At 43.9% G+C, this 72,089-nt stretch overlaps 3 protein-coding genes and 1 long non-coding RNA gene across 5 annotated transcripts; 3 read left to right on the top strand and 1 right to left on the bottom strand.

The window, feature by feature from the left end:
• Positions 1–37,994: 37,994 nt before the first annotated feature.
• Positions 37,995–50,038, bottom strand: LOC121270404 (zinc finger protein 239-like). The gene is made up of 2 exons (XM_041175713.1): positions 49,905–50,038; positions 37,995–39,222 (listed from the first exon to the last, which is right to left on the bottom strand). Exon 2 carries the CDS (start codon positions 39,140–39,142, stop codon positions 38,093–38,095), a length of 1,050 nt encoding a protein of 349 aa, XP_041031647.1. The 5' UTR covers positions 39,143–39,222; positions 49,905–50,038; the 3' UTR covers positions 37,995–38,092.
• A 255-nt stretch (positions 50,039–50,293) lies between these two features.
• LOC121270431 (gastrula zinc finger protein XlCGF8.2DB-like) lies at positions 50,294–56,956 on the top strand. 2 transcript variants are annotated; one of them, XM_041175762.1, is made up of 3 exons: positions 53,070–53,782; positions 54,187–54,473; positions 55,953–56,956. In XM_041175762.1, exon 3 carries the CDS (start codon positions 56,053–56,055, stop codon positions 56,836–56,838), a length of 786 nt encoding a protein of 261 aa, XP_041031696.1. In that variant the 5' UTR covers positions 53,070–53,782; positions 54,187–54,473; positions 55,953–56,052; the 3' UTR covers positions 56,839–56,956. The 2 variants fall into 2 exon arrangements, with proteins under 2 accessions (XP_041031697.1, XP_041031696.1); XM_041175763.1 differs by lacking the exons at positions 53,070–53,782; positions 54,187–54,473 and adding an exon at positions 50,294–50,652.
• A 1,463-nt stretch (positions 56,957–58,419) lies between these two features.
• LOC121270458 lies at positions 58,420–62,087 on the top strand. The gene is made up of 2 exons (XR_005941541.1): positions 58,420–58,573; positions 61,594–62,087. It is a non-coding gene; the product is annotated as an uncharacterized LOC121270458 (long non-coding RNA).
• Positions 62,088–64,268: 2,181 nt separating this feature from the next.
• On the top strand, positions 64,269–66,998 carry LOC121270442 (zinc finger protein 239-like). The gene is made up of 2 exons (XM_041175775.1): positions 64,269–64,306; positions 65,588–66,998. The coding sequence occupies exon 2, from the start codon at positions 65,954–65,956 to the stop codon at positions 66,542–66,544; it is 591 nt and encodes a 196-aa protein (XP_041031709.1). The 5' UTR covers positions 64,269–64,306; positions 65,588–65,953; the 3' UTR covers positions 66,545–66,998.
• The last annotated feature ends 5,091 nt before the right edge of the window (positions 66,999–72,089 follow it).

The raw sequence follows: 72,089 nt of genomic DNA, 5'->3' as shown, positions 1-72,089 counted from the left end.
TTGGGTTGGATAGCATAGATATGTTTAAAGGGAAGTTGGAGAGACAGAGAGAGGAACAGAAGGATGTGGTAAGCGAGTGGGAGGAGGCTCATGTGGAGCAGACATACTGGCACGCAGCAGATGGACCAAATGGTCTGTTTCTGTGCTGCTGTCGTGTAGAAAAGTTGGCCGTTTCAAATAAAAATCCTGTGGATAAACTTAACCATGTGAAGTGTGTAATTCTTTAAAGCCTCAATTTGTATGCTAGAAGTTTTAATGAGTTGAAAAATCAAATGGAAATTTGTGTAGAAAGTTTTTGGATATATGTAGGAAAAGAGACGTTAACATTTTGTTCAATAGTAGTGTATAAGGCCACAGATGATAGTCAATGAGCCATTACCGCTTAGAAGGGAGGCCATTTGGCCCATCGAGTCCATGCTGGTCCTCTGTAGAGCAATCCAGTCATTCCCATAACCCCGACTCAAACTTGCAGGGGTACAAGGATAATTTCCATCAGGTTCCCATCCAATTTCCTTTTGAAATCATTCATCGTCTCTGCTTCCACCACCCTCGTGGGCAGTGAGTTCATTACCACTCGCTGTGTAAAGAAGTTCTTCCTCACATCGCCCCTGCATCCCCTGTGCAAAACCTCAAATCTGTGTCTCCTGTACCTCGCTAATGGGAACAGCTTTACTGTGTCTACTTTATCTAAACCTGCCCTAATCTTATTCACCTCTATCAGTGAAGATGTTAACATTTTTCCCCATAGGAAGTATTGACATGATTGGAACATTAGAACATAAGAAATAGGAACAGGAGTGGACCATTCAGCCCCTCGAGCCTGTTCCGCCATTCAATAAGATCATGACTTACCTTGTGTTTCGATTTCCACATTCCCATCTAACCCCGGTAACCTTTGATTCCCTTGCCTCACAAGAATCTCTCCATCTCCGCCTTAAAAATATTCAATTACTCCAGCTCCACCATCTTCTGAGGCAGAGAATTTGAAAGTCGCACAACCCTCAGAGAAAAAAATTCTCCTCATCTCTGTCCTAAAAGGGCGACCTCTAATTTTAAAACAGTGCCCCCTAGTTCTGGACTCACCCATAAGAGGAAACATCCTTTTGACATCCACCATGTCAAGGCCATTCGGGATCTTGTAAACATTTCAATCAAATCACCCTGATTTTTGACTACAAAGCCTGACTGTACACCCAGCATAGCTTGTTGGCAAGCAGCCTGGCCGCAGGGTCAGAGGTTGTGGATTCAAGGCCCAGTCCAGTGACTCGAGCCCAAAAGCTGGGCTGACACTCCTGATGCAGTGCTGAGGGAATGCTGCACTTCCATATGAGGCTTTCAACCAAGGACCCCCCATCTGCCCTCTCGGGTGGATGTAAAGGATTGCAAGGGTACTATTCCGAAGAAGAGCAGGGGAATTCTCCTTACTGTCCCATGAGCATTTATCTCTTGGCCAATGACATTGAAAAAAGCAGTAATCACATTGATAATCCTACAATACGACAGTGCTTATGCTTCAAAAGTACTTTAATGACTTGTAAATTGCTTTGGGATGTCATGAAAGGTGCTTTATAAAGGCAACACATCTACCAAATTGTTTAGAATAGATAAGAGTTGTGTATTGCTGAGGAGATATGCTGCGAACATTTTCATCTTGCACTTAGCAGATTGGTCAAGGTGTTACTTTGGACAATGCACCAAGGGAACTGTTCCCCCCCAGGCTTTTGTTTAATTCAAAAAAAGGCGCATTGCCTGGACATGTTCCTTTTGCCTGCAGAGGACAGGTTCCTGTTTCTGAATATATGTCGCTTCTGCTAAATCTTGTCCCGTGTCCCCTGAGCGTTAGCCTGGACCACTGGATTACAAGCCCAGTGACAGTACCACTACACTGTCATCTCCCCTGAAACTCTTTGGGCTACGGTTAAGTTTTTAGTGGGTGGTTGTATCTCAAGAAAGTTTAGTGACTCTTGATGGCCTGTGTTGACAACTCTTGTTTTGACATGGAGGCAATTATTTGGCCTTGATTAATCATCCTGGCATTGACCATTGATTAACTTGCCTTCGATATTTCCTCCCAATTTTTCAGCAATTAGATGAGGTTATGTTCTTTTTTAGCCATCTTAATGCCTTTTAAGCAAATATGTCTTATTTTTCAATCGTCTTAATGCTTCTTAAGAAGATATTTTCTCTTTTTCCGTATCTTAATGCCTTTTAAAGAAGATATTTTTCTTTGTTCAATTATCTTTAATGCCTTTTGAGAAATGTTCTCTTTTTCAGTCATCTTAATGCCTTATAATATGCTGCCTCCATGCATTTGAGGAGATATTTGATCATCTTAATGCCTTTTAAGAAGTTTTTCAAAATTCTCCAGATTTTGGGAAGGTTCTATTAGATAGGCAAATAGCAAATGTGATTCCTTTATTCAAGAAGGGAGGGAGACAGGCAGCTGGAAACTACAGGCTTGTTAGCTTAACATCTGTCAAAAGGAAAATGTTAGAAGCTATTATTAAAGATCTTATGGCAAGGCACTTAGAAAAACTCAAAGCAATCAGGCAGAGTCAACATGGTGTTTTGAAAGGGGAATCATGTTTAACCAATTTATTGGCGTTCTTTGAAGGAGCCACATGTGCTATGGATAAAGGGGAACCGGTAGATGTACTGTACTTAGATTTTCAGATGGCATTTGATAAGGTGCCACACAAATGCTATTGTGGAAAATAAAAGCTCATGGGTGTAGAGGTGTATTGGCATGGATAGAAGATTGGCTGGCTGAAAGAAAACAGAGGGTAGCCATTAATGGATTTTTCTCTGGTTGGCAGGATGAATGGTGTACCGCAGGGATCAATGCTGGGACCTCAACTTTTTACAATTTATGTAAATGACTTGGATGAAGGGGCAGATGGTTTGGCCGCTACATTTGCTGCCGACACAAAGATAGGGAGGAAAGTAAGCTGTGAAGAAGACATAATGAGGGCAGCGAATGGCATGTTGGCTCTTGCCTTGCAAGGGAGGTGCTGTTTTAAGAGTAAGGAAGTTTTCCCCCCATTATACAAGGCCTCGGCGAGACCATGCCTGGAGTACATGTGCACGAGTTTTGGTCTCCTTAGCTAAGGAGACTGGCCTTTGGTTGGGGTGTAGTGAGGGTTCACAAGACTGACTCCTAGGATGTTGGCATGGGCATGAAGCACAGAATGACATCCTTACTCATTCCATGAATCCCTATGAGAGGGCCATCCTACGAGGTGAGATTGAAGTAGGGGAGCCTGTTACCGCTGGAGTTTGGAAGAACAGGAGGTGATCTGATTGAAGTTTTGAACATTCTTCGAGAGTTTGACAGTGGCGATGCCGACAGACTGTTTCCCTCCCGCGGCTGTAAAGTCTAGAATGGGGGGCACTGGGGGCGTCACAGTCTCAGGGTGAGGGGTCGTCCATTTTGGACTGAGATGAGGGGAATGCTCCTTCACTCGGAGCATTGTGAATCTTTGGAATTCTCACCCCCCCCCCCCACCCCACCCACCGAGAGCTTTGGATGCTCCGTCGCTAAGTCTATTCAGGTCTGAGTCCGATAGGATTTTGGGTGCAAAGGGATAGGGCAGGAAGGTGGAGTCGAGGCAGAAGATCAGCCACCATCCTATTGAATGGGGGAGGGGGGGCAGGCCCGAAGAACTGAATGGCCTCTCCCTGTGCTGCCGAATGGCCTGTTTCTGTGCCTTACATCCTGTGTGGTTTCCGACCAGTTCCTTCTGCTAACATCCCTCATGCGAAAAACCGACAGATTTGGAATAGCAGGCAGACCTTTAAACATGAAATAGGGGCTCATGAAATAGTTCATTGTTGAGGAAGTAAATAGGGAGGGAAACCCCCGTTTAAAAATCGTACCATCGTAACTGATATTGACTTTCATCATTCTCTCAACCAAAATACACCCGCTGACTCTCCCTCCCAAAGCGGAGCTCAAATTCAGTGGTATTGTGGTCTCTGTTTGCAAGGCAGTCATTGACTGTTGGATGATTTATAAAGCCCCGCGGTTGTCCCTCCTCTCTAACTCTCGCCTGGCCTGTTCCCGAGCCAGTTTGACAACGTACTGTTCTAGAAAAACTGTCCTGACTATGTTCTAGAAATTGAGACCACGAGTAGAGTGCTGGTGTAGTGTTGTGGGTTTAAACTGCCCACCCGTGTACATGACTGTGATGAGGAAAGCTCACAGGTGGCTCCTGAATTATTTCATGAGCCCCATTTTTATTCACTACTCTTTAAAGTTCTGCCTACTATTACAAATGTGTTGGTTTTTGGCATGAAGGCTGTTAGCAGAAGGAACTGAGACACTGGTCGAAACTACACAGGATTATACGGCACAGAAACAGACTATGGCCCAACCAGCCCATGCTGCTGTTTATGCTTTACTCGAACCTCCTCCTATATTCTTCATCCAAATCTATCATTGTAACCCCTCTATTCCTTTCTCCCTTGTGTGCTCATCCAGCTTCCCTTAAATACATCTACACTATTCACCTCAACCACTCCCTGTAGGAGCGAGTTCCACATTCTCTCCCACTCTCCGGGTAAAGGAGTTTTTCCTGAATTGCCCATTGGATTTCTTGGTGACTGTCTTATATTGACAGCCTCTGGTTCTGCTGTTCCCTACAAGAGGAAAAGTTCTCTCTGTATCCACTCTTATCGAAACCTTTCATCATTTTAAAGACTTCTACTAGGTCACCCCTCAGCCTTCCATTTTCTCCAAAAGAGACCCAGCCTGCCAACCCTTGCCTGATATGTATATTCATGCATTTCTGGGATCATCCTTGTAAATCTTCTCTGAATCCTTTCCAGTGCCCTGTATCTATATTTTATAATATGGTGAACAGTACTGCACACAGTAGTGTAAATCTGGTGTAATCTCGGTTTGGTGCTGGTTCAGCAGAACTTCCCTACTGTTCAAGACTAGCCCTCTAGAGATAAAGCCTGGTGTGTGTTTGCTTATTTTTACAGCCTCGCTAACCTGTGGCACAGTTTTCACTGATTGATGTATTCATAACTGAGATCCCTTTGTTCCTCTACTCCACCTAGACTGCCATCTTCCAAGTAATTCATGATCTCCCTGTTCTTCCTGCTGAAATGAACTACCTCACATTTATCTGTGCTGAACTTTATTTGCCAATTATTTTCACATCCTGCAATTTTGTTGCTGTCCTCCTGTAATTTGTTGCAGCCCTCCTCAGTACTGATTCTTTCCCCCAGCACCCCCCTGCCAATTTGGCATCAGAGGCAAATTTAGAGATTGCATTGTGAAGCTATTCCAATACTCCCAAGACTGATATAGTGCCGGATAGTAGCAGAATAGGACCCCCTCTGCTATTCCCCAAGACCTGCCCCAGTTTCAGTAGTATAATGCAGTCTTCCCTATTTGAATATCTGATGAAAGAGTGATCGCCTCCAAGCTTTTATTCTCATTCACGGGACTTGGGCACTTCTGGCAAAGTCAGGATTTAATGCCCTCCCCTAAATTGCTCCTTGAGAAAGTGGTGGTGAGCTGCTGCCTTGAGTATAACTGAGAGGCTTGCTAGGCCATTTCAGAGGGCAGTTAGGAGTCACCATATTGTTGGGGCCTGGAGTCACACATTGGCCAGACCAGGTAAGGTTGGCAGATTTCCTTCCCTAAAGGATATTAGTGACCCAGATGGATTTTTACAATAATCAGATAGTTTCATGGTCACCATCACAGACTAGTTTTCAATTCCAGGTTTATTTAGTGAACTGAATTTAAATTCCCTCCTGCCAGGTTAGGATCCAAACACACATCCAGGCCTCTGGATTGCTAGCCTAATAGCATAACCGCCCAGGCAATCCCGTTTTATAAAAGTCTGAAGGAGTTCTTCCAAATGACCCTTGTGACACCAGTTGTTGAACCACACATTCAACATTTTGATCTTGTCTACTCTGTGCCAATTTACTGATGGTTGAGATAATAATCTAGAGGTTATTACTTTTGTTTTTGCTTTTTAATTTAGGTCTGAGCTGCTCATGCTCCCTGAGCAGAACCTCTTGCTTGATAATACCTATGTAGCTGGTACCTACATGAACCATGATAACTAGGCCCTCTCCCTCCCTCTCCACGTTACTCTCCAGCCAGAGGAGATGTCCTTAAATCCATTACTGAGCAGGCTGCACAGCATTCGGGACTAACACCCTTGGCTACTGTCCCCGACTTTCCCTACATTCTGTTCTCTCTGCCACCCCCCACCCCCAACTTGAATAGTCCCCTGTAACTTGGTACCATGGTCACTTTGCTCATTGTCGCGGAAAACGGAGTGAACACTCAGACCCAGGAGGTTTTGTCTCAGAAGCCTTTATTGAATCATGATATCACTGAGAGCCCAGCAGCATACAATGGAGCTAGCCAGCACTCTGAGGAAGCATCAAAGTACACACATAGTTATAGTAAAAGCATGCGTAATTTAATGACATTGAAATTTTATCTTTGGCATGCATACAATTGTTCTGTCTTAGTTTATAATTACCCAAAAACCTTGAGTAGTTACACAAAACCTTGAGTAGCCCATCTGGCGACTAGTCATCTGGACAGACAACAGATAGCATGACTAGGCCCTGTCTCATGTGCTGATAACAGACATCCTAACTTTGTTTCAAGGACTCTTGGTAGTTTGTTTATGATATTTGTTTTTCTTCCTTCACAATAGTTGACAGCACAGGTTTGTCTGCTACTGGTGCAAGGAGACTTCGTTGTAGTATTCCACTATGGTTTAATCCTTTGTTATCCTGTAGATGTATTTTATTCTCCCACACTCATACATCATGCTGCTGTCCTCATGGCACCAAGAACCTTGAATTTATTGGACAAATGGAAAGGCTAATGCGCCTCCGGTGCTACCTTCTTGATAGCCATACCTGTATCACCAGTAGTCACACCCTCCCATCCCTGACCACAGAATAAACCTAATATTATGTAACTTAAGGCTTGCTGAATCAAATTGTCCAGGCAACTTTCTCCCCATTGTCCAAAGTTCAGGCTCCAGCTCAACAACTCTGAACTGAAGTTCCATGAACTGCACTTACTGCAGCTGTGGTTGCTGTGGATCACACTGGTGCTGACCAACTTCCAAATTCTCCGGCTGCAACACATCATATCAAGTCAATTATGATCTGGAAGTTGCTCAACATCAGAGTATTTCCATCATTTTCTATTTTTATTGCATATTTTCAGCATCCACAGTATTTTTGCTTTTCTTTGACCGGGGAATGTGAGAATATGGAAATCATTAAATTAAGAGATTGCGAAGCATGTCTGAACTGGGAACTCATGGGTACAATCACACCACAAAAACACTGTCCACCAGCTGTATGTAGACAGAGATTCACTTGGTCATCCCATTTACTGACACAAGAACACAGTCAAGTCAGAAGGAGACCATTCAGATATTTTATATGCGCAGAGGGATCTATTCAGTATTTCCACTAGTTAACACTTCAGCTTTAAAAGTTCAAAGCAATTTATATACAATCAATTGGTAATGAGCTGTTTAAATGTTCTGTTTGCGAGAAAAGACACACTCGTTCACACCGCCTGCTAAGAATCCAGTGAATTCACATTTGACGTTGAGGGTTTTTTCCTGCTATTATTCAAATCCAGGATGCTGTGTCAACTGGCTTAACCATTTTATATCCAGGGTTCAAATCGTAATCGGACCACAAAAGATGATGATGTATTCGATGAAACAGGTTGTCAATGGCGCTGCGGGTTACCCAGCATTCACCGAGAAGCAGAAGGTGCGCTATCTACACAAAAGGCGATTTATTTTTTTATTTTTTGCGCAGGAGCAGTGCCACTCTGACTGGAGCATGCGCAGTGCGGGTGTTGGGTCAGGTCAGACGGGCTGGTGTCGGAGCCGCAGGGAGACAGAAATTGACTGGAGCCGGCGGGTGACTGAGGCCGAATGGAGGCGGCGGGTCGGGGGCGGGGCTTCAGAAACACCCGGTGTTGGCCGCAATTCCGGATCACGGCCTCCATGTCCCGTGTTTGCAGCTCCGGGGCTTCTTCCCGGTGACAGAGCCGGGTTCAGGGGAAGAGGCTCCGGGGCGGGAGATTCAGAAACTGCGGGGAGACGCGGGCCGCCCGGGGGCTCAGAAACTGGGGGGACGGACTCAGGATCCGGGAAAGACCCACCCAGGAGGGTTCCCCCCTCCTGTGTCCCGTCTGACGGCAGCTGGGGTCCCGCCTGAGACCCCGAATCAGAGACACAGGAGCTGGAGAACTGAACCCAGGCAGAGGAGAGGGAGGGAGAAAACTGGGAGTGGAGGAAAGAAATGGGGGAGATGGTGAGATGGGTTTGGATTTCAGCCCAGGGAGGAGGGAGAGTGTGTGGGACCGGGATTTACAGCTTTGGGGGAACAAGAGAAAAAAAAATGTTCCATAGAAACTAGAATTGTCTGCTCTGAATTTCTGTCCTGGATTTAAAGTGATGACTTTTTAAAATCGTTTTACAGGGTATTAAACAGGTGACTGGCAGAATGAAAACGCAAAGCAAACATCACATCAAAATCTGTCAGAGGCACTGAATTCATCAGGACCTGAATATCATCAGCTTTTGAATGTGGAAGGAGAAATGTTTGTCTGTTCTGTCTTTGGGAAAGGATTTCAAACATCCGTGTGACTGGAAAAGCCTCAGCGCACACACACACCCGAGTGAGAGTGTTACAGTGAACTGACTTTGGAAAAAACTTTAAGCAGTTACACAGTCTGCAAAAGTATCGCACCATTCACAGTGGGGAGAAACTGTTCACATGTTGTCTGTGGACAAGGCTTCAACTAAGCATCCAACCTGGAGAGAGACAAGGACCCCACACCATGTAGAAACCATGGAAATGTGTGGACTGTGGGAAGGGATTCAATTTCCCATCCCAACTGGAAGTTCATCGGTGCAGTCATACTGGGGAGAGACCGTTCACCTGCTCTATCTGTGGGAAGGGATTCACCCATTTATGCAACCTTTGGACACACCAGCGAGTTCACACTGAGGAGAGGCCATTCACTTTCCCTGTGTGTGGGAAGGACTTCATTTAGTCATCTCACATTGTGACACACCAACTTGTTCACACTGATAAGAGACCGTTTACATGTTCTGACTGTGAGAAGAGTTTTAAATACAGAAAACATCTGCTGATACATCAACATATTCACACTGGGGAGAGGCCATTCACCTGCTCTGTGTGTGGGAAGGGATTCACTCAATCATCCCACTTTCTGACACATCAACTTGTTCACGCTGACAACAAAATTTTTAATTGTTCTGATTGTGACAAGAGCTTTAAAAGCAAAAAAGATCTGCTAACACATTGATATACTCACACTGGAGAGAGGCCATTCACCTGCTCTGACTGTGGGAAGGGATTCAGCCGTCCATCTGCCCTACTGAATCGCCAGCGAATTCACACTGGGGAGAGGCCGTTCACCTGCTCTGACTGTGGGAAGGACTTCATTAATTCATCCAACCTTCTGATACACCAGCAACTTCACACGGGGGATAGACCGTTCACCTGCTCTGACTGTGGGAAGGGATTCACCCGTTCATCTAACCTTCTGACACACCAACAGATTCACACTGAAGAGAGACCATTCACTTGCTCCGTGTGTGGGAAGGGATTCACTCAGTCATCCAACCTATTGAATCACCAGCCAGTACACACTGGAGAGAGGCCATTCACCTGCTCTGTGTGTGGGAAGGGATTCACTCAGTTATCCAACCTGCTGACACACCAGAGCATTCACAGTGGGGAGAGGCCATTTACCTGCTCTGTGTTTGGGAAGGGATTTTCTCATTCATCCTATCTGCTGAAACGCCAGTGAGTTCACAGTAGGGAGAGGCCATTCACCTCTAATGCCTGTGGAAAGGCATTCACTCAGTCATCACACCTACGAACACACCAGTGGGTTCATAAGCGACTGCAAGGTTTGGGTTCTACTCCTGTTGATGCTATTAATCATATCAGGACTGAACTATGTTCATTCTGACTGTCCTGACCTGCTGATGAGGTTCAATATTCTGAGTAAATGTGAAATAAACCAGCTTTTTTTGTAGATTTTTGTTTTTCCCTCCTAAGTGTTTAACATCACCTGGCTGGAGTCAGAAAGGACAACCTGGGGGAGGGCGTACGGCAGGAACAGAACTTCAGCCTGGACACAGTCCTTCAGGGTCACACTGAGGGACCCCCAAACAACAAAATTGGCAGTTATGGTGAATAGGACTAATTGGACGGTTCACTTATCTTTGTGACATTCTGAATTTTCCTCTCCTGAGGTTTTAACATTTGATCTTTTCAATCATAATGTGTCTCAAACAGAAGAATTAAAACGTTGGTTTCTACGAGCTGTCTGATCTGTTTTGTGTGTGTCTGTGTAACTTGGGAACTGCAGGCAAGGGTGAGAAGGAACCGATTCTTTTCAGTTCCTCAGATGCACCATTATTACCTCAGATAACAGAAATCTCTGGAGTTCCCCATGACGTCATGCCCTCCCCTTGGATATAACAGCTCCCAGTCAGGTGGAGTCAGTCACATGTGTCTCTGTCATGACATTTCCACTCCTATTTTATCACACACCTCCCTGTGACACTCACCATAACACAGAAACCCAAATATCATTGCTTCCTTACACCTTGTCCTCCTATTACAATCAGATCTTTATTCTGCCTCTTGCCTCCCTTAATGTAAGGTTCCCTGCAGTTAAAGTGACCTCTGTCATTAAGAACTGGAGTCAGCCTGTGTGATTATTTTTACACCAGACTCCAGTCAGCCCCACGTGCTGCATTCGTAACTCCCTACACAAACCCAAAGAGGAAGAGATATTTTTAAGGAGTGGATGGGCACGTCAAGCCTGGAATCATGTCCCAGAAATCCCTGCTTTGCTGGATGGGGCAACTGCTCAGAATTGTCCTGTCTGTCATTCCCTTCACTCCTTCTGAATCTAAGAAAATATTCGGCAAAAGAACAGAGACTCCCATTTATAATGACACCGGGAGCATCGGCTCAGATGATGTTGTCAAGTTTCTGGAGGGGTCTTGAATCCACATCCTTCTGACTCGGGGTGAGAGTGCCACCAATTACTCAATGTTGATATCAGTTCCCATTCCATGAGACCATGTCTGTGTTATTACATTAAACCCATCCCATTCCCATTGCAGTGATCCTTGGCTCTGTTATTAGACATTAGGCAACACATTGACATCATATTATACCAATAGACCATGGCTCACTTATATTGCTAGATGAGACCCAAACTTTGGTTTTGATGCACTAGATACTGACTATTATCATCACATTGGATCCAATGATGTGTTAACTAACACACTGCAGCCTGACTTATTATTGAAACAAATACTTTATTTGTTACACCCAAGGTGAGCCAAACCTTTGCTGTTCTTCCTTTGGGCCCATCTGCACTCTTACTATATCAGACCCTGTGTTTGTAATTGTTATACTCATCCTATGCCACTTATTATTAGAAAATAACTTGTCTATTATTCCAGTTCTGGTGTCTGTGTTTATTATCATCACTGGAAACATTTTTCCTGCTATTTTTCAACTGGAACCTGTTTCTGCTATTTGATTGTCATATTTCCATGTTTTTAACTATATTATTTAGTCTCCATGTGAATTTCCTCATATAAGTCACATTGCAATTCAGCCTTTGGTCTGAAAACCTGTGCCTTGAATAAAATACCATTATTATTGCTCACAGTGTAACATCATAAGCTCAGAATTACCGCTGAGAAGCGGAAGCTGTGAATAATGTTATTGATGATTGAGGGGAAAGCATTGGACCCTTGGGCTTCTGCTGGTCAATTCCCTTCTCTACCATTGCATTCAGACAGTTATCTCACTGTGATAAGGTATCTGGTTCCATCATTGCTGTATGCCCCACTAGCTCAGTCAGTGGATCAAATGCTTTTTAATCTCAACGCTGTGGGTTTGAGGCCTACATTGGGCCCCATTGTTTTTTAAACTTTACAGCTTCCACGGGTGAACCCCAGCTCTCCATTCTGATATGAATCATGAAAGCTAGTCTGTAGGTACAGCAAGTGACCAGAAAGGCAAATGGAGTGTTGCCATTTATTGCGAGGGGATTGGAAAATAAAAGAAGGGAAGTTTTACTGCAGCTGCACAGGGCCTTGTTGAGACCATGTCTGGAGGACTGTGTACAGTTTGGATTTCATTTGAAAAAGGGCAATTGTGTTGGAAGCAGTTCAGAGAAGGTTCACTAGACTCATTCTTGGGATGAAAGGTTTATCTCATGAAGAAAGGTTGGACAGCTTGGGCCTATACCCATTAGTGAAATGAGAGGTGATCCTGAACCTTATTCACATCAAAATCAGCTAGGAGGAATATATTTCATAGGCTGGGTTTTATTTTCTTTGGAAAGCTGCTGGAATGGCTTGAGTCGGGGTGTGGCTAGCTCTGGAACACAAGTCTCCAGGACTTTGATCTGATCTGTTAATTTCAGGATTGCTTAGCTTTGTCTTTCACACACTCCTTCGACTGTTTTACAAGTAGTCCTGTGTTGTAGCTTTATCAGGTTGACTTTTAGATTACCTGGTGATAACCTTGGCCTGATCTCCACTCCTCATTGAACCTGGCTGATCCACTGGCTTGACGGTAACGGTGGAGTGAGGGATATGCTGGGCTGTGAGGCTTGACTAGATATTGTGGTTCTATACAAATTCTGCTGATGCTGATGGCCCACACTGCCTCATGGGCTCACAGATTTGAGTTGCTAGACCTGTTCTGAATCTATCCCATTTGCCACACAACACGATGGAGAGTATCCTCAGAGTGAAGATGGGACTTTGTCTCCACAACTATGCAGTGGTCACTCCTACTGATCCTGTCATGGACAGATCCCCCTGTGACAGGTAGATTGGTGAGAACAAGTTCAGGGTTTCTCCCACTTGTGGGTTCCCTCACCAGCTGCCACAGGCCCAGTTTGTCCTTCAGGGCACGATCACCTGCCTGGACCTGTGAATCAGAATTGGAGTGTTTGAGGGAGGAGCAATAAAGCTGGAGATAGTAGGTAATTAAATCTCGGAGGAACCACCGGACCCAGGTTTAAACTTATGTTCTTCCATTGTACGTTATGATGGTGTTTCAAATATCTTCAACTTGCAGTTTCCTGAGATTGAGGAAAGGCGATGATGGAACTATCCAAACACTGACGTTCCTTCTCTGTTCTTCCAATTTCATACTGACACTCCTTCCACCTCCCTCCCTTGCTTGATCCCCCTCTCTAACTTCATACAATTAACTTACTGCTCTCACCACAGCTCCCAGCCCCTGCCCCTTCGATGCCTCAACCATTACTTATTGCCTTGTTGATGTATTTTAAGTGACTGACTGCAACTGCACACTCTGGGAAGAAATCCTGTGCACAGTGTGAAACTTTGTCTAATCATTTGATGCAACAGCAATAGGAAGCAGCAATGGCTTATGGAGCACCAAAGGGCAGGGAGAGGCCAGGAGTTGTGCTGAGGGGGTGAGGGGCTGCTGGCAATGGTACTTCATGTCAGTGGACTCGACACCATTGTCATGGGCCAGATCTGAACTTTGAGTCATTTTGTAACTTCCCTGGTTGTGAAGGATACAGAAATCTAACATGATGTTTAATGTTTCAGATGGGACCCTCAATAAAGAATACCTCCTGCATGCATTAAACTCAATAACCAACACTCATCACCAGAAATGATGTTATATATCTGCATAATATATCTTACATCGTTACCAACTTGGTTCACAAAAAATTGAATAGGTGGGTGGACGTAGATGGGAAATGGGTTTTGAAAAAGGATATTGAAGAAAACGATGAGCTAAAATAGAAGCGCGAAGTAACAGTGGAGCGAGATTAATGCAGGAATAGTAGAAACAAAACAGGAAAACAAGAAATACTGGTTATTAATATTAGCAAATCTGGGAAAATAGAAACACTAGTTATTAAGATTGTTGGAATAAATCTTCCTGGGAGACAATCAGCTTCAAGACATTTGATTAAAAAAAAATATAACAAATATGAAATAACAGTAATTCCCATTTGTATGATATTCCTAGCAGATCTACCAAGGCACAGGTCATACTGAGCCAGAGGATCTACTGTTTTACACCCATAGGGATGTTACACAATGTATGATGACACATTTAACAGAACCGCTGATTGATGTTGGTTAAATGTGTGCATTCCCATTTTTATTGTATGGAAATTAAAGTGTGTTTGTGATCAAATTAGAGACAAAAACACAAACTGTCTTAATATTGGGAGTATTAACACCCATGTGAAGTTTCTCAGAATGTTTTTATTTTAGTTAAGGTGTTGTATAATGCACGCTTTCATTGTTGTTGTTGACTGTGGAGAGTGATTCCATTGCCCATCTGAACTGGAAACTCATGGGTGCAGTCACACAAGGAAGAGGATATTCACCAGCTGATTGTGGAATCAGTCACCCTATGTACTGACGCAGCAGTACAGTCACACTGGAGAGAGACCATTCAGAGTACGAAAGGATTTACTCAGCTTTCTCACCTTCTTTGAAAGTTCAAAGAATTTGATACATGATGGGCACATTTATACAGGAGAGAGGTTATTCAAATGTTCTCTGTGTGGGCAGTGATCCACTTTTTCTTTCCAGCAGCTGGGACACCAGTGAGTTCACATGTGACTGTAGAGGTTGGATTCTGCTGTTATTGCTTTTGTTTTGGGGACTCTGGATTTTCTACCAATTCCTATTCCCCTTATTTTCAGTGGTAATGGAGGATCCATGCCGATTAGTTTCAGTATAATTTGTGCCCTGGCTTTAATATTGGACCGTTTGGCCCTAGACTCCAACCCATAACAGCAAAACAAATCAGGAGAGAATAATTTGAACTGTCAATGGCGGGTCCGTTACCCAGCATTCTCTGCGGTGCAGAATGTCCTCTATTCACATCAGAAGAGACCAGTGCGCAGGCGCCATGTCCAATGTTTAGCACATGCGCAGTACAGGTGATGGCGATGGTGAGACGTTTTCTCACGGATCCGCAAACGGTAAATCGATGACGGGAAGGAGGGAGCGATTAATCTGGCGGTTGTTCGGGGAGGCTATGTAGACATATTGTGTGAGCCCCAAATCCTGAAAAAGGACCTAACGGTTGCTGGTTAGCACTGAGCTGGACAGCAGCTGTAGGTATGATTTTTCTCATTCACAGGCCCGTGTTAACGTGGCCATCTTTATTGAGGCAACGTGATGAAGGGCGCGTGCGCTGTCGACATCTTTAGTGCGGGGGACGTGATGCAGAGCGCATGCGCGGCCGATATCTTTACAGATAAAAGCAACAAAAGCAGAAACTGCTGAAAAAACGCAGCAGGTCTAACAGCATCTGTGGATGCTTATCTTTATGGATAAGATGCTTTTAATGAAAATGGGGACAACTTGTTCCATCAGGTTGCTTCACACTTTGAGCTACAACATCTCAATGATGTGCAGAGAAGGAAAGGAAGCACATGGAACGTCCTGCCCCTTGTGTCCAAAGGTTTGCGAGTCTGTTCAGTCGTATGAAGCCACCCGGCAGAAACTCACGACCCTGAGTAGACGAAATCCTCAAATCGATAGAATGCTGACGACGTCCAGGGGCAATGTACAGCGTGGCATTGGCGCGGTCATCCCTGTCCCTGTTAGCAGGAGGAGAGAATGTTGTGGATTTCTAAAACAAAAACAGAATTACCTCGAAAAATTCAGCAGGTCTGGCAGCATCGGCGGAGAAGAAGAGTTGACGTTTCGAGTCCTCATGACCCTTCAACAGAACTGAGTGAATCTAAGGAGAGGGGTGAAATATAAGCTGGTTTAAGGTGGGGGGAGAGAAGTGGGGGGGGTGGTGTGATTGTAGGGACAAGCAAGCAGTGATAGGAGCAGATAATCAAAAGATGCCACAGACAAAAGAACAAAAGAACACAGAGGTGTTGAAGGTGATGATATTATCTAAACGAATGTGCTAATTAAGAATGGATGGTAGGGCACTCAAGGTACAGTTCTAGTGGGGGTGGGGTGGAAAAGCTAGCAGGGCATAAAAGATTTAAAAATAATGGAAATAGGTGGGAAAAGAAAAATCTATATAAATTATTGGAAAAAACAAAAGGAAGGAGGAAGAAACAAAAAGGGGGTGGGGATGGAGGAGGGAGTTCAAGACCTAAAGTTGTTGAATTCAATATTCAGTCTGGAAGGCTGTAAAGTGCCTAGTTGGAAGATGAGGTGCTGTTCCTCCAGGTTGCATTGGGCTTCACTGGAACAATGCAGCATATGGGCAAGAGAGCAGGGTGGAGTGTTAAAATGGCAAGCGACAGGGAGGTTTGGGTCATTCTTGCGGACAGACCGCAGGTGTTCTGCAAAGCGGTCGCCCAGTTTACATTTGGTCTCTCCAATGTAGAGGAGACCGCATTGGGAGCAACGAATGCAGTAGACTAAGTTGGGGGAAATGCAAGTGAAATGCTGCTTCACTTGAAAGGAGTGTTTGGGCCCTTGGATAGTGAGGAGAGAGGAATTGATGGGGCAGGTGTTGCATCTTTTGCATGGGCATGGGGAGGTGCCATAGGTGGGGGTTGAGGAGGAGGGGGTGATGGAGGAGTGGACCAGGGTGTCCCGGAGGGAACGATCCCTACAGAATGCCACCGGGGGGGTGAAGGGAAGATGTGTTTGGTGGTGGCATCATGCTGGAGTTGACGGAAATGGCGGAGGATGATCCTTTGATTGCGGAGGCTGGTGGGGTGATAAGTGAGGACAAGGGGGACCCTATCATGTTTCTGGGAGGGAGGAGAAGGCGTGAGGGCGGATGCGCGGAGATGGGCCGGACACGGTTGAGGGCCCTGTCAACGATCTGCTGAGTTTTTCCAGGTAATTCTGTTTTTGTTTTGGATTTCCAGCATCTGCAGTTTTTTGTTTTTATATCTTGTGGATTTCTATCCTGGACTGACAGGGATGGATTTTGGAAACTCCTTTTACAGGGAGTTAGAAAGAGATTTGAAAACAGGAAATTCATGAACCTGACACAATCAGTCAATTCATCAGGATCTTGGACATTATCGGCCTTTGACTGTAAGCGTTGAGTTACCACTCATTGTGTGAAATTTCTTCCTCATATTCCCCTGTAGATCTTGTTAAAAATTTTAAATCTGTGTCCCGTAATCCTTTTACATTCAGATGATGAGAACAGATTTTCTTTATCCACCTTATCTAAACCTATCATAAACTTATACCTTTCCATCAAATCTCTCCTCAATTTCCTTTGCTGCAAAGAGAACAAGCCCAGTTTTTCCAACCTAAACTTGCAACTAAAATCCCTCATCCCTGGAACCATTCTGGTAAATCTCCTCTGCACCCTCTCAAGGACCCTCACATCCTTCATAATGTGTGGTGATCACTGGTTTGCACAGACCCAGATGTTCTGTGTTTGTGTCTGCGATGTCATCACACACTGACAATTGATCGGTGACATCACCCCGCTCCCCGGGTATTTCCTCAACTGGGAGATTTTTCTCTGACTCCAGTGCTTCTGATATCTTTCCATTTGTTGAAATTGTTTCAGAGCTGAGTATTTTTGACCATTTATCTAAACTTTAGAGCATTTAGTTCTATGCTCTGTTATCTGTGAGAGGTTCCATGGCTCTGGGTCTGGTGTGGCTCCTTCACTATGGATCTGAATCCATTTCCATCCATTGCTCTGTTTCACCGCTACCCTCCCTGATCACCTCTCTGCTATTGTCTAACTTCTTCTGTCTCGAATAATGGGTATATTTTAGTTATGTTTATTATTTTACTGTTACTTCTGCAGACTGTGTCTAAATGAGGCTTCCATCACTGCCCAACCTCCGACCATGTGCTGCTGGCTGACCAACTTTATCTTCCTACAGTATTTTTTAAAATTCATTCACGGGATTTGGGCTTCATTGGCTGGGCCAGCATTTATTGCCCATCCCTAGTTGCCCTTGAGAAGGGGGTGGTGAGCTACCTTCTTGAACTGCTGCAGTCCCTGTGGTGTAGGTACACCCACAGTGCTGTTAGGAAGGAAGTTCCAGGATTTTGACCCAGTGACATTGAAGGAACGGTGATATATTTCCAAGTCGGGATGGTGAGTGACTTGGAGGGGAACTTCCAGGTGGTGGCGTTCCCATCTATTTGCTGCCCTGGTCGTGGGTTTGGAAGGTGCTGCCAAAGGAGCCTTGGTGAATTCCTGCAGTGCATCTTCTAGATGGGGCACACTGCTGCCATTGTGCATCGGTGGTGGAGGAAGTGAATGTTTGTGGATGTGGTCCTAATCAAGCGGACTGCTTTGTCCTGGATGGTGTCCAGCTTCTTCAGTGTTGAGGGAACTGCACTCATCCAGGCAAGTGGGAAGTATTCCATCACACTCTTGACTTGTGCCTTGTAGATGGTGGACAGGCTTTGGGGAGTCAGGAGGTGAGTTATTCCTCACATGATTCCTAGCCTCTGACCTGTACTAACCTTTTGCCACTCATTTTTAAAAATTCATTCATGGGATGTGACACCATATCAAATGTCTTCTGGAAATCCAAGTACAGTACATTCACAAAATGAGATGGATTTGGGGGCTAGGGAGTGAAGTTTGTTGTGGGGACTGAAGACAATGGCTTCAGTCTTCCCAATATTTGAATAAATTTCTGCTCATCCAGTACAGGATGTCAGACAAGTCAGGACGGTGTGTGAGTTGGAGGGGAACTTGGAGGTGATGGTGTTCACATACACGTGCTACCCTGGTCATTCTGAGTGGTGGGGATTGAGGGTTTGGGAGGTTCTGTCAAAGTCCTCTCTCTATCTCCTTCCACAGAGCCCAGAGTCTTGTGTAGACTCAGATCGGGTGGCCAGTTCCCTTCCCTGAGGAACATTATTGAACCAGTTGGGTTTTTACGACAACCCAGCAGTTTTCATGGTCATTTTTCCCTGGTGCCAGCCCCACAAATGACCAGATTCATTCAGCTCAATTTCACAATCTGGTTTTGTGTCTTTGTGGGTTCTCTCTCATTCCCCTTTTTCTGTTTTAAATCAGTTTCACAGGGGATTAGAAGGGGAGGATTTGCAGTCATGAAACTCAAACCAAACATCACATCGGGACTTGACAGACTCACCCAATTTGCCGTAAACTGAATATCATCAGATTTTGAACATGGAAGAAAAAAGCGTCATTCGCAGTGGGGAGAAACCATATGTGTGTTGTGTGTGTGGACGAGGCTTCAGCCAATCATCAGACCTATCGAGACACAAGCACAGTCACACTGGGGAGAAACTATGGAAATGTGGGGACTGTGGGAAGGGATTCACTTCCCCATCCAAGCTGGAAACTCACCGGGGCAGTCACACTGGGGAGAGGCCATTCATCTGCTCCATATGTGGGAAGGGATTCACTCAGTCTTCCGCTCTGTTGACACACCAGCGAGTTCACACTGGGGAGAGACCGTTCACCTGCTCTGAGTGTGGGAAGGGGTTCAGTATTTCAGCCCACCTGCTGAGTCACCAGCAAGTTCACACTGAGGAGAGACCTTTTAAATGCCCAGACTGTGGAAAGTGCTATAAAAGTTCTGGGGAACTGATGCGCCATCAACGTGTTCACACTGACGAGAGACCGTTCAGGTGCTCTCACTGCGGGACTGGGTTCAGGCGATCATCTGACCTCACTGTACACCAGCGCGTTCACACTGGGGAGAGACCATTCACCTGCACAGTGTGTGAGAAGGGATTCAACCCAGTCATCTGACCTGCTGAAGCACCAACGAATTCACGCTGGGGAGAGGCCATTTACCTGCCTTTTAAATGCCCAGACTGTGGGAAATGCTTTAAAAATTCTGGGAAACTGATGTCCCCTCAACGTGTTCACACTGATATGAGACCATTCAAATGCTCTCACTGTGGGACTGGGTTCAGGCAATCATCTCAACTCACTGCACACCAGCGAGTTCACAATGATGAGAGACCTTTTAAATGCCCAGACTGTGGGAAGTGTTTTAAAAGTTCTGGGGACCTGATGCGCCATCAGCGTGTTCACACTGACGAGAGACTGTTCAGGTGCACTCACTACGAGACAGGGTTCGTGCGATCATCTCAACTCACTGTACATCAGCGAGTTCACACTGGGGAGAGGGCATTCACCTGCGCCGAGTGTGGGAAGGGATTCACTACCTCATCCCACCTGCTGAGACACCAGCGAGTTCACAAGTAATGAAGGTGATTGGATTCTGCTGTTAATCACGTTCAGGACTGAACCATCTGCTTTCTGTCAATTTCTGCTGATGTTAATAAACTCCAGATCACTTACAGGAGTTAATATTCTGGCTAAAAGTCAAATAAATTAGCTTTGTGTTAAACACACACCGTGCTGTGTCTTTTTAGTATTTCTAACATAAGTTAGTTCCTTTTGAAGGGCTCTCCCTCTTCCCTGTCTCCCCCATCCTCACCAACAACAACTGTGAGGAGTTCATGGAGCGTCTTTGTCACTAAGATTGAGACAATCCGATCAGCTGTCCCTGCTGCTTCCCACCCTCCCACTATCCCACCGGGCCAAACTGCCTCTAAAGCTCATCCTTGTCTGAGCTCGGAACCTTTTTCCAGTTTCTCTCCCATCTCCCCTGCTGCCCTCTCAGAGCTCATCTTGTCCATGAATCTCACCTCTTGCTCCATTGAACGTATTCCCACTACTGCTGATCAGCCAGTTTCCCCATGTTCACTGACTATGTTAACAGTTTTCTCTCTCAGACACTGTCCCTCTCTCCTTCAAATCTGCCATCCTCACCCCCTCCTCAAAAAAACAAATCCCTGACCCCATCATCCTTACAAACTTCTGACCCATCTCCAGCCTCCCTTTCCTCTCCAAAGTCCTTGTTGTCACCTCCCAAATCCCTGCCCATCTTTCCCGGAACTGTATGTTTGAATCCCCTCCCAATCATGTTTCTGTCTCGTCCTCGACCTGTCTGCAGCCTTTGACAAGGTCAACCACATCATTCTGCACCTTCGCTTCTCCCCTATTGTCCAGCTGGGTGGGGCCGCTCTCTCCTGTCTAATCATAGCCAGAGAATCACTTGCAATGTCTTCCCTTCCCACTCACACCGTTACCTCTGGTGTCCCCAAAGGATCCAGCCTTAGTTTATCAACCTGCTCCACACAATAACAGAGGGTGAGATTTTCCAGTCCCGCCAAACTCAACGGACTTTTGAACGGCTCACCATGTTTCCTGGCCCCGCCCCCACCACAACGGGGCTGTAAAATTCTGCTCATGATCTGAAAACAGTGTCAGTTATCACATTTACACTGACAGCTCCCAGCTCTACTTCACCACCACCTCTCTCAACTTCTCCACTTTTGTTACATTATCAGACTGTTTGTCTGACATCCAGTGGTGGATGTGCAGAAATTCCCTCCAATTAAATATTGGGAAGACTGAAGTCATTGTGTTCATTCCCTTGCTACCAACTCCATTCCTCTCCCTGGTAACTGTCTGAGACTCAAACAGACTTTTCACATGCTTGATGTCATGTTTTGACCCTGAGATCAGTCTCCAGCTCAGGGGTGTCTATGTATGTCTCCTGGTGATTTTTCAATCAAAATTATGATTTCAATCTTTCTCCAAAGGCAGAACAAACATTTCTTCTTCAATAATCAAGTACTTGAATTAAGTGATTCCTTAAGATCTTATCGAGATTTTTAGTTTAGGGTTCCCATCTGCAAATCCCCTCTAACCCCCTGTAAATGGAGATGACAAAAGTCATCACTGTCAGTACAAGATATTCAGAACAGAGAATTCTAGTTTCAATGGAATATTTTTCCCCTTTCATTCCCCCAAATCTATAAATCTCTGTCCCACACACACCTCTCCCTCTCTGCTCATTGTTCCAAATTCAGTGTCCAGTCTCCTACTATTTCTTTTCTCCTCTCTAGATTCTTTCTCCTCCTGTCTTTAAACTGGTGACTCAGGCTGTGGATCAATCCCACTCCTTCACTCTAATTCTACCAGATAATGCAGCTCACAACAACAAACCATCTTTAATGACTTTATTAGTAATTTTCAATGTTTGGAAACATTCACCCTTTCCCAATTGTGGGAAAGTCCAGTGGTTAGTTCAGAGCTTCCTTCCCCCGAGCCGAAAAAGCCTAAAAACTCACTCACTCAGTCAGTGACCAGATCTCACTGAACTATGACACAAGCTGTGTGTATTCGAGTTGCATTTATATAGACTCACTCACTCAGTCAGTGACCAGATCTCACTGAACTATGACACAAGCTGTGTCTATCTGAGTTACATTTATATAGACTCACTCGGTAAGTGATCAGGTCTGACTGAGATACAACAACAACTGATATTTATATTGAGCTTTTAACATAATAAAATGTCCCAAGGTGTTTCACAGGAGCATAAGGACATATTAGGTCAGATGACCAAAAGCTTGGTTAAAGAGGTCGGTTATAAGGAGTGTCTTAAAGGAAGAAAGTGAAGTAGAAAGGTGGAGAGGTTTAAGGAGGTAAATTCCAGAGCTCAGGGTCCAGGCAGCTGTAGGCACGGCCACCAATGGTGGAGAGATTAAAACCAGGGATGAAGCAAATCGGGTAATGGTGCTCTATGTTTATTCATATTCAGTTTGTTGTCATTTTCTCCTTTCTTACTCCAGATTATTTCAGTTCTCAAACCTTCAGTAACAAGTCCCAGCTCCCCAATCCTGACACTGAATTTCCTTTCTCACTGCACTGTGTAATTTCCTGAAATAATCCCTGCTGTCTGTCCTAAGTGAATCCATTTCATGAACATATGTTTACATATTTGCTCCACATAAAGGAAGATAGAACAGGAGAAGGCCATTCAGCCTGTCAAGTCTGCTCCGCCATTCAGTATGATCATGGTGGATTGAACACTTCAATACCTTTTACCCACATTATCCATAACTCTTTACATTATTGTTAATCAGAAATCTATCAATCTTTTCATGAAATATACTCAATGACTGAGCTTCCACAGCCTTCTGGGGTAGAGAATTCTAAAGATTCACAACCTCTGAGTAAAGAAATTTCTCCTCTTATTGGTATTAAGTGGCTTACCCTTTATTTTGAAATTGTGTCTCCTGCTTCTAGACTCCCCAACCAGAGAAAACATCTTACCTGCATCTACCCTGTCTATTCCTTTAAGTATTTTGTAGGTTTCAATGAAGTCACCTCTCATTCTTCAAAACTCTAGAGAATACAGGCCCAGTTTCCCCAATCTCGCTTCATTAGATAGTCCGCAATCCCCAGAACAAGTCTGGTGAACCTTTAGATAAAAGCAAAATACTGCGGATGCTGGAAATCTGAAACAAAAACAAAAATAGCTGGAAAAACTCAGCAGGTCTGACAGCATCTGCGGAGAGGAAGACCAGATTACTTATATGTTAGTAGTGGGAGGTACGCAGCAAAACTTTGCAGTAGCGAGATTTCAAATATTTAGTGGTGTTTATGAAGGGTTGGTTGCTTTGAAGCATTAATATCCTTATCTGTTCTTTAAAGCAGAAAGGGTACTATTTTGGTTACTCTTCAGATGAAGAGTCATACGGACTCGAAATTTTAACTGTATTCCTCTCCGCGGATGCTGTCAGACCTGCTGAGTTTTTCCAGCTATTTTTGTTTTTGTTTCTGGTGAACCTTTGTTGCACTCCCTCTATGGCAATAACATCCCTTCTAAGGTATGGGGACCAAAGCTGCACACTGTATTCCAGGTACAGTCTAACTAAGGCTCTGTACAATTGAAGCAAGACTTCACTACTCCTGTACTCAAATCCTCTTGCAATAAAGGCTAACATTCCAATAGCCTTCATAATTGCCTGCTGCACCTGCATGTTAGCTTATGGACAAGGACACCCAGGTGCCTTTGTACATCTACACTCACAGGGTTTCAACTGTTCAAAGCCACAGACAGAAAGGTCCAGTTTTCTCCTGGAGTGGTGTGCAGGGCATGATTTCAAAATTTGCAGATGATACGAAGATTGGAAATGTCCAACTGTGATAAGGATAGTCTTGAACTTCAAAAGGACATAAACATTTTGGTGGATTGGGCAGACAAGTCACAGATGAAGTTTAATGCAGAGAAGTGTTTGGCAGGAAAGATATGGTGAGACAGTTTAAAATAAAGGGTGAGCCTCTAAAGGAGGTGCAGGAACAGAGGGACCTCGGTGTATATGTTCATAGGTCATTGAAGATGGCAGGGTGTGTTGAGAGAGCAATTAATAAAGCGCATAGCATCTTAGGCTTTATTAATAGAGGCATTGAGTACAAGAGTAAAGAGGTCATGTTGAACTTGTGTAAGACACTAATTAGGCCTCATCTGGAATACTGCATCCAGTTCTGGGTGCCATACTTGAAGAAGGATGTGAAGGCATTGGAGAGAGTACAGAGGAGATTCACAAGAATGATTCCTGGGATGAAGAACTGTAGCTATGAGGATAGATTGGAGAGGTTGGGACTGTTTTCATCAGAGAAAAGAAGGCTGAGAGGAGACTTGATAGAGGTAGTCAAGATCCTGAGGTGTATGGACAGGGTAAATAGTGTTAAACTGTTCCCTTCAAGAGAACATCAAGGACTAGAGGCCACAGATTCAAAATAATTGGCAAAAGGAGTAAATGTGATGTGAGGAAAAAACTTTTCACCCAGAGGATGGTTGGAATCTGGAACAAACTTCCTAAAGGGTGGTGGAGGCAGGTTCAATTAAGGTATTCAGAAGAGAATTGGATTGCTATCTGAAAAGGCAGAATGTGCAAGGGGATAAGGCAGGGGAGTGGGACTAGATGGAATGCTCTTTTCAGAGATCCAGTACATACTCGATGAGCTGAATGGCCTCCTTCTGCACTGTAAAGATGCTGTGACAAGATACTGAGTTTGAGACAAATCAGCTTTCAAAATGATGCAATCTCGGACCTCCAGACCCACCCCTTCTTCCTATTGGTCTGGAGCTGCCATCAATCACTCGGGCATTGTGAACTGTCAAAGACTCAGCATACGCAATCCACTCGGCCAATCCACAGCATTGGAGCGGTTTCTAAGGCGCACAGAATTGTTGATAATCTGGCTGCCATTAGAGACTGAGGCTTGTTTAATCTTTGTCTGAATCTGGGAATGTGAGGCTGAGAAATTGCCAACAGAGCGATGACATAGGGATTGCAAAAGTACAAAGATCAAGTTCCAACTCCTACCATTCACACCATGCGATAATTATTGTTAGTCAATCCTGACAATCAATCTCTACTAATACATCAATAACAGACCAACAGACCATTATTCTGCTCGTTTTACATTTTACATATTTAAAAGAAAGCAGCATAACACCTGAAGATAGAGAACTACACCAGCTTACGTGGGTGATCAGCAGTTTAGTAGTAACAGGGTTGATGACAGATTGTTACAGCAGACGGAGGCCATTCAGCCCCATGTGAGCAGAAGGCGCATCTGATGGACAAGATGAGCACATGAGGGGATACAAGAGAAAAACTGGAGAAAGATGGAGGTTCAAGGCTCAGAAAAGAGGGAATTTTAGAGGCAGTTTGTCCCGGTGGGCTACTAGAAGAGAGGGAAGCAGCAGAGGCAGCTGATCGGACTGTCTCAATCTCAGTAACGAAGAAACTCCATGAGCAAATCACACGTTGTTTGAGCTGAGGATGGAGGAGATGGGAAGAGGGAGAGCACTTCTAACTTGTGTTAGAGATATTTAAAAGACTTGACACAGTGTATTTAATTCAAAGCTGATTTATTTGACTTTTATCCAGAATATAACCCTATAACTGGCTGGAGTTTAGTAACATCAACAGAAACAGACCCAATGGACATGCTTCAGTCCTAATTATGATTAACAGCAAAATCCAATCACAGTGGTTACTTGTGAACTCACTGGTGTCTCAGCAAATTCCTTCCCACATTTCAAGCAGGTGGATGGCCTCTCCCCACTCTGAAATTCCTGATGTACAGTGATGTACAGAAATGATTTCACAGTGACCTGCAGTGAGAGCACCTGAACTGTCTCTCGTCATTGTGAACATGTAGATGAAACAGTTCCCAAGAACTTTTATTTCACTTCCCACAGTCCAGGAATTTAAAAGGTCTTGCCCAATGTGAAATCACTGGTGTGTCGAAGCAGGTTGGGTGACCGAGAGAAGCCCTTCTTTCACTTGGAGCAGGTGTATGACCTCTTTCCAGTGTGAACTCACTGGTGTTTCAGCAGGGTGGAGAACTGAGCGAATTGATTCCCACACTTGGAGCACATGAATAGTTTCTCTCCAGTGTGAACTCACTGGTCTCTCAGCATGTTGAATGACTGGGTGAATCCCTTCCCACAATCGGGGCAGGTGAACGGCCTCTCCCCAGTGTGAGTACGCTGGCGTGTCTGCAGTTTGGGTGACTGAGAGTCCTTTTCTACACTCGGGGAAAGTAAAGGGTCTCTCCCCAGAGTGAGTGCATTGGTGTTCACTGAGGTCAGATGATCGCCTGAACTCAGTCCTGCAGTGAGTGCACCTGAACGGTCTCTCGTCATTATGAACACCTTGGTGGTACTTCAGCTCCAGGGAACTTTTAGAACACTTCTCACTGTTTGGACATTTAAAAGGTCTCTCGTCAGTGTGATCTCGCTGGTCTGTTAACAGGTTGGATAACTGAATGGGTCCCTCCTCAGACTCTGTGCAGATGGAAGGACTTGATTCAGTGTGAACTTGTCGGTGTGTCTGCAAGTTGGATGACTGAATGAGTCCCTCCCCAGACTCTGTGCAAGTGGAAGGACTTTTCTCAGTGTGGACTCGCTGGTGTCCCTGCAGGCTGGATGACTGAATGAATCCCTCCCCAGACTCTGTGCAAGTGGAAGGACTTTTCTCAGTGTGGACTTGCTGGTGTCTCTGCAGGCTGGATGACCGAGTGAATCTCTTCCAACATTCAGAGCAGGTGAACGGCTTTTCCCCAGTGTGAACTTGCTGGTGATCCAATAGGTTGGATAACCGAGTGAATCCTGTCCCACACTTGGAGCAGGTGAATGGCCTCTCCCCAGGGTGAACTCACTGGTGTCTCAGCGAATCATTTGCCTGATTGAATCCCTTCCCACACTCGGAGCAGGTGAATGGCTTCTCCCCAGTGTGAATTCGCCGGTGTCTCAGCAAATCATTTGCCTGAGTGAATCCCTTTCCACACTCGAAGCAGATGAACGGCCCCTCCCCAATATGAACTCGCTGGTGTCTTAGCAGGTGGGATAACTGAGTAAATTCCTTATCACACATGGAGCAGGTAAATGGCCTCTCCCCAGTATGAACTCGCTGGTGTCTGAGTAGGTTAGATGAATTATTGAATCCCTTCCCACATGCAGGGCAGGTGAATGGCCTCTCCCCGGTATGAACTCACTGATGTGTCAGCAAATTGGTTGAATTAAAGAATCCCTTTCCACACTCAGGACAGGTAAATGGCCTCTCCCCCGTGTGAGTGCGCTGGTGTGTCAGCAGGGTGAATGACTGAGTAAATCCCTTCCCACACTCAGGGCAGGTGAACGGTCTCTCCCCAGTGTGAACTCGCTGGTGTCTCAGCAGGGTGAATAACCGAGTAAATCCCTTTCCACACACACAGAACGTGTACAGTTTCTCCCCGCTGTGAATGGTGCTTTCTCCTTCCATGTTCAAACTCCAATGATATTCAAGTTACGATAAATTGGGCGTCACCGTCAGATCCTGTTGTGGTATTTGGTTTCAGTTTCCCGACTGATAATCCTCCCCTTCTAATACCCTGTGAAATTTATTGAAAACAGGAAAAAGGGAGTGAGAGAGAACCCACAAAAACACAAAGGCAGGTTGTGAAATTGAGCTGAATGAATCTGGTAATTTGTGGGGGCAGCACTAGGAAAAAATAACCATCAAAGCTGCTGGATTATCATAAAAACCCAACTTGTTCACTAATGTCCTTCAGGGAAGGGAACCTGTCACCCAATTTGGGCCTACACAAGACTCTAGCCTCTATGGGAAAAGGTAAAAAGAGAGATAGAGAGGTGGGAGAGGCAGGGGATTAAGGGGAGTTTTATATACCCACAACTAACCAGAATTTTGACAGAAGCTCCCAAACCGTCAATCTCCACAACCCAAAACGACCAGGGTAGGATGTATATGCAAACACCATTACCTCCAAGTTCCTCTCTAGGTCACACACTATACTGACTTGTCTGATTTCCAGTACTGGATGAGCCGAAATCACTTCCATTTAAATATTGGGAAGACTGAAGCCATTGTCTTCAGTCCAGCAACAAGCTCCACTCCCTAGCCACCGACTCCATCCCTCTCGGTGAATGCACTGTACTTAGATTTCCAGAACACAGTTGCTAAGGTGCCACATCAAAGATGTTGTGGTGTAGTGGGTAACATATTGCCATGGATAGAAGATTGGCTGGCCAACAGGAACAGAGAGTAGGCATAAATGGGTCATTTCCTGGTTGGCAAGCTGTAATGAGTGGGGTGTCACAGGGATCAGTGCTGCAGCCTCAACTTCTTACAATTTATGTAAATAACTGGGATGAAGGGGCCGAAGGTATGGTTGCTAAATTTGCTAATAATACAAAGCTAGGTAGGAAAGGAAGTTGTGAAGAGGATGTCAGGAGGCTACAAAGGGATATAGATAGGTTAATTCTGTGGGCAATAATTTGGCAAATGGGGTATAATGTGGGAAAATGTGAAATTGTCCATTTTGACAGGAAGAATAAAAAATTGGGAAGATGTGGTAAATCAGAGTAGAGACAAGGCAACAGAGAAAGGTATAAATAGGGGGAAATCTAGAATCACCAAGACCGCCTGTTTCCACCTCAGTAACATCACCCGACTCCACCCTAGTCTCAGCTCATCTGCTGCTGAGACTCTCATCCATTCCTTAGTTACCTCTAGACTTAGCTATTCTAACACACTTCTGGCCGGCCTCCCACATTCAACCTCCTCGTAATCTTGAGGTCATTCAAAACTCTGCTGCCCGTGTGCTTACTCGCACCAAGTCTTGTTCACCCATCACTCCTGTATTCACTGACCTACAAATACTCCAGGTTAAGAAGCACCTACACTTTAATTTTCTCATTCTTGTTTTCAAATCCCTCCATAATCTCACCACTCCCTATCTCTGTGATCTCCTCCAGCTTTACAACCCTCCAAGATATATGTTCTCCTCTAATCCAGCCTCCTGAGCATGCCTGATTTTAAAAGGCCTTTGGTGGCCGTTCTTTCAGTTGCCTAGGTGCCAAGCTCTGGAATTTCCTCCCTAAACCTCTTCACCATCGCCCCCCCACTCTTCAACCAAGCTTTGAGTCACCTGCCCTAATATCTTCTTATGGGGCTCGGTGTCAAAGGTGCTTTGTAACATTTCTGTTAAACACCTTGGAGTGTTTTCTTATATCGAAAGGCACTATACAAATACAAATTATTGTTGTTGATTTGGACATATATCATTGTTCCTTCCTCATCACTGGGTGAATAACCTGTAACTCCTTATCTAACAGCATTGTGGGAGCACCTTCACCACATGGACTGCAGCGGTTCAAGAAGGTCAAACATCATCTTCTCCATGGGTAACTGGGGATGGGTAATATCTGCTGCTGGTCTTGTTAGGAACTCCCAAACCCAAGAATACATTTTAAAAATATGCATATGTAAAATAGATTAAAAGCATCCACAGAAATACTTGTTCTGGTACAATATCCTTTTGCAACCTGACCTCTCCTGGAATCTACCTCCCTCGACAATTTCACATTGGAAAATGCAGGGTCCTTGGGGTTAAACTCAGCAGCTTCTCCTCCATCGCCCCTCCAGCTCAAACTGATGCATCAAAGGCTTTCAAAAGGAAATTGGATAAACGCCTGAAGTGAAAATCACAATCACTGGACTATGAGGGAAGGGCAGGGGAGTGGGACTAACTGAGTTGCTCTCGCAGACAACGAGCATGGGACGACGAGCTAAATAGCCTCCTGTATTGCAATCACTCGGTGATTCTATAACTCAATGAAAATGGGCCTACACTGGAGGCCAGGGACTAACTTCTGCAGCCACTGTCAACCCTGCTACAAACCGGCTCTTAATTGGTCCACCTGTGTTTCTAGACTCAGTTCTGTGAGCAACGCCTGCAATAAAATAATAGCAAATTTTGCAGTGCTGGAAATCTGAGATACAAAGAGAAAATGCTGGAAAAACTCAGCAGGTCAGGCAATATCTGTGGAGAGAGAATCAGAGTTAACGTTTCAGTCTGCAAAATTAAAAATGGTGCAGAATTTAATGGTCAATATAAGCTGAAAAACAGAAGAGAAATGGGCTAAAGTGCAGGAAAAACAATTCCTGACCATGAAAGATACTGTGGGAAGATAAAGCTGGGAAGCCAGCAACACATGGTTGAGGGTTGGGTAGTAGCAGAAACCTCATTTAGACATGGTCAGCAGAAGTAACAGTAAAATATACTGAACATAACTAAAATACACCCATTATTAGAGACAGAGGAAGTTAGACAATGGCAGAGAGATGATCAGGGAGGGCAGAGGTGAAACAGAGCAATAGATGGACATGGTTTCAGATCCACAGTAAAGGAGCCACACCATCTCCAGAGCCATGGAACCTCTCACAGGTAACAGAGCATAGCATTAAAAGCTCAAAATTTGAGATGAATGATCAAAAATACTCACTTTTTTATTCATTCATGGGATGTGAGCTTCGCTGCCTGGGCCAATATTTATTGCCCATCCCTAATTGCATTTGAGAAGGTGGTGGTGAGCTGCCTTCTTGAACCTCTGCAGTCCTTGTGGTGTAGGTACACCCACAGTGCTGTTTGGAAGGGAATTCCAGGATTTTCACCTAACGACAGTGAAGAAATGGCGATATATTTCCAAGTCAGGATGGTGAGTGACTCACTTCGGAAACAATTTCACTGTTTTCAATTTTAAAATCTCCTGCTGGAGCCTGCAGATGGAAAGATATCAGAAGCACTGGAGTCATAGAGAAAAATCTCCCAATTGAGGAAATGCCCGGGGAGCGGAGTGATGTCACCGTGTAATTGTCGATGTGTGATGACATCACAGACATGAACACAGAACATCTGGGTCTGTGCAAACCAGTGATCACCACACATTATGAAGGATGTGATGGTCCTTGAGAGGGTGCAGAGATTTACCAGAATGGTTCCAGGGATGAGGGATTATAATTGCAATGTTAAATTGGAGAAACTGGGGTTGTTCTCCTTGGAGCAAAGGAGATTGAAGGGTGATTTGAAAGAGGTGGACAAATTTATAATAGATTTAAATAAGGTAGATAAAGAAAAGCTGTTCCCATTAGCAGACCACAAAATGATTTGGGAAACGTATTTAAGATCTACAGGGGGATTGTGAGGCAGAAATTTTACACAGTGAATGGTAATGACCTGGAACTCAATGCTTACACTCAAAGGCCAATAATATCCAGGTCCTGATGAATCGAATGATTCTATGAGTCCTGATGTGTTGCTTGGCTTTAAATTTCCGTTGGCAAATTCTCCCCTCCTAACCCCGACCCCGTAAAAGGAGTTTCCAAATGCCATCCCTGTCAGTCCAGAAATTCACAATATCCTCTCCTCCTGCTGACAGGGACAAGGATGATCGCGCATGCGCCCTGCTGTACATTGACCCTGCTCAAGATGGCGGCCGTTAACCCGGGCCTGTGACCACAGGAAGCTTAGCGGCTCCAGGAAACCCCAGACTGGACTGGGAGCTTCTTATTTGGGGTTTGACACTTTCACTGGGTGTTCACGGAGCCTTTCCATCCACTCACTGTGCTCATCGCTCCCTCCGACACGCATCTACATTATTGGCTGAGAGACGACATGTGGGTACATTCCCTTCGCTATCACTCCCACTGCGCATGCTCCAAACACTATGCTGTCCTGCACTTGTGCAATGGGCTCCTATGGTCTGGATGGGGGACATTCTCCGCCGCGAGGGATGCTGGGGAAATACCCCGCCATTGTAGATAAGACATGGTTTTCGTGATTTCTTTGCTGTTACCGGGTGCAGACTGGGACTAAAGAACCACAAATAAAATTAGAAAACAGGCTATAGAGGAACCCAAATGCACGGGCCATTATCCACTTCCAGAGAAGGGGAATTGGAATTGGTCAGGAATTAAGAGTCACCAAAACAGTAGAAATAATTGTAGAATCCATCCCCTGTTGAACTCACATGTGAGCTCACCAGTATCTCAGCAGGTGCGATGAACAAGTGAGTCTTTTCCTATCAAACGGAACATTTAAAAAGACTCTCTACAGTAAAAATGTGCTGCTCATGCATGAAACCCTTTGAATCTTTAAACTGCAGTGTGAACAGTTGGAAAAATAACAAAATGCCCTCACTCTCGTGAAATATGTCAACAGCTTCTCTCTGATGTGACTGTGCTGCTTTGTCAGTAAATGGGATGACCAAGTGCATCTCTTTCCACATTCAGCTGCTGAGCGGTCAATCTGTGGTGTGACTGTATCATGAGTTTGCAGCTCTGACAGGGAGTTCACTCCCTTCCCATAGTCAATGACTTGCATTTTTATAGCAGATTAACAGTATAAAAACATTCCAAAGCCCTTCACAGGAGGGTTAACTGTCCTAACATTAAAATGGATGATTGCTGACATTTGTATGCTTGAGTGTCCAATTTAGTTCCAAAAACAGCTGTAATTTCCATATAATCAAAACAGGAATGCACAGATATTACTGACACAAATCAGTGGCTCTGAAAAATGGTTTCTTATATTGTATAACACACTAATGGTTGTGAAATTGCAGATCCTCTGGCTCTGTATGATCCAAGCCGTCGTTGACCTGTTAGCAATATAATATACACTGGAATTATTTGTGTATTTCATGATTGTTACATCACACACATTTATTTCAGTCAAATGCCTTATGGCTGATGGTTTCCCAGGCAAATTAATTCCAATAATCTTAAGTAACTAGTGTTTTCTGTTTTCTAGTTTTGTTTCTAGTGCTTTTGCATTCAGTCAATCTCATTTTTATTTCCATGGGCACTTATTGCTTGTATTTTCCTTATTAATTTCTTCTTTATACTGTTTCTAAATCCATTTCCCATCTACTTAATGCCTCACCATCCTGACCATTCAGACAATGTTCCCAAAGTTGGTAAGAATGTAAGATGTGCCAAGCAGTATGGTGTACGCATTTAATCTATGTGTCTGCCATTTTCACAGTTTCTCCCTGTCCTCCTGAAGTTTGTTATTATCCTCCTCACTGTTTCTTATATTTCTGAGTTTTGAAACACATGCAAATTTTGAAATTCAGCCCTGTGTACCCAAGTCCATTTCATTGATATATATTAAAGAGAGCATAATGCCAACACTGAACGCTGGGATCACACTGCTGAAAACCTCCCTCCATCCTGAAAAACAAACGTTTCAGCTTTCTGTCCCTGAACCAATTTAATATCCAGGCAGCCACTACCATTTTAATCTGATGGGTTTCAACTTTGCTGACAAGTCTATTGTGTGGTACTATATTAGCCACCATTTTATCCACCAAGGCATCAATTCCAGTACTTTATACACTCTTGCTTGATGAAGTTGGTCAAATACAATTTGCTTTTAACAAATTCATATTGGTTTCCATTTATTAATCCATACCTTTCCAAGTGGCAATTGAATTTCGCCCGGATTATTAGCTTCATCATTGTCCCACCACTGATGTTAAACTGATTGGCTGTAATTATTGTGTTTTTGAACAGAGGTGAAACATTTGCAACCTGTCAGTCCTTTGGCACCACTACTATATAAGGAGGATTACAAGATCGTGGCCAGACCCTCCACAAGTTCCATCTGAAGGACACTGTCTTTCACAGTGCAGCAGTCCCTCAATGTCACACTGGAGTTTCAGCCTAGATAATGTGCTCAGGTTTATTAATAATTCCTGTTGTTTTCGGTGTGGATCATTAAGAAACAATGGACTCTTATAATGTCTTATATAATCTTATAATGGTGTGATGATGTCATGAAGACTATTAAATAAGAGCGGAGCCTTAGTGATGAAAACAGTTTTGTTCGAGATGGCAGCAAGTCCATTGCTTTTGATCTGTAAATGAAACTAATGGAAAAGAAAGCTAAGGAACACATGAACATCAGGAATAATGTTGTAAATTGTGAAGTTGTGCAATATTTATGGCTCTTTTTAGATATTATGCAATATATGTCCTATGACATTGGAGCAGCAATGACTAAACTCAGGGAAATATTGGACTACAGAGTCAAAACAACATTATACTCTTTCTCCTTGTAACCTGCTTTAGAATTCTCTTCATCAACTGGACCATCAATATAGAAGAATTTGCATCTTCTGTAATTACAAGAGGAAAGTTAGTGGCTGTAATTATCCCAGGATTATGCCCTGTATTGTACACTATCTCTAAATGGGGCTGATAACTCAGGGTGGCAATAGATTGCTCAATGTTAATGTTTTGTTGTTGCCTCTGTGCCAAATGTTGTTCAGTATAGATTTAAGGTTCAGAGAAAGAGGTGGAATTGCACGGGCAAAACTGCTTGTAGTCTTTGGAGGGTAATGTTTCCTTGAATTTCTCAAACATTGTGGCCCTTACAGGCACCAATACTTTATCCCCAATGTTAGTTAGGTTGGTTGGTGTCCACCCAATTGGACAGGAAGTTTCCCCGTGTGTATCTGTTTGTGTGGGTGTTTGCGTGTCCATGGAGAGAGAGATTCTTCATTCAGAGATTCTTCATCCACAGGCTGACCATGTGCTGTGTAAAACCTGACATCTACACAACCAGTCCCCACTTCTCCTGGAACAACATGAAGAGTCTGCAACTTTCCAGATCCCTTCCTCTCCCCTCACTATGACCCTCAGATAGTTCACAAATTCCTTGTGTGCATCATCCTACAGCACCACTGGAACCTTATCAACAGCTAGCAATGGGATTGCTGCCAGCACAGGAATCAGCTCTGAAATACCGTGACTCCGGTTTTTAGACTTCCTGCAGTAATACACTGAGCCAGATCTTCTCATCTAACACCAATCCATATTCCCATCTGAGTTCTAGGTTTTTATGTGATTGTAATAGAAAATGTAATGCAATAGAAAACACATATCATTTAACCCCTCCAAATGTGATTGAGCACTGACCACCACCACCCCGACCCCCACCCGAACTACAAGAGGTTGTCTTTGAGATTGAAAGCAAAATACTGCAATGCTGGAAATCTGAAACAAAATCAGAAAATGCTGGAAAAACTCAGCAGGTCTAGCAGCATCTATAGCGAGAGAAACAGAGTTAACGTTTAGAGTCCATACGGTCTTTCTTCAGAGCTGGAGAGAAGTAGAAATGTGATGAAATTTATACTGTTTAAGGGGAGTGGAGCAGGTGAAGCTGGATAGAAGGCCAGTGATAGGTGGGAGCAAAGGAGAGACTGACAAAGATGTCATGATCAGAAGGACTAAGAGAGTGTTAATAGTAGTGGTAAGGGCTAAAAAAGGTGCTGATAGTAGCATTAAGGTAAGAAAGCAGAATGTGATAATAGCAGAACAAGGGTAAGCCCACAACAACACCTGATAACCACAAATAATAATAACTTCTATCAGGGAGATAGAACAGGAAGATGAGTCATGAGATAAGTGCATTTTAGTCCAGAGAGAGGTTGTTTAAATCAGTGCTTCCCAGATGTTTGCCCAGTGTGATCCCATTTTAATGCCTCAGACTTTGTGTGACCCCAGAGTGAAAATTTGAGGGTACAAGAGCTGTTGAGTGGGGTTGGAGGGATTGTTGATGTACTTGGGCTCTGATTATTAATATAATAGCCTCCTGGTTATTATCTTATAGGATCCTGATTAAGGACACAATTGGAAAATTACTTTAACGTAATAGGATCCTGATGATTGATGCCATAGGATTCTGATTATTAATTGAAATAATTCTGATTATTAATGCATTAGCATCCTGATAATTGCAATAATTTCCTAATAATTGAACCAATAGGCAGCTAACAATTAATGCAAATGGAACTGTGTAATTAAATGTAATTAGATCCTGATTACTAATGTAATAGAATCCTGATTATTAATCTCGTAGGATGATTATTTATACAATAAGGTCCTGATTGTTGATGAAATAGGCACCAGACTATTAATGTAATGGAATCTTGATTATTAATGTAATAGGATCCTCTTTACTGATGCAATAGGATTCTGATTATTAATGTAACAGTATCCTGGTTATTAATACACTATGATGCTGATTATGAATATATTTTCCTGATTCATGTATTATGATCCTATTAATACATGATTCTGTTTATTAAAATATTATGATCTTGATTGTTACTATATTATCCTATTAATATATTACAACTCTGATTATTAATACATTATGATCCTGATTATTGAAGAAATCAGCTTTTCAGAAAAAACAAACACTGACCTTTTCACGAGCTTTTTCTGCAGCAGCAATTGGGCCTCAGAAAGCAGTCCATTAGGCCACGTCCACCAATAAAAACAGGAGCCGGCTTTTAAAACTTTTGTCACATTCTAAGCATTTAAACCCCCTCTCTCTCCAGTATGAACTTGCTGGTGTGTTTGAGAGCTGAATGACCAAGCAAATCCCTTCCTACACATGGAGCAGGTGAATGGCCTTTCCCTGGTATGTTTGTGCTGATGAATTTCCAACTCAAATGAGTAATTTAATCCCTTCCACTGTCCCCACATTAACATGGTTTCTCCCCAGTGTGACTGGGCTTGTGTCTTGACGGGCTGAATCCTCGTCCAGGGAAATGGGGAAAGAGTGGGGGAAGTGGGATTAACCGGATTGCTCTTTGAAAGAGCCAGTGCAGATTCGATGAACCAAGTGGCCTCCTTCTGTGCTGTACACTGATGAGATCCTATGATTCTATAACAGGATGATGATTCATAATAAACACTTTACGATCGAATCATAGAGCTCACAAGGTGGCCATTCAGCTAATTTTGTCTGTACTACCTCTGAAAATGTTCACATTCTGTCCCACTCCCCTGATCTTTCTCCCGAGCCCTGAAAAATCTTTCCTTAAGAAGTAAAAGCACAAATCACTTTTGAAAGTTACTATTGGATCTGCTTCCATCAGTCATTCAGACAATGTGTTCTAGATCATCAGAACTCACTAAGTAAAATAATCTCTCCTCATCTCCATCCTGGATTTTTTGCCAATTATTTTAAATCTGTGTCCTGCAGTTACCAACCATCCTGCAAATGGAAACAATTTCTCCCTATTTGATGAAAATTCTTCAAAAATGCTCACACCTCTGTTAAAATCACTCCTTAATCTTCTCTGCTCTAAAGAGAACCATCCCAGTTTCTCCAGTCTCTCCACAAAACGGAAACATCTCATCCCTGATACTATTCTGGTCAATTTTCCATGTACTCTCTCCAAGGCCTTGACATCTTTCCTGAAGTGCGGCTCTCAGAACTGAACACAATATTTGAGCTGAGGATTAAAAAGTGATTTATAAAGATTCAGTGTGACTTCCTTGCTTTTGTACTTAATGTCTCCATCAATAAATGGAGGACCCCATTGTTGAGGGAAGTTGGGTGGTCAGCAGTTTAGTGAGAATAGGGTCAAGGGAGCAGAAGGCAGGTCTCGTAGACAAGATGAATTTTGAGGAAGTTAGAAGATAGGAGAGAAATTGGAGAAAGATGCAAGTTCAGGGCTCGGAGAAGGAAGAACTTTAGATACAGTTTTTCCCAGTGGGCTAATGGAAGGGAGGGAAGCAGCAGAGGCAGCTGATCAGATTGTCTCAATCTTCGTGACAAAGAAGCTCCATGAGCTCCTCACACGTTGTTGGGAGGTGAGGGTGGAGGAGACGGGAGAGAACTTCAAAAGGAACTAATGTGTTAGAGATATTAAGAAGATTCAACACACTGTGTTTAATACAAAGCTAATTTATTTGACTTTTATCCAGAAAACTAACCATGATAACTAGGCAGGAGTTTATTAACATTAGTAAAAATAGAGGGCAATGAACATGGCTCAGTTCTGGACGTGATTAACAGCAAAATCCAGTCACTGTAATTGTTTGTGAACTCGCTGGTGACTCATCAGGGTGGATGACCGAGTGAATATCTTCCCACACACAAAGCAGATAAATGGTTTCTCCGCACTGTGAACTCGCTGGTGTTTCTGCAGGTGGGATGACTGAGCGAATCCCTTTCCACACATGGAACAGATGAATGGTCTCGCTCCAGTGTGAACATGCTGGTGTACAGTGAGTTGAGATGATTGCCTGAACCCAGTGCCACATTGACAGCATCTGAATGGTCTCACGTCAGTGTGAACACGTTGATGGCGCATCAGTTCCCCAGAACTTTTATAGCACTTTCCGCAGTCTGGGCATTTAAAAGGTCTCTCATCAGTGTGAACTCGCTGATGCCTCAGCAGGTTGGATGACTGAGTGAATCCCTTCCCACACTCGGAGCAGAGGAACGGTCTCTCCCCAGTGTGAATTCGCTGATGTACAGTGAGTTCACATGTTTGCCTGAACCCAGCCCCACAGTAAGAGCACCTGAACGGTCTCTCATCAGTGTGAAAACGTTGATGGGACATCAATTCCTCAATACTTTTATAGCACTTCTCACAGTCTGTGCATTTGAAAGGTTTCTTGTCGGTGTGAATTTGCTGGTGTCTCATCAGGTTTGATGAACAAGTGAATCCCTTCCCACACACAGAGCAGGTGAACGGTCTCTCCCCAGTGTGACCTCGCTGATGTATAAGCAGGGTGGATGACTGAGCGAATCCCTTCCCACACTTGGGGCAGATGAATGGCCTCTCTCCAGTGTGAACTCTTCTGTGTGTCAGCAGATCAGATGAATTAATGAATCCTTTCCCACACTCGAAGCAGGTGAACGGCCTCTTCCCAGTGTGAACTCGCTGATGTTTTAGCAGGTAGTTTGACTTTGTGAATCCCTTCCCGCACTCGGAGCAGGTGAACGGCCTCTCCTCAGTGTGAATTCGCTGGTGAATTTCCAGCTCAGATGGGTAATTGAATCCATTCTCATAGTCCCCACATTTCCATAGTTTTTCCTCAGAGTGAATTTTGGTGCTTTTTGGTTCCATGGTCAAAGGCTGATGATATTCAGGTCCTGATGAACTGGGCAACTCATTCAGATCCAGATGTGTGGGAGAATAAAAAAAATCTACAGGATAACAAAGGGTTAAGTGGTTCAACCATAGTGGAATACTACAATGAAGTCTCCTTGCACCAGTAGCAGACAAACCTGCGCCGTCAGCTATTGTGAAGGAAGAAAAACAAGTATCATAAACAAACTACCAAGAGTCCTTGAAACAAAGTTGGGATGTCTGTTATCAGTACATGAGACAGGGCCTGGTCATGCTATCTGTTGTCTGTCGCCAGATGGGCTACTCAAGGTTTTTGCGTAATTATAAACTAAGACAGAACAATTGTATGCATGCCAAAGATAAAATTTCAATGTTATTAATTACGCACACTTTTACTATAACTATGTGTGTACTCTGACGCTACTGCAGAGTGCCGGATCGCTCCGTTGTATGCTGCTGGGCTCTCCGTGAAATCACGATTCAATAAAGGCTTCCGAGACAAACCTCCTGGGTCTGAGTGTTCACTCTGATGGGATCTGACTGAAGTCCAGCTACCTCTTAAGTTAGAGAGGTGAAAGGGGGACGATAAGGAATTTTGGACCGTCGGATCTCTAAAAAAGAACCCTCGCAGAAACAGGGAGGAACTACTCTCCCAAGTTGGGGAGAGTACGAACTGCATCCTCACTGAAAGGGGGAGTGCAGTTAAATAGCGTCCCAGCTACCTCTTAAGTTGGAGAGGTGAAGGGGGGACGAAATGCATCCAAGCTGAAAAGGGGAGGCTTGAAAAAGGGTAGCTACTGATCAGACTCAAATGACCCAAGGAACTGGAGGACTTGTTCAGGAACTCTTAAACACTGGTGAGCGCATAGGGTAGGAAAACGCGCCGCACTGTTAATTGTGTTTTCTTTTCAGAAAAATGGGAGGCCGCAACAGCAGAGTGGGCTCTGCCACTCCCCCCGCTTCGCAAAGTACTAAGAACAAACTGAAGCCGGCAAAACCAGAGCTTAAATCAGGAACTTTGAAGATGGGTAAGAAAACGAAAAAAAAAGTAGTAGTATACCCAGGGGTTCGAGTCCCCTGGAGGTGAAAAGTAAGTAATTTCTGTGTTTTCTTTTGTGTATATTATTAAGTAAAATGGGAAATATGACATCAAAGAAACCCCAGGTTCCCCTTTTGAAGGGAACCCCAAATGCTTATATGTATGTCCATTACGGTCCTGAAATTATCCAATATGTTTCTGATTGGGTTAAGTGGACTCAAAGTAAAGGAGAGAGCTTCCCACCAGCTGGAACTTTTAATCGGGACAGAATTGAGCGCTTATAATATGTTTTAAGGGAAGTAGATAGTTCGCTACTGAATTTTCTGTAACTCAAAAAAAAAATGAATTGATCTAAGTTACAAGAGCTGTTTGTGCTGAAGAGAGAGAGAGAAAGGGTTCCCCTAGGGGGTTAATGAGCAATTGACAAGCAGCAGCAGAGAAAATGTGAGCTTTTGTCAGTTTGAAGGTCCCTATAGGTGGAGCCTTCAAGATCCCTTTATTCCCCACTGCTACTCGAAGATTCGTTTAGAGTTAAGTTCAATATTATAGGAGTATCGATACATACCTTTATATATGTGTTTGTTTGTGTGCAATGAAGCATTTGTATGAGAGCTTTAATGTGTTTTCTTCCCTGAATTGTCTTGTGTGTGCGTAGTTGAGCACTTTAGAGTCGAAAGCCCCATATTAGAGTAAAGAAAAAGTCTATTCAAACATTCCAAAGTTTTGAGTATAAGGTTTAAGATGAGATTTCTGGCAAAAAAAAAAATCATAATTTGAAGGTAGTGTAAAGGTAAAACAGGGCTTGCCTTTGAGATGAACAAACCCTTGTACCACCCCCTTGTAGACTAGTAGGGACTAACCCTCATCATCAGCTTCCAAGCTGATTGGGATTAATATATACGAGTTAATATTCTAAAATTCTGAGAAAACGAAATTACTTGAAATTCAGAAGGTTCTAGGAAAACGAAAAGACATAAACACAAGGTCTAGATGGTTCCAATAGATAAAAAGGGGTTTCTTAAGAAGAGATGAATTAAATATTAAAGGAAATCTGCTTTCCAAAAGCACTGGAATTTGAATTTGGGACAATCTTGAGATGTAAAGTGCAGTGTAATTTAACAGGTTACTTTATCACTAGGATGCTACCTAAGATAAAGAATGTGTCTATAAACAACAGAAATTACAACTTGGATACAAATCGTTACACATGAAAAAGAGGTTGTTTTAATTTTGATAGTGTAAATTACAGTTCTTACAAAGTTTAAAAATTTGAGGTTTGGTTCTTGATAAAGTTCTCAAAAGGGAATTTTCATTTTAAAAGGTCCGACAACAATTGGCACTAATTCAAATGCTGCAAGCTTTTGTGTTTGTAAGTCTGTTCCCAAAATATGAAGCTAAGCTCAAGACCTTGACAAAGTTTGGCAGAAATCCAATTTTTGGCTGAGTTAATGAATCTGGGATAATGCAAAAAAAAAGTCAGACATAATTTGTTGGGACAATAAGATGTTGTTTGAGAAGAAGATAAGGAAGCAAAACATGTCAATGTTTGATTTCTGTTTTAAAACTGTTATGAGAATACTTTATTGGACTGTAAAGTCTCTCCAGACAACCTGAACAAGATAAGATGGCCATCAACTGAGGCATTGGAACTGCCTAAAGATTAAGGAAACATTTTAAACAATCAAGACAAAAAAAAAATTTAGAGATAAAACAGTGTGGAATCTGTAGTTCAGGAATTGAAATGTAAGGAGAAATAATACTTAATAACAATTTACCACAAGATGGATACAGGTAAAGGAAAAGCTGGAAAAAAGCTAAATAGATGTATTACTGATTATATTAATATGCCTGTGAGCTACAAAAAGTAAAACCATAGGATTAACACCTTGATGACAGGCAGAGTTAAGCAGTTTCCAGAGAGAACCATCACAGGAAGTGAAGATACTGAGCCATTGAAAGATAGGATAAAAAGGTGCATTGTAGAGTTGTTTAAGGAATTGAGGTCTGACATGAGAGAGCAGCAGGAGGGAGTAAACTGGAAGGAGTTTACCCAGATGGATTCAGATCAGGGAACTCATTTCACAGGGAGAGTCATTAAAGAAGTGTGTAATTTTATGGAGATTAAACAGAAATTCCATATTCCTCACCACCCCTAGAGTCCAGGGATGGTGGAAAGGATGAACTGAACTTTAAAAAAAAAACATCAATCAAGAGAAGGGAACAGCCCAATATTCTAATACGCCGTGGGCTACCACAAGCAGGACCGCCGGGTTCACCCCATTTGAAATGATAACAGGAAGGGACATGCAATTACCTGAAGGTATTAAGGTAGGAGGTGTAGGGCCACAGAAAGGAAAAATACAGGACAATGTAAAGGAATTAAGTAGGCAATTACATGAGTTGAGAGAGGAAGTTAGAGACTGATAGCTGATTAAGGAAATGGAAACAGGCAAATCCAAAGAGCAACAATGGACCATACCAGGTAATTATGACAGGTGATACATGCGAGAACGGGAAGTAAATGGAGGCATTACAGACAGTTAAAGATACATGACAATTGACCAAGTGGTAACCCAGAGAACGGGAGCCGATGTTAATGTCTCCACAGATCTACGATCCTGGTCGTGGGCCTTTCAGTACCAGCAACAAGGTCGGGGATCATCACTGCTCATCCCGCACCGCAGGAGGAACTTTGATACAGCATGGACAGTGCCGAATGCGACACGCAAAGGGGAATGATAAATGTAACGGTAGGAGAACAAGTGCTTTCAAATTGTAGTAAGGGTTTGCTTCAGATCAAGCAAGGGAGGTCCGCCACTACCCAGCCACCTCCCATCTCTTCTTTCACAGTCTGAGTAGAGATAATTGAAGCCCCTCAAACCACACCGACTGATCCATCTTGTCCGACTATGCACCCAGGACTGACGAATGGTTTGGTACTGGTTAATCAGAAGTTTTGTACACCATGTATACCATGAGCTGGTACCCGTAGTCTTGAATGTATCCGGTGTTGTCCTGCCCCAATGGTGCTCAACCCATACCCATGCACTCTATACAGCTCTGACGTGCCAGTTGAGGACTGAAGTAGTTCAGTTCAGTGGCGAGATGCGATCAGGCTTGGGAGGGAACCATGTTAAGCGCAGCCTGATAAATGATGCCACTATAATATTCAATATAGGGACATCATTGGTTAATCCAGTCTGGCTACCGTGCTCGAAAGTCATGCAGGGACTATCAATAAATTAATTGAAATAGGGAAAAATATTTCAGATGAAGCGAGCAGAAATGATGTATGCAACACCTATGGACCTTGGGCACTGGAACAAGCCCGAGAAAATTTAAGACAGACTGCAGAAGGGGTAGTCCCTTTATCGGTAACTAATGAGCGTTTATTGAATCTCTCACTACACAAGAATCATGTTTTGACCGGTTGCAGCTCAGGGGTTTAACACGTGCACGTAGAATGAATGTTGAATGTATAGTGAATAGTAATATGCTAATAGGCATTGTATTAATAATACCTGTCATACCTATGTCAATGACATAACTCAGGCAAGACACCCACAGTGACTGCTGGTACGGGACCCCAGCCAGGGGCCCTTTTGTACACCTACAAATGGACTTTATACAAATGCCTAAATGTATGGAACATAATTATGTTTCAGTTCTAGTATGTTTGTTCTCGCGATGGGTGGAGGCGTATCTCACCCGATGGAATGATGCTGTTGTTGTTGCAAAATTGTTGTTCATTTTGCTGCTAAAGTGATAAAGGAACTGTTGAAGGCCTTACAATGCAACCATCACCTTTCCTGCCCATACCACTCCCAGTCTACTGGAGCGATGGAAAGACAAAACGGTATCTGAAAAACAAACTAGCTAAATTATGTGAAGAAACCAGTTTGAAAGGGCCTGAAGCTCTACCCTTGGCACTCATGACTATGCGCTCTCAAGAGCTTGCATATATAGGTAGTAGAAGCTCAGAAAAAGCCCACCATTGAAGACTGCCATCAATACCAGCCCGGGCATCTAGTCCTAGTAAAGACGTTCAGGAGAAAGAACTGTTTGGAACCTCGACAGGAAGGGCCTTTCCAAGTCCTGCTCATCACCCATATGGCCGTAAAGGTTGAAGGACGCCCTTGTGGATCCACGCATCGCACATCAAGCGGAGGCTGACCTCGGACGGAAGTGCTTGTGCAAGAACTTTAACTGAGCCGTCAGAATACTGACTCTGATTTGGATCCTGTCCTGTGTGGTCCTTGCGGGGGCATGGACTACCAATTCAGTGGTTCAACGAATGCAGGCCGTAGCCTTGCAAGTTAATCGGACTAAATGTTGGATTTGTACTCATTTTCCTCTATGCAAAACAGCAGCTGAATTGCATGAGAGAGTGGAAAGGACCCTACCTTGTGCTGCTAATAACTTGAATGGCCCTGAAGACTAACGAAAAGGAAGATTGGGTCTACGCCACTCGTTGTAAAAAAAAAATTGTCTGGCAGTCCTATCACCATCGTTACCAGTGCACTAATTTGCAGTATGTATCGGATACTGCTTCTTGCTATACTCTGTGAAGTGTACCCAAAGGATTCTCACCCCAACACCTTTTTGTCTTTATGCCGCGCCTATGCTAGATAAGTAGGACAGGGCGCCTGTTGGATATGTGCCCAGATTCCCCAACATGGAGGTGAGTCAAGCACCTATCAGGCAAAACCAATGACTGAGAAAGAAGTGAAGGATCTCACAAATTTCCATACCCAGTCAGATGATGCAGAATCCAATAAGTAAATTAGATATTCACCTGCATCAGCTTTTACATCGCCGTGACATCTCGGAATCTGAACAATTCTGGATGATTGCTATCCCCTCTTATGGAGCTGCTTGTAATTTCCGAGAGATTATCAACCTGGCAGCTGCACTTGAAAAATTTGCTAATTCAACGGCTGATGCTTTGATTGAGACACAGAAACAGATTTCAGCCACCACTACTGAAATGATAGCCCTACGCCTGGCCGCTCTGCAAAATAGAATGGCCCTTGATTTCCTCCTAGCTGAAAAAGGTGGCACTTGTGCCATGATAGGTTCAGAGTGCTGCACTTATGTGCCTGATGTTTGAGAACATTACTAACCTGGGACAGCATGTTATGGATAAAGTGCAAGAAATAAAGAAAGTTTGGGAAAGACTGAGTCATTTTTATAACAAGGATTCCTGATGGGCTACACTAATGGGGTGGTTCTCCGGTTGGGGAAGTTGGCTGCTGTATGTTTTAAGTGGGTTGGTCATAGCATGTGTTATAGGGTGTTGTGCATGTGTTGCTTTGCGAATTTGCTGTTCCCAGGTTATTAACAGTGTCTCTACTGGATTAGGTGGTGCCCCAATTGTTCCCCAAATGATGCGCACTGGCCCCAGTGAAGCCCACTGGTGGGGAGAAAAGGTTTACCCTGCCAGAGATCGGCCTTTTCCTTATGGTTATGAACCCCTTATGACAATGAAGATACTATTCCTCATTGGTGTTAATCTAGAAGATTAACAAGGAGGGATTGTGGGAGAATAAAATACATCTACAGGATAACAAAGGGTTAAGTGGCTAAACCATAGTGGAATACTACAATGAAGTCTCCTTGCACCAGTAGCAGACAAACCTGCGCTGTCAACTATTGTGAAGGAAGAAAAACAAGTATCATAAACAAACTACCAAGAGTCTTTGAAACAAAGTTAGGATGTCTGTTATCAGCACATAAGACAGGGCCTGGTCATGCTATCTGTTATCTGTCGCCAGATGGGCTACTCAAGGTTTTGTGTAACTACTCAAGGTTTTTGCGTAATTATAAACTAGGACAGAACAATTGTATGCATGCCAAAGATAAAATTTCAATGTTATTAATTACGCACGCTTTTACTATAACTATGGGTGTACTCTGATGCTTCCTCAGAGTGCTGGCTAGCTCCACTGTATGCTGCTGGGTTCTCCGTGATATCACGATTCAATAAAGGCTTCTGAGACAAACCTCCCGGGTCTGAGTGTTCACTCCGTTTTTCGCGACAAGATGTGATGTTTAGTTTGAGTTTCTGAACTGCAAATCCTCCCCTTCTAATCTCCTATACAATTGATTTAAAACAAAAAAGGGGGAGTGAGAGAACCCACACGTACCCAAGACAGATTGTGAAACTGAGCTGAATGAATCTGGTAATTTGTGCAGCCAGAACTAGGAACAAGTGACCATGAAAACTGCTCGATTGTCGTAAAAACCCAACTGGTTCACTAATGTCCTGCAGGGAAGGGAACCTGCCACCCGGTCTAGGCTTACACAAGATTCTGGACTTTATGGGAGGGGAGAGAGAGAGAAGTGGGAGAGGCAGGTAGTAAATGAGAGACCAACTCAACCATAACTTTGACAGAAACTGCCAAACCCTCTCAACCTCCAGCACTTGGAAGGACCAGGGTAGCAGGTGCATGTGAACACCATCAACTCCAAGTTCCCCTCCAAGTCACGCACCATCCTGACTTGCCTGACATCCAGTCCTGGATGAGCAGAAATTTTCTCCATTTAAATATTGGAAGACTGAAGCCATTGTCTTCAGTCCCTGTGGTAAACTCCACTCCCTAGTCATCGACTCCATCCCTCTCCCTGGAAACTGTCTGAGGCTGAACCAAACTATTCATGATTTTTATGTAATATCTGATCCCGAGATGAATTTACAATCACATTTCAGTGTTATCATCAACACCATCTATTTCCACCTCAGTAACATCGTCTGACTCCACCCTCGTCTCAGCTTAGCTGCTGCTGAAACTCTCATCCATTCCTTTGTTACCTCTAGACTTAACTATCCTAACACACTCCGGGGCGGCCAACCTCCCACATTCAACCTCCCTGTAATCTGCTGCCCGTGTGCTTACTCACAACAAATCTTGTTCACCCATCACCCCCGTGCTCACTGACCGACAAAGGTTCCTGTTTAAGAGGCACCTACATTTTAAATTTTAGCCTTATTGTCAAATTCCTCCCCGGCTGTTCCCCATCTCTGTCATCTCCTTCCGCCTCACAACCCTCCGAGATATCTGCAAGCATCTAATTCCAACCTCCTGAACATTCTTGATTTTAACTGTTCCCATACATTCAGCTTCCAAGACTGAGGAATTCCCTCTCTAAACCTCTTTGCCTCTCGACCTTGCTTTCCTCCTTTAAGACAATTCTACCTATTTCGTCACAATCTAGTCACCTGCCCTAACATTTCCCAATGAGTCTCAGTGTCAAACGTTGCTTTGAAACATTTCTGTGAAATGCCTTGGAGTATTCTAGTACCTAAAGGCAAGATATAAATACACATTGTTGTTGTCGACTTGGACATACATCACTGTTCCTTCCTCATCGCTGGGTGAATAACCTGTAACTCCTTATCTAACAGCATCATGGGAGCACCTTCACCACACGGACTGCAGCGGTTCAAGAAAGTCAAACATCATATTCTCCACAGGTAACTGGGGATGGGTAACATCTGCTGCTGGCCTTGTTAATGACACCCAATCCCAAGAATAAATTTTTAAAATATGTATATGTAAGTAAATTGAAAGCATCTACAGAAATACTTTTTCCTAAATCAATACTCTTTTACATTGTCAGGACAGTATCCATTCAACAACATTATCTCTCCTGAAATCTATCTCCCTTGACAATTTCACATTGGAAATTTCTGGGTCTGACTGGGTTCCAAAGTCCTTGCTGTTAAACTCAGCAACTTCTCCTCCAGCTCAAACTGATGCAAAAAAAGGTTTTCAAAAGGGAACTGGATAATCACCTGAAGAGAAAAACACAATTGCTGGACCATGAGGATTGGGCAGGGAAGTTGGACTAACTGATTTGGTGTTGCAGAGAACCAGACTGGGCTCGATGGGCTAAAGGGCCACCTGTTTTTTGTTATCATACTCTGATTCTATTAAAAAGACCTGTACTGAAGGCCAGGGACTTCTGTAACAGCCACACTGCTACAAACCGGCACTTAACTGGTCTGCCTGTGTTTCTGAACTCTGAGCGCCACCTGCAATAAAATAATAACAAAATACTGCAGCTTATGGAAATCTGAAATAAAATGAGAAAATGCTGGAAGTACTCAGCAGGTCAGGCAATATCTGTGGAGAAAGAAACAGAGTTAAAGTCTCAGTGTGTTAATGAATTATGGAGAATAAAAATGGTGCAAAATTTGATGGTCATTATAGCTCAGAAGTGAAAGAGAAATTGACTATAGCACAGGAAAAACAATTCCTGACTGAAAGATACTGTGGGAAGATAAAACTGATAAGCCAGCAGCACAAGGTTGAGGGAAGGGCGGCCATGGAAAATGCATTTTTACATGGTCGGTGAAAGTAACAGTAAAATACTAAACATAACTAAAATATACCCATTAATTAGGCAACAGCAGAGAGGTGATCAGCGAGAGCAGAGATGAAAAAGAGCAATGGATGGACATGGATTCAGATCCACAGTGAAGGTGTCACACCAGCCCCAGAGCCATGGAACCTTTCACAGACAACAGGGCATAGCATTAAATGCTCTAAATTGTAGATGGATGCTGAATAATACTCCCCTCTGTAACAGTTCCACTGTTTTTAATTTTAAAATCTCCTGCTGGAGCCTGCAGCTGGAAAGATATCAGAAGCACTGGAGTCACAGAGAAAAATCTCCCAGTTGAGGAAATACCCGGGGAGCGGGGTGATGTCACCGTGCAATTGTCGGTGTGTGATGACATCACAGACATGAACACAGAACATCTGGGTCTGTGCAAACCAGTGATCACCACACATTATGAAGGATGTGAGTGTCCTTGAGAGGGTGCAGAGGTTCAAGGGATGAGGCATTTTAGTTGCAATGTTAGGTTGGAGAACTGGGGTTGTTCTCCTTGGAGTAAAGGAGATTGAGGGGAGTTGATGGAGGTGTACAAGCTTATAAGAGGTTTAGATAAGGTACATAAATAAAAACTGTTCCCATTATCTGATTGTAAAAAGATTATGAACACAAATTGAAGATTTTGAGCAAGAGATACAGGGGGAATGAGAGTAAGAGCTTTTTTTACACAGTGAGCGGTGATGACCTGGAACTCAATGCTTAAACTCAAAGGCCAAGGATATTCAGGTTCTGATTAATCGAGACTTAATGTTATGTTTGATTTAAGTTTTTTGTCTCAAAACCCTCTCCTTACCAACTGTAAAAGGAGTTTCTAAAATCCATCCCTGTCAGTCGGAGATAATAATTCACAACATTAGTATACAAACTTATGAGGGGCATAGAAACTTTTCCCTTTAGTGGAGGTGTCAATAACCAGGGGGCATAGATTTAAGGTAAGGGACAGGAGGTTTAGAGGGGATTTGAAGAAACATTATTTTTACCCAGAGGGTGGCTGGAATCTGGACCACACTTGCCTGAGGGGGGATGGTAGAGACAGAAACCCTCACAACATTTAAGAAGTATTTAGATGAGCACATGAAACGCCATCGCATACAGGGGGCTATGGGCCAGGTGCTGGAAAATAGATAGGTGCTTGGTGGCCGGCACGGACACGATGGACCGTAGGGGCTGTTTCTGTGCCAGTTTCACTCTCTGTCTCTGTCATTCCTGCTGACAGGGAGAGTAGTGACTGCGCATGCGCACCCCCCATGACGATGGCGGCCGTTAACCTGAGCCTTTCACCGAGAAAAAGATACCGCTCTGTTGGTGCAACCAAAGTACCTGCAGCTTCTTGTTAATGGCGTTGAGGCCTCCAGTGGGTGTTTGTGAAGCCTCCCCTCCCACCCCACTGCCCCTAACGCTGCCTCCGCTTCTCCGCCTCCTTCCCGCCTGAAGATGAGACAAACAAACGTCCATCCATGGACATCACCCGCACTGCGCATGCTCCAGGTCACAATGCCCGGGAGTGATTGACGGCTGCTCCGCACCAATAGGAAGAGGGGGCGTGGCTGGAGGACAGAGCGTGTGCAGCAGTCCTCCACCCAATCGGAGTGAATGCGGGGCGGAGCTGAGCCAGAATCTCTCTTATTGGCTGAAACTCTGCATCATTTTGGAAGCTGATTTGTCTCAAACTCCAGGAGAAAACTGGACCTTTCCGTTTGTGGCTTTAAACAGATGAAACCCTGTGGATGTGGAGCAAACATTTCAACATTTGTTACTGAAATAGATTCATTCAGGCCAGACAGCAGGGATTATTTCAAGAAATTACATCCCTTGGAGAACAGTGTGAATTAGTTGAAGAATTCACAGGCTGTTTAACACTCCTTCTATGACTGGAACCATTTAATTCCAGCCGATCGGTTGGTCCGGCTTCACCCGGGAGACTTTGATGAGTCCCCACAACTCACACAATGGGATTGGACAGTCAGAGCCGCCGGACACACTGATCCTGCCTGACATCAACCCAGAATGAGCTGGAGAGCCGTCTCCACTCATCAGGACTGTCTGCAATGCGATTTCTGACTCAGAGGTAGGAATGTGAAGTTATTCTTTATTAATAACTGTAAAAGTTACGATTGCCACCGAACTGACAGATCTCCTTTGTATATCCATTCCAAAAAAAGTCTTGATTTTAATTTTGCAACTTAAGAGTGGTACTTAGATAATCTAGCCGCCTCCTTCCTTGTGAGAGTGATGAATTACAGTAGCTGAAGAAACCTAGCTATCCTCTACCAAGCCTCTCCTCATCCTCTCAGAATGAAATCATTCCTATCTTTGTACAGTATTTTCCATTATCCATAAAGAAATTGTCTCAGTTTATGACTGATTCTGCATTATGAATCTAATCAAGCTCCTCCAATGTTCATTCTAATTGAGTTTGATTTATGGTTAATTGTCCACTATCACATCTGCTTGTGTTTCTGCCTTATCTTCATGTTCAGCCTGGTTTTGCTCTAGTGAACTTTCTGTGGTCAGAATTCACTTCAGTGACCCCTGTTCAGCTGCATGTAGTCTCTCAGGGTAACTGGATTTGTGTCCATGGTGCCTGTGTTAGACATTGAGTCATTGTTTGATACATAATCCGTGCAGTGAAATCAGAAACAACTTGTTCACATAAATGGTGATGCAAATCTGGACCAATCTCCACAAAAGGCCGGGGATCAATTGAAATTTTCAATTGGGAATCGATACATTCTTGTTAAATAAAGATCTCAAAGAAAATGGATCGAAGTTGGGAAAATGGAGTTGAGGTGCAGATCAACTATGATCTAATTGAATGGGGGAGCAGACTTGTGGGACTGAATGGCCTCATCTTATTCCTATGTCCTGGCTGCTGTCCTTTCAACAATGATTATCTCAGAATGGGGCCAGTTTGGGATGTCACTGTGGGGCAGGATGTTCAGTAACCAACCCTGAGCTGTCCCGGAAAGGTGCAATTTGTGATGTCCCCTTGGGGTGCAGGTGTCTGACCCTGAGATGCACTAGGAAGGGAAGTTTGTGATGTTTCTGTGGGGTGCAGTATTTCAGCATCTGACCCTGAACTGCCCTCACACATCCTGCTCTGACTCACAGTAATCCAAAAACAAAGTCCAGACATAAACATTACTTTCATTTCCTAATTGTTTTACTGGGATTCACCACATTCATGGTAGCTTCCATTACTGGAAGTAAACTTTTTAGAAAATGACCCTTCCCGCTTTACTTTATACAACATGCAGATTAAATGTATGTGAGTATTAAACTTCAGCCCAGTTATTAAAATCTGCAGCAACAAACCCCAACTGTGAGAATGCAGCAGAAATAACAGCAGAACCTAATCCCTGCAGTCACTTGTGAACTTGCTGGTGTCTCAGCAGGGTGGATGATAGATTAAATTGTTTCTCACACACGGAGCATGTGAAAGGCCTCTCCCCAGTGTGAATGCTTTGGCGTTTCAGCAGATCCCTTGTATTTTTAAATCTCTTCTCACAGTCAGAACATTTGAACAATCCCTCATTGGTGTGAACACGAGAGTCTGACAAAAGATGCTAAAAAGCATGAAATCGCTTCCCACATTGAGTACAGGTGAAAGGCCTTTCTCCAGAGTGAACTCGCTGGTGTCTCAGAAGTTGGGACGACTGAGTGAATCCTTTCCCAAACACCAAGCAAGTGAACGGCCTTTCCCCAGTGTGAATACGCCAATGAATTTCCAGCTCTCATGGGTAATTAAATCCCTTTCCACAGTCCCCACATTTCTAAGGCTTCTCCCCAATGTGATTGTGCATGTGTTTTGAAATGTCTGATGATCGGATAAAACCTCGTCCACACTCGGAACACATGAACTGTTTCTCCCCACTTTGAACAGGGCTCTTTGCTTCCATGTTCAATGTCTGATGACGTTCAGGCCCTGATTAATCGATTGACTCTTGTCAGATATTGAGGTGATGCTTAGTTTTCGTTTCTAGTCAGCAAATCTGCCTGTAAAAGGAGTTTCCAAAGTCCATCACTGTCAGTCCAAGACAAAAAAAATCACAACATTCCCACTTCCAGGTCCAGGATGACTGCGCATGCGCTCATCTGGACTTGCCCCTATAAAGATGGCGATCGCGCATGCTCTCCGCTGCATATTGCCCCCTCCAATAATGGCGGACCGTTGATGCAAACCTAATACCTTGATTTTCGGAGTTTCACGCCTGCATAGTATATGTATGAATCCTCCCCACCTAAACCGCTCTATTCATCTCCTGCTCTCCTGTTGTTTCTCATCCGGATTCAGCACCAGGGATTGCTCGGTGCCGCGCATGCGCAAAGCTCCAGCCGGACGCGAAATCCCCGCCCCTCATTCACTCCGATTATTTGGAGGACCAGCAGCTTCCGTTCGGTCCTCCAGCCCCGCCTTCTATTGGTCCGGAGCTTCCGTCAATCAGCCGGGCATTGTGAGCTGTCAGGTGAGAGGTCACTGTCAGAGCGGGTTAATAAACCCCGGGCAGGGGGGCGGGGTTTACAAATCCCGAGTGTGGCCCCAGAGCCGAATATTAAACAATGAACATTCTCCACTCTCACTATCCGCCGCTTCCGGCTTCTCTACTGGAGCAACCTCAAACAAAGAGACCAGGGGGAGACAGTGGCCTAGTGGGAATGTCACCAGATCAGTAATTCAGAGGCCCACTCATTACCCAAGACATTATCACTCGCTGCGTCAAAAGAAGTTCTTACCCACATCTCCCTTCTGTATTTCTTGCACAAAATATTTTTGATCAGTTAATGGGAACAATTAATCTTTATCCACCTTGTATAAAACTAGCATAAACTTGTACACCTCTATCAAATCTCCCAGCAATCGGCTTCACTACAAGGAGAACAATCCCAGTTTCTCCAACCTAACTTTGCAACTATAATCCCTCATCCCTGGAACCATTCTGGTAAATCTCCTCTGCACCCTCTAAAGGACCCTCACATCCTTCATAATGTGTGGTGATCACTGGTTTGCACAGACCCAGATGTTCTGTGTTCGTGTTTGTGATGTCATCATGCACTGACAATTGTGCAGTGACATCACCCCGCTCCCCGGGTATTTCCTCAACTGGGAGATTTTTCTCTGACTCCAGTGCTTCTCATATCTTTCCAGCTCCTGGCTCCAGCAGGAGAATTTAAAATTGAAAACTGAAATTGTTTCAGAGGTGAGTATTTTTGACCATTCACCTGCATTTTAGAGCTTTAAGTTCTATGCTGTGTTATCTGTGAGAGATTCCATGGCTCTGGGGCTGGTGTGGCTTCTTTACTCTGAATCTGAGTACATGTCCATCCATTGCTCTGTTTCATCTCTGCCCTCCCTGATCACCTCTCTGCCATTGACTAACTTCCTCTGTCTCTTCTAATGGGTGTGTTTTAACCATGTTTAGTATTTTACTGATAGTTATGCTGATCATGTCTAATTGAGGCTTCCACCACTGGCCATCCCTGACCATGTGCTGCTGGCTTCCCAGCTTTATCTTTCCGCAGAATCTTTTATATTCAGGAATTGTTTTACTTGCACTATAATTCATTTCTTCTCCTTTTGTTTTATTGCTGGCTTTTTTCGCAGAACCGAGTCTAGAAACACATACAGACCAACTCAGAGCTAGTTTGTAGCAGTATAGGCATTGGTGGCAGACGTTCACCCCTGGCCACCACTACAGGTCCATTTTCTTCCAGGCATACAGAAGGAAGCTCTTTAACTCATTGAGCCCATGCTGGCTCTCAGCAAGATCTGATTGGTTAGTGCCACAAGACCAGCATATATTACCAATCCCCAGTTACCTGTGGAGAAGATGTTTGATTTTCTTGACCCGCTGCTGTCTGTGTGGTGAAGGTGTTCCCACAATGTTTTAGGTGAGGAGTTATAGGATTTTCACCCAGAAATGAAGGAATAGTGATATATGTAAAACAACAATAACAACATGTATTTATATAGCGCCTTTCATATAATACAACTTTCCAATGTGTGTTTCACAGGAGTGTTCTAAAGCAAAATTTGACACCGAGCCCACTTAAGGAGATGTTAGGGCAGATGACAACTAGTTTAGTCAAAGAGTTAGTTTTTAAAGAGTGTCTTTAACAGAGAGGGAGAGAGGTGGAGAGGTTGGGGAGGAAATTCCACAGGTTATGGCCTTGGCAAGCTAGGTAGGAGTGATTAAAATCAGGAATTCTCAGGAGGCCAGAATTAGAGCAGTGCAGATTTCTCAGAGGGCTGCGTGGCTGGAGGAGATCACAGAGATAGGGATGAATGGAGGCATGCGGAGGATTTGAAAACAAGGATGAGAAATTTAAAATGTTGGTGCTTCTTAAATGAGAGGTTTGTAGGCCAGTGAGCACAGGGCTGAAGCGTGAACAAAACTTGGTGTGAGTAAACACACAGCAGAGTTTTGGATGACCTCAAGATTACAGGAAGGTTGAATGTGCAAGGCTGGCTGGAAGTGAGTGAGGATCGTTAAATCCAGCGGCAACTAAGGATTTTTTAAAAATTCATTGACGGGATGTGGGCTTTGCTGGCTGTGCCAGCATCTGTTGCCTATCCCTAGTTGCCCTTGAGAAGGTGGAGGTGAGCTGCCTTCTTTAACCATTGCAACCCATGTGGTGTAGATGCACCCACAGTGCTGTTAGGAAGGGAGTTCCGGGATTTTGACCCAGTGACACTGAAGGAATGGCAATATATTTCTAATTCAGGATGGTGAGTGACTTGGAGGTGAGCTTCCAGGTGGTGGTGTTCCCATTAATCTGCTGTCCTTGTCCTTCTAGATGGTAGTAGTCCTTCTAGATGGTAGGGTTTGGAAGGTGCTGTTGAAGGAGCCTTGGTGAATTCCTGCAGTGCATCTGTTAGATGGTACACACTGCTGTCACTGTGCATTGGTGGTGGAGGGAGTGAATATTTGTGGATGTGGTGCCAATCAAGCAGACTGCTTTGTCCTGGAGGGTGCCAAGCTTCTTGAGTGTTGTGGGAGCTGCACACATCCACATGCACCTGCGACCCTGGTCCTTATTGGTGTGGAGGTTAAGGAATTGGGGTGTTCTGTCAAAGTTCTGAGTGAGTTGTAGAAAAATAAAATCTCTCTCGCTTACCGCCTGCATCTCTCACCCCTCTCTCCTCTCATAGAGGCTAGAGTCTTGTGTAGGTCTGGGCTGGGTGACAGGTTCCCTTCCTTGATGGACATTAGTGAACCAGTTGGGTTTTTATGACAATTGGCTTCTTTAATGGTCACGTTTTCCTAGTGCTGGTCCCACAAATTACCAGATTCATTCAGTTCAATTTCACAATCTGCCTTTCTGTTTTTGTGGATTCTATCTCACTGCCTTTTCTCTGTTTTAAATCAGTTTCACAAGGGATTAGAAGGGGAGGATTTACAGTTCAGAAACTCAAACCTAACATCACATCAGGATTTAGTGAAGTCACCCAATTTACTGGACTTTGAACATGGAAGGAAAAATCACTGTTCACAGTGGGGAGAAACCATACATGTGTACTGTGTGTGGACGGGATTTCAACCAATCATCTGACCTGTCGAGACACAAGTGCAGTCACAACAGGGAGAAGCTGTGGAAATGTGGGGACTGTGGGAAGGGATTCAGTTACCCGTCTGAACTGGAAACTCATCGACACAGTCACACTGGAGAGAGACCGTTCACCTGCTCTGAGTGTGGGAAGGGATTCACAAAGTCAAACAACCTGTTGAAGCATCAGCGAGTTCACACTGGGGAGAAGCCATTCTCCTGCTCTGACTGTGGGAAACGATTCACACAGTCATCGCAACTCCTGATGCACCAGCATGTTCACACTGGCGAGAGACCTTTTAACTGCTTAGTCTGTGGGAAGTGCTATAAAAGTTCCTGGGAACTGATGTCCCATCAACGTGCTCACACTGAGGAGAGACTTTTTAAATGCCTGGATTGTGGGAAGTGCTTTAAAAGTACCAGTGAACTGATGCTTCATCAACGTGTTCACACTGATGAGAAACCGTTCAGGTGCTCTCACTGCGGGACTGGGTTCAGGCAATCATCTCAACTCTCTACACACCAGTACATCCACACGAGGGAGAGGCCGTTTACCTGCTCTGAGTGTGGGAAGGGATTCACTCAGTCCTCCACCCTGCTGAGACATCAGCAAGTTCACACTGGGGAGAGGCCGTTCATTTGCTCTGAGTGTGGGAAGAGATTCACTCAGTCTTCCCACCTGCTGAAACACCGGCGAGTTCATGAGTGACTGCAGGGGTTGGATTCTGCTGTAAATCATGTTCAGGACTGAACCATGTCATTGTCGTCTATTTCTGCTGATGTTAATAAACTTCAGCCCAGTTATTGGAGTTAATATTCTGGATAAAAGTGCAATATATTAACTTTGTGTTAAAAACAGTGTGGCAAATCATTTTAATATCTCTTATCACAAGTTAGTTCCATCTGAAATGCTCTCCCTCTCCCTGTCGCCTTCATCCTCACCTCCAACAACAAGTGTGAGGAGCTCATGGAGCTTCTCTATCACCAAGATTGAGACAATCCGATCAGCGGCGTTTGCTGCTTCCCTCCCTTCCACTATCCCACGGGCTAAACTGTCTCTAAAGTTCCTGCTTGTCTTAGCACTGAACTTGCATCTTTCTCCCGTTTCTCTCCTATCTCCCATCAATCCCTGTCAGAGCTCATCTTGTCCATGAGACCCACCTCCTGGTCCCTCAATCCTAATCCCACTACACTGCTGATGATCCATCTTCCCCATTTTAGCTGATACTGTTTATGGTTGTCTCTCCCTTTTGGTATTGTCCCTCTCACCTTTAAATCCACCATCCTGAAAAAAGCAGACCTAGACCCCCACCATCCTTGCAAACTACTGCCCCATCCCCAACCTGCTTTTCCTCTGCAAAGACCTTGAACTTAGTGTCCCCCAAGGATCTCTCCTTGGTCCCTGCTATTTCTCATCTACATGCTGCCATTAGGCGACACCATCCAAAAGCACCGCATTAGTTTTCACATGTACACTGACAATGCCCAGCTCTACTTCTGCGCCATCCCTCTTCATTCCTCCACTGTTAGCTAATTATCAAACCGATTATCCGACATCCAGTACTGGATGAGCAGAAATTTCCTCCGATTAACAATTGGGAAGACCAAAGCTATTGTCTACAGCCACCACTACAAATTCTGTTCCCTAACTACCGAGTGCATCCTTCTCTCTAGGAACTGTCTTGAGGCTGAATCACACTTCAGAATCTTGATGTCTATTTGATCCCAAGATGACTTTCCCACCACTTATCCACACCATCACAATTACCACATATCTCCACCTCCATAACGTTACTTGTCTCGACACACAGCTCATCTGCTGCTGAGAGGAGATAAATATCCTGTTACTGATTATTCAGTTCGTGTTCACTTTTTCCCTTTCTCACTACACTGCAAATAAATCATCCCTGCTGTCTGTCATGAATAAATCCATTTCAATAACAAATGTTGGTATGTTTGCTCCACACCCACAGGGTTTCATCTGTTTAAAGCCACAAACAAAAAGGTCCAGTTTTCTCCTGGAGTTTGAGACAAATCAGCTTCCAAAATGATGCAGAGTTTCAACCAATGAAGGAGATCCGGGATCAGCCCCGCCCCTCATTCGCTCCGATTGGGTGGAGGACCAGCTCAGCCGTTCGGTCCTCCAGACCCATCCCTTCTTCACATTGGTCCTGAGCTGCCGTCAATCACTCCCCGGGCATTGTGATCTGGAGCATGCGCAGTGCGGGTGATGGCCATGGACAGACGCTTGTTTGTCTCATCTTCAGGCGGGAAGGAAGCGGATAAGCGGAGGCAGCGTTAGGGGCAGTGGGTGGGAGGGGAGGCTTCACAAACACCCAGTGGAGGCCTCAACACCCCCAGCAAGAAAGTACTGGGCCCGCCTTTGCACCGAACGGAACGGCAGCTGCGGGCTTTCTCCCGGTGCCAGGCCCGAGTGGACAAATGTGGGTTAATGAAGGAAATGCAGCAATGGGTTTGTTAATGAGAAATTATCTTTAACTCACTTTATTGATCCTGGATCAGGAGAAAGTGGTGTAAGTTTCTATCCTGGACTGACACTGATGGGTTTGTTTATAGAAAATCATCTTTAACTTTACAGGAAGCAGGAGGGGAGACTGTTTAATATCATAATTAACTAAATTGCGGGAGTTTTTTGAATTGGTAACAGAGAGAGTTAATGAGGGCAATGCTGTTGATGTGATGTACATGGATTTCCAAAAGACATTTGATACAGTGTCACACAACAGACTTTAAGCTGTGAGATAAGTTCTAGCTCATGGAATAAAAGGGACATGAACAACAAGGATACGGAATTGGCTGAATGACAGGTAACAGGCAGTTGTGGTTAATAGATGTTTCTCCCAGCTGGAGTTCGTGGGTATTTCCTCAACTGTGAGATTTTTCTCGGACTCCAGTGCTTCTGATATCTTTCCACCTGCAGGCTACAGCAAGTGATTTTAAAATTGAAAACTGAAACTGTTTCAGTGGTATTTCTGACTATTCCTCTGCAATTAACCTGGAAGTGCCTTAACAGACTTAGAACTAGTGTAGGTCATTCAAAGGTGTCACTAAGCAAATGGGGATATACAACCAGCCTGACAACTTGTGAATGTGGAACTGAGCCACAGACTATGCAACATCTCCTGCAATGCCTATCGCTAGAGGAACCCTGCACTATTGCAGATCTTGCCGAATTCAACAACAAGGTGCAAAAATGTGTCCAGTTCTGGCTGGGCAATGTATAGACTGTCTGTGGACACGATAAGAAGATCTGCAATTTAGAGCTTTTAGTTCTATGCTCTGTTATTTGTGTGAAGTTCCATGTCTCTGGGGCTGGTTTGGCTCCTTTACAGTGGAACTGAACCCATGTCCATCCATTGGTCTATTTCACCTCTGCCCTCCCTGATCACCTCTCTGCCATTATCTAACTTCCTCTGCCTCTGATAATGAATGTATTGTAGTTATGTTTAGTATTTTAATGTTACTGCCATTGACTGCCTAAATGAGGTTCCACTGCTGCCCATCCCACAACCATGTGCTGCTGGCTTTCCATCTTCTCACATGATCTTTCATTGTCACGTCTTGTTTAACCTGCGCTATTGTGCATTTCTCTTCCACTTCTGACCTTATACTGCAAGTCAAATTCTGCACCATTTTTATTCCCCGTAATTCATTCTGCGCATCCTGAAATGTTAATGCTGTTTCTCGCTCCAAAGAAATTGCCCAACCTGCTGAGTATTCCCGGCATTTTTTATTTTAGATTTCCAGCAGCTGCAGTATTTTACTATTATTTTATTCCAGGCATCACTCAGAGAACCAAGTCTGGAAACACAGACAGACTGATTAAGAGCTGGGTTGCATCATGGTGGGCTTTGGTGGCAGAAGCTGATCTCTGGCCTCCAGTGTAGGTCCTTTTTCATTGAGTCATAGAATCTTGAGTGATTACAATACAGAAGAAGACTATTTAGCACGTTGTGCTCAGGCTGGCTCTTGACAAAAGCAAATCAGCTAGTCCTATGCCCCTGTCCTTTCACCAACAGGACCAGCAACAGATATTACCAATCCCCGGTTGCCTGTGGAGAAGATGAGGGTTGACCTTCTTGAACCAGTGCAGTCCATGTGGCGAAGGTGCTCCCACAATGATGTTAGATAAGGAGTTACAGGTTATTCAGCCAGTGATGATGAAGGCCATATATGTCCAAGTCAACAATACTGATTTGTATTTATGTCGCACTTTTGATGCAATACAATGTTCCAAGGTGTTTCACACAAATGTTACAAAACAACATTTGACAACGAGCCACATAAGGCAATATTAGGGCAGGTGACCAAAAGCTTGGTCAGAGATAGGTTTTAAGGAGTATTTTAAAGGAGGAAAGCGAGGTAGAGGGACGGAGAGGTTTAAGGAGGAAATTCCAGAGCTTGTGGCCTTGGCAACTGAAAGAAGGGCCACCAACAGTGGAGTGATTAAAATCAGGAGTGGTCAGCAGGCCGGAATTATAAGGGCGTGGATATTTCAGAGGATTGCCTGAGTGGAGGAGATTAAAGAGACAGTGAGGGACAAGAGTATGGAGGAGATTACAGACACAGGGACGGACAGGAGTGTGGAGGAGATTACAGAGCCAGGGATGGACAAGATTATGGAGGAGATTACAGAGACAGGGAGGGATAAGAGCATGGAGGAAATTACAGAGCCAGGGAGCAAGGAGGAAATTGAAAACAAGCATGAGAATTTAAAAATGTAGGTACTTATTAAATGGGAGCTTTTGTAAGTCTGTGAGCAAAGGGGTGATGGACATATATGACTTGGTGTAAGGAAGCACATGGCAATGGAGCTCTGGGTGAGCTCAACACTAGAGGAGGTTGAATGTGGGAGGCTGCTTTGGAGTGCATTAGGATAGTTAAGCCTAGAGGTAACAAAGGAATGGGTGACGGTTTCAGCAGCAGATGAGCTGAAACCAGGATAGTGCCGGGCAATGTTACTGAGGTGAAAATCGGCGGTTTTGGTGATGTGGGTATGTGGTTGAAAGCTCATCTTTGGGTTAAGTATGACACCGAGGTTGTGAACAGTCTGATTCAGCCTCACCCAGTTCCAGGGAGAGGGATGGAGTCGGTGTTCTAGGAAATGGAGTTTGTAATAGGAACTGAAGACAGAGGCTTTGGGCTTCCCAATATTTTAATGTAGTAAATTTTTGTTCATCCATTACTGGATGTCAGACGAGGCAAGACCGTGGGTGACTTGTAGGTGATGTGTTCAGATACACCTGTTACCCTGGTCCTACTGGGTGGTGGAGTTTGAAAGTTTGGCAGGTTCTGTCAAAGTTCTGGTCAAGTTGTAAATATTTAAAATCCTTCTCCTTAGCCCCCTGCTGCTCCATCCCCCTCTCTCTCGCTCTATTTCTCTCTTTGTGCTTTTGTGGGTTCTCTCTCACTATCTTTTTTCTATTTTAAATTAATTTCACAGGGTGCTAGAAGGGGAGGATTTGCAGTGAGGAAACTCACACCAGACATCACATCAGGATCTGATGCACTCTCCAAATTTATCAAAACTGGAATATCATTTGATTATGAATGGAAGGAAAAAGCACCATTCACAGTGGAGATAAACCGTACATGTGTTCTGTGTGTGGACGAGGCTTCAGCCGATCATCTGGCCTGTTGAAACACAAGTGCAGTCATATGAGGGAGAAACTATGGAAATGTGAGGACTGTGGGAAGGGATTCAATTACCCGTCTGACCTGGATGAGGTTCGATGGGTAACCTTGCTGGATTGTCACAATATATTTAAAATCTATTTTGGACTGTTGCCTTAAAAGGGGGGTCTGGTTAACTAGGAATTTGTAGTCTGGAGTCTGGTTAACTAGGAATTTTGGAAATAGAATATGATGTAACCATGTAACTATAATCTTGTGTATGTGATTTACGCTTTTCTTTTGTTAATAAATGTTTTAATTTGATTTCCAAACTCTCTAAAGGTGTCAGTGGATGTATCACTTCTGAATCAGTGCACAAATCTTCTGGCAATAAATACAAATTGCAAAACCATTGTGCTAGCGTGGCCAAGGCTCCCTTGTGTATTTAGTCAGTCTGGCAAATACCACCTGCCATATCATAACATTTCATCTCGTAAATGATGTAATCCTTGTTAGTGAATCTGTGCAATATCATCATTACTCTTCTCATGGTTTCTACCTGAACATCTGATCTCGTTCTGAGAGACTTAATAATGTCTTTGTATTCAGTTCATCTCCTGACCCTCTGGCTCAGTGCCGAGAACATACATTGTCTGTTCTTCCAGATCATTAATGTATTGGTGTCTGTTCACAGGCTCTAATCTGATCCTCAGTATGACCTCCTAGAGCCTACTTCTATTGCAGATTCTTAGTTTAATGTGTGTAAGTGTCTGTACTATCAAGAAATGTTTAACAGAGTTATTAGAATTATTCAAGTCTTCCTCACCGGCTTCCCACTGTCTATATTCCCCACCTCGAGGTTCAAAAAGATTCTTCCTTTTGTAGCTTCAAAGCTTTTCTCTTGGTCAGTACAAACATTTCCATCTATTCTTTCTCCTTGTAACCTGTCTTAGAATTCTTTCCATCCTGCAGACGATCAATAGAAGAGGAATTAGCATCATCTGTAATACTAGGAGGAAAGTAGATGTGTGATTATCCAGGGATGTTCTTCTGTATTTTACTCTATCTCCAACCAGGGATGATCACCCAGGGTGACAATAGATCACTCAAATGTTATTGCGTGTTGTTCCTTGTGTCCCAGATGTTGTTCAATATTGATTTAAGCTTCAGAGAAAGCCGTGAAATTGTATGGCCAAAACCGCTCAGAATCACTGGAGGATAATGTACGCCTGTGTGAGTGTGAATGTGGGTCTCTGTGTTTGAGTGTGTGGTTGTGTGTAATGGGTATGTGTGTGCAAGTTTCTGTGTGTGGGTGTCAGTGAGCATGTGTGCTGTTTCTCATTAACTGTAAAACAAACCTTCCCCTCTCTGAGCAGACGATGTTGGTTCTCCTAGAATCTCATTGAATGATTTGAATGGTATCATTCAGAGATACTTCATCCAGAGTGAGCTATAGGCTGACCGTGTGCTGTGTAAAACCTGACATCTACACAACCAGGCCCCACTTCTTCTGGAACAACACAAATTGTCTGCTACTTTCCAAATCCCTTTCCTTCCCCTCACTATCATCCTCAGTTAGTTCACAAATACCTTGCGTACATCATCCTCCAACTCATCTATGGTCTCCACTTTACTTTAAAGACTTCCATCGGTCTTACCAACAGTTAGCAAAGGGATAGCTACTAACACAGGAATCAGTTCTGAAATACTGTCTTTCTGATTTTAAGGCTTGCCATAGGAGTACGTGGAACCAGATCTTCCCACCTCACACCAGTACATATTCCCATCTGAGTTCAACATTTTAATGCGATTGTCCAATCTAGGAAACAAGTTCTGAAGAGTCACATGGACTCGAAACGTTAACTCTGTCTTTCTCTCCACAGATGCTGTCAGGCCTGCTGAGTTTTTCTAGCAATTTTTGTTTTTGTCAAGGAAACATATATCGCTTAACCCCTTTAAACCTGATTGAGCACCCGCACCCAATGCACACAAACTACAGGAGATTGTCTTTGAGACCAGTTGTCGCTGTATATATATGAACAGTATGAACCTTCTCCCTAACCTGTCCGAACCCTTTTCTATTCATTTATTGAAAACAGGGACTCTCCTTGTGCTAATGGTGACATTCCCTGCTTGCCCAGTTATTCCTTGAAGTCAGTCCTTGAATTAGTTCTGCATTGTTTCATCATGTTCCCACATTTCACTGACAAATGTTGAAACGTTTGCCCCACACCCACAGGGTTTCATCTGTTTAAAGCCACAAACAGAAAGGTCCAGTTTTCTCCTGGAGTTTGAGACAAATCAGCTTTCAAAGTGATGCAGAGTCTTAGCCAATGAGGGAGATCCGGGCTCAGCCCCGCCCCTTATTCATTCCGATTGGTCGGAGGACCAGCCGCTCAATCTCCCGCATGCAGTCCTCCAGCCCCGCCCCCTCTACCTTTTGGTCTGGAGCTGCTGCCAATCAGCAGAGCAGTGTGAGTTAGAGTATGCGCACTGCCGATGATGGTGATGAACAGAGATGGCTGTATCAAAATTCTCAGCCGGTGAGTTATCGCCGGTTGAGTCATGAAGGAGGGAAGGAATCAGCGGGTGGGTTGGGAGCATTAATAAACACCTCGTCTAGGCTGCAAGTCCCGAATCCGAAGCTCGCGTATGATTTAAACCGGCTACAACTGCTCGGGCTTCTCCCCGAGACAGGCCGCGGTTAACGGCCGCCACCTTTATCGGAGACAATGTGCAGCTGGACGCCTGCGGAGACAATGACTCAGCCCCGCCCCTCATTTAGTCCGGTTGATGGAGGACCAGGCTCTCTCGTTTGGTCCTCCAGCCCCATCTCCTCTTCCTATTGGTCCGTCCCTCCCGTCAATCACTCCCCGGGCATTGTGAGCTGGAGTAACCGTTATGAATAATTATCAGCTCCTGGTTTGCAGCTGCGGGGCTTCTCCCTCCCAGGTACAGGCCCAGGTTAACGGCCGCCATCCTGGTTCACATCAGAGAATGGGGGATGGGGGGGACAATAAATAAGAGGTTACACTTTGGGCTCAAATCAATGAGGAATCTGATCTGTGGGAAGGAAGGAAACGCTGGGAGGTTGCCGGGGAGGATTCAGAAACACCCGCTGCAGGCCCCAAACCCCTAACAAGAACCTGCAGGTCCCGTGTTTGCAGCTCTGGAACTTTCAACTTTGTGCGGCCATCTTGGCGAAACGTCAGAGAGTGGGCGGGGCTTCATGGTCCCAGTGACCAGGAGAGAAAATGATCGATTCATTGATGATATTCTCACTCTGCACACAGGGATTTGAGAATGGAACCCAGCCAGAGTACAGAGAGGGATAAAACTGGGAGTGAGGAAAGGAATGGTGTGATAGATTTGGCAGGATGACCAACTCTCATGGAGAAAATTGAGGGACAGCCTGCCATGGCAGTCCATACAAGTGGGTGGTGGGATTCTGTGTGGGGTGCTGTCAGAGTTGGTGAGGCACGGGGTGGGGGTGATGAGGGGAATTAGCTGCCAGAGCTGTTTGAACACAGAAGCAGTAGGCCTCAGGGTACTGCATAGGGTGCGACCAGAAAGGTCCAATTTGTGGGACAGTATTCCGGCACCTGGACAGTTGACTCTCAAATATGGGACAATTCTGTAAAATACTGTACAGTTGGTCACTCTGGGGTTTGGATTCCAGCATGGGGAGGAGGGAGACTGCGAGGGATGAGGATTTACTACTTTGCAGGAATGAGAGGATAGCATATTCCATAGAAACTAGATTTGTCTGTTCAGAATTTCTATCCTGTATTCACAGTGATGAGTTTTGTAAACTCCTTTTCCAGGGTATTAGAATGGGTGGATTTACAGACTGGAAGCCTGTAAATCAACCTAACATCACAGCATGGTCTGACAGAGTCACTCGATTCATCAGGACCTGAATATCATCAGGCTTTCAATGTGGAAGGAGAAATGTTTGTCTGTTCTGTCTGTGGGGAAATGTTTCAAACATTATGACTGGAAAGTCACCAAGATACATACACCCGAGTGAGAGTGTTCCAGTGAATTGACTGTGGAAAGAGCTTTAACCAGTTACACAGCCTGAAGAAACATCAGATTATTCACAGTGGGGAGAAACTGTGCACATGTTGTAATGTGGCAAAGGTTCAACTGATTGTCCAGCCTGTGGAGAAACAAAAAATACCGGCACCATGGAGAAACCGTGGAAATGTGAGGACTGTGCTAAAGGATTCACCTATTCATCCCAGCTGGAAATCCATCGACGCATTCACACTGGGGAGAAGCCGTTCAGCTGTTCAGTGTGTGGGAAGGGATTCACTCAGTCATCTAGCCTTCGGTCACACCAGCGAGTTCACACTGAGAAAAAGCCATTCAGCTGCACAACCTGTGGAGAGAGGTTCAAGTCTTCATCCATCTTCACTGAACACCAGCGAATTCACACAGGTGGGAGACCATTCACTTGCTTCGTGTGTGGGAAGGGATTCACTCAGGTATTTGCCCTCCAGTCACACCACCAAATGCACACGAAGGAGAATCCATTCAGCTGTACTTCCTGTGGAAAGAGTTTCAGGCAGTCAACTGACCTCAATGAACACCAACGTACTCACACTAGGGAGAAGCCGTTCACCTGCTCCGTGTGTGGGAAAGGATTCCGTTGGTCATCTCAACTGCTGACACATCAGCGAGTTCACACCGGGGACAGACCATTCATCTGCTTCTTGTGTGGGTCAGGATTCACTCAGTCACAACACCTACTGAGACACGAGCGGGATCACAAGTGATTACAGCGGTTGGACTCTGCTGTTATTGCTGCTGTTAATCACACCCAGGACTGATAGTCTGACAATATTAGGTTTGTTTCTGCTGATGTTAACAACCCTGGCTGGAGTTTAATATTCTGGAGATGTCACTGACTTTCAGGGCTGCAATGTCCTTTTTTAAAAGCACCATTTGTGGTCTTTCCCCCTGAATACAAGAACTCTCCCCGGGAACTAGTTTACAATAAAATTTTGGATTTTACTTCAATCCTAAATTGATATTTGATGCAAAATCTACAATTCAGTGTCAGAAAGGTTCCAGTGATTAACATCTCCAGTTATAATGTGTTGATTAATCCTTGCTGACGATTCTTACTGACTTGCACATTCTTCAATGACACCTTGATCATGAACTCAAATTAAGAAGGAATGTTAAACAAAATAGTGAAATATTTTACAGGCGGATCAATAAAAGCTTCATCAATCAACATTGATATTGATGAAGCTTGGAAGTCACTGAGTTCAATCATTTCTGACACAGCAGCAGCAACATTTGATAAAGGTGGAACCCACAACAAAGACTGGTTTGAGACCTACTCAACAGAAATGGCATCTATCACTGAAGCAAAAAGCAAAGCCTACCTGATGCACAACATAAACCCAACAGCTAGAACACTGCATAACTTGAAAGTAGCCAAGATGATTGTGCATAAGACAGGGAGATACAGTATAAATAAACACTGGATCAGCCGATGTCAAGAAATCCAAATTGCCTATGACAATGGAAATCTATGTGCAATGTATGATGGGATCAAAAGGGCACTTGGTCCAACCATCACCAAAGTTGACCCCTGAAATCACGGATGGTGACGTACTCACTGACAGAAGTAAACAGATATCCCACTGGGCTGAACACTATTGTGAGCTGTACCCCCATGAGATGGACATCTCCCAGTCTGACTCTCTCCTGCAACTTCCCATCATAGTTGAGTTGGATAAAGAACCCACATCATTTGAGCTTGACCAGGCCCAATTATTCTTAGCAAGCAGAAAAGCACCCGGCAAGGATGGAATTCCAACCAAACTGCTCAGGTACAGGAAGTCCCAGATATTGTAAGCACCACTTTCTCTGGAAGGTAGCATCTGTTCCACAGAAGTCATCACAATATACAAAAACAAAGGTGAGAGAAGAGATTGCAACAATTAGAGAGACATCTCACTCCTTAGCGTCACAGGGAAGACCTACACTATGGTTATGCTTAAACACTTTATCTTTTTGCAGACCAAGTGTATCCAGGAACACTGCAGTTTCTGTGCTGGCAGATCTACAGTGGAAATGATCTTCTCCATGCACCAGCTACAAGAGAAGTGTACAATTGGGATTTAAAATGCTGCCAGCTTATGTGCTGAGAAAAGTGAAACGTTATAATTACTGAGTGAAGGTAAACCTTTTAGCATGAATTACAATTTACTTGTAGAACTGCAAAAGGCACCGAAAAGTTGGATTCCCTAAAGATAAGCTTCAGCCTTGAAGTTATGATCCAGAACTTACAAGCTGTAGGGAGCTCCACTCTCTTTGACTCTTTTGGTCTAAGAAGGTTGAAGCTTCAATGCTAGCTTATTTAGTTTTAATTTTCTTCAGTTATATTACAGTCATTTGCAAATGCGTGTGATGAAAGCTCAACTCACCTTCTTTGGTTCAGAGGCCAGGAACTCCAGTTTGGAAATGCATGTCAGATGACCTGAGATGGAGCGCCATTATCTTGTAGATGTCCCAGGGAGCAGGACATGGGAGAGGGAGAGGTTCCCAAATCAGGGAGAGGTCCCAAAAGGTAGTTCCAGGTAAGGGATGAAGATAGGGGACAGGAATAGTCCCCTTAAATAAGGTAAAGGAAAGGAGCAGATAAATAGGCTCAGAGTTAAATAAGGAGCTAGTGAGCAGACTTGTAGTGAAGTGGACTTGAGAGAAGGCCTGAAGATCCGAGGAGGTTGCCGAAGGTCAGTGACTCCATGCTCTGGGCTGTTGGATACCTCTTTGAAGCAGTGGTGTTCTGCTTGGCACAGCCAAAGATCTGAAATTGTGTTTGAAATGTGATGCTTGAGTGTACTCGAGAATCCAGGGGAAAGGAACCTTGGAAGGAGAGATTGAAACCCTGTGAGGTGGGTCATTGTTGAAACTGCCTGAGTGGGAGTGACTTTTGGAAAGAATTCCAAGATGAGATCTTCAGATGCGGAGATTGGAAATCCTCATGAGAAAGACAAAGTTTCAGTGAGATCAGTTGGCTCACAGTGTGACAAGTGTTTGAGTGGTTTGTTGAGAAATCCAAGGAATCTGCTTTGGTTGCATCTGTCATTGAGAATTCAGAGTGCGTCAAAGAGAGAACACAGGAATTTTAAGCTCTCTGATAAGAAAAATTGTAAGGCTATTGGGAACAGCAGTTAAATGAATTATCAGTTATAGAACTCAGTAAAGTGATCAGTTTAGCAGAGGTGCTACTGGAAGATGGAGTTCAGGGAACTCATTTGTTCACTTTGCAGTTGAAAGAGGCAATGAATTTAGAGTGTGTTTTTTGGGTGTCTCGGGGAGAGATACAAGTTGGGTGATAAGCATCGAGTGAATGCTCAGGAATTCACCGGAAGAAAACTGTTTGCAACTGTGCCAGCCCCAAGCGAGAGGCTTTTGTGTCAAGCTAGTGGTAACTCTTCAGTGATTTATGTGTCTATAAAGATATTTCTGGGGTAAAGGAATATCATAAATCTGAAGTGTCTTTTTTGTTGGTATTGAGATCTTTCCAACCTTTTTGTCTGGTGTAATATAGTTCATTTTTTCTTGTTTAATAAATAGTTTATTCCTTGCATTAGAAGTTCATCAACAGGCTCCTGTTGACGAACTTTCCTTCACAGTTTCTTCAAAAAAATGTAGGATCTGTCAAACCAGGATTCACTCTGGGATCTTATTGTCCAGTATTAACATCAGCTGGGATCGTAACAGTAACCTGAAGAGAGAACAAAAGAGCTGTGAGAAATACCAAAAGAATTGGAGAAACAAAAATGGCGTTTGGTTCATCCTTGATCTGAAAAGTTATGTAAAGTTGATACAATTGTGCACATTTGAGAACATTTGCTCCAACCTTTCTGCAAACAAGAGAAGTTAACCCCTATCCACTGTGATGATTTGAACTAAAGACTGCCTTTTAAAGGTTTGGATTTATCCCACTTGTTATCTTTCAAGACAAAATGTTTGATAACGGGAGGTATGGGAGTTAGGTTTAAATTGATTGCAAGTACTTCTATCTCTGATGTAAAAACACCATGTTATGTGAATATTGAGTTGGACAGTAAAGTTCCCCCAGGGCTCATGAATGAGATAGAATGGTGATTAATGGGATGGCCCACTTAGAATAAAATAGAGAGACAATCATACCAACAAATGAACATTGGAATAACTCATCCTGGGTATAGTTCAAGATAATAGATCAATCTAGTATCTGTGTACATTTAAATGGAAGAAAGGAAAGTGTAGATGATACTAGTAAATTGATAGCCTTTTGTTGAAGATGTTAGTATCCTTACCTCTGAACTTTTCAAGGTAACTGCATTTAATAGTCTGGTCAGTACCTGAAGTATTGCACCATGCAGTGGGGAGAAAAACCAAGATCGTCAGGGACACCCTCTTTTTTGGTAAGTTTACCTAAAAGGCAAGAGTGACTTGTATCAGATGGCATGTGTAGCATGATGTTGGGATACTGGTGTGTGTGTGCAAATATGATTTGTTACATGTGAAATAATTAACATGTGGAAATGCATGGTGAACCTGCTCTGAGGAATGAGTCCCAGACATGCTCAGGAACTCAACAACACAACAACATAAAGTGATTAATGTGGTTAGTAGAATGAGACTTTTTATATTATCAGTGGATTGACACATACTCCATCGAAAAACAGACTTTAAAACAATCAGGATAGAATTAACCACGTTAAATTCACCCTCCCACTGTTAACATTGAATGGTTCATTGTTACACTGGGTGATCAACCTCACTGGCAGATAATGTGAAATACAGGACAACATCCCTGGATAATCACTGCCTCTAATTTCCTCTTGGTATTACTATGATTATGCTAATTCCCCTAATGTCCATGCCTGGTTGATGAAGAGGATTCAAAGACAGATTACAAGGGGAAAGAATAGACTGGAAATGCTTGCACTGACCAAGAGTAAAGCTTTGAAGCTACAAAAGGAATAACATTCTTGAGCCTCAAGGTGGGGAATGTAGACAGAGGGAAGCCAGGTGAGGAAGATCTGAATAATTCTAAAAGCTTTATTAAACATTTCTCAAAGGTATGAATCTGTAATAGAAGCAGAAGGTCCTATTGAGGATAAGATTGGACATGAATAGATCAGTGATCTGAAAGGACAGATAATGTATGTTCTCGACACTGAGCCAGAGGGTCAGGGGATGAACTCAATACAAAGACATTATTAAGTCTCTCAGAAAGAGATGAGATTTTCAGGCACAAACTGTGACAAAAGAAATTAGATTATCTCTCAGACTCACTTAAAGAGGATTAAATCATTTACAAGATGAGTTCATTAGATTGCTCTTTTTCCATTTTAATTTACAAAAACAGAACATGTTGATATTTGTTATCAAGTTAGCAAGACCTTACTAAAACAAAAATGGTTCAATACACAAAAGCTTGGGGCTCTTGACCTGGTCTAACTTTAACCAGAGTAACCAGATTAGAACAATGTGCTGATCAGACTCACAACTCTTTCTGATGATTCCTCCCGTGAGTATCCAGTAATCTCATTGTCTCAGTATGTAGTCACTTGTGTAATAGAAATAAACATTTAACAACAACCTATTGTTTCCTACTTTCTGAGCTTGTTTGAAGGGGTTTGGGTCCAGATAATTGTGTAAGAACACAACGTACGATTAGCCTTTTAGGGGCCAACATCCTGTTACAATTTGAAATTAATCCAGGGATCTCTGAAAAGCAGTGGATTCATTACCAAATTTATTTCAACATAGGAAGCTGGTAAATGACTGACTTATTCTTTTCCCATGCAAAGAGCAGGTGAATAGCCTCTCCCCTGTGTGAGCTTGCTGGTGTAACAGCAGGCTAGATGACTGAGTGAATCTCTTCCAGCAGACAAGTTAAGTGAATGGCCTCTCCCCTGTGTGAGTTCGCTAATGACTTTCCAGCTTGGATAATTGAAATCCTTCCCACAGTCCTCACATTTTCACAGATTCTCCATGTTGTCAGTGTCCTTGTGTCTCTCTAAGTTGGATGACCAGTTGAAACCTGGTTCACGCACACAAAACACGTGTATGGTTTCTCTCTGCTGTGAATGGTGTAATGTTGTTCAGGCTGTGCAACTGGTTAAAGCTCTTTCCACAGCCAGTGCACGGGAACACTCTCACTTGGCTGTGCGTCTTGGTGCTTTACTCCTTGTGATGAGAACCAGACTCATTGTGCCATCTGCACCATTCCTTTCCTCCACTCTCAGTTTTCTCCCTCCTTTTACTCTGGCTGGGTTCAGTTCTCATTTGTGTGCAGACTGG

This window comes from Carcharodon carcharias, chromosome 27 (assembly GCF_017639515.1).
Source record: "Carcharodon carcharias isolate sCarCar2 chromosome 27, sCarCar2.pri, whole genome shotgun sequence".
In the NCBI taxonomy this organism is placed as follows: Eukaryota; Metazoa; Chordata; class Chondrichthyes; order Lamniformes; family Lamnidae; genus Carcharodon; species Carcharodon carcharias.
The sequence above is the reverse complement of the archived record's forward strand: the minus strand, read 5'-3'. Positions and strand labels throughout refer to the sequence as shown.

Bases quoted from the DNA above. Each gene is read 5' to 3' on its own strand.
- LOC121270404 (XM_041175713.1), bottom strand. From the start codon at position 39,142: ATGGAACCAAAAAGCACCAAAATTCACTCTGAGGAAAAACTATGGAAA.
- LOC121270431 (XM_041175763.1), top strand. From the start codon at position 56,053: ATGGAAGGAAAAATCACTGTTCACAGTGGGGAGAAACCATACATGTGT.
- LOC121270442 (XM_041175775.1), top strand. From the start codon at position 65,954: ATGGAGAAACCGTGGAAATGTGAGGACTGTGCTAAAGGATTCACCTAT.